General features: G+C 41.5%; 1 protein-coding gene across 1 annotated transcript; it reads left to right on the top strand.

Moving 5' to 3' along the window:
* The first annotated feature begins 21,832 nt into the window (after positions 1-21,832).
* On the top strand, positions 21,833-27,110 carry LOC114264985 (E3 ubiquitin-protein ligase UPL4). The gene is made up of 5 exons (XM_082899475.1): positions 21,833-21,844; positions 23,605-23,763; positions 23,857-24,018; positions 26,452-26,572; positions 26,858-27,110. The coding sequence occupies exons 2-4, from the start codon at positions 23,668-23,670 to the stop codon at positions 26,509-26,511; spliced, it is 318 nt and encodes a 105-aa protein (XP_082755601.1). The 5' UTR covers positions 21,833-21,844; positions 23,605-23,667; the 3' UTR covers positions 26,512-26,572; positions 26,858-27,110.
* The last annotated feature ends 44,979 nt before the right edge of the window (positions 27,111-72,089 follow it).

Here is a 72,089-nt window from a genome sequence, read left to right as displayed (position 1 = left end):
GGAAGGCTCGACACCTATCCGCGCGGTTTTCTGGTCTTTCACCGTGGACACTCAGGCCAACTTATCAAATTTATCTACACACCCTAACCAGACTTACCACCGTATTTATCCAATACACAGTTCATAGCTCTCATTACAACATAATCTTTTCCAAAGAAAACATTTTTCAACTCATTTCAAGATGTGCATTGAAGAAAATAAATTAAATGAGAACATGATGCAATGTATAATAGCTCATAACATTCCTTTATTTCAAACATCTCTACAACAACATCAATTTACTACATTAACCATTTCTTCTTCTCAATGATATTCCACAATTTACCATGCCATCAAATCATAGCACTAACAACATCTTTCATGCTCAATTCACAACAGTTGGCCCTCTTCAAGATTACATGTGATGCCTTTCAATTATCAATTCCAAATTTACAATTTTCTCCAACCAAGATGCACAAACATTTGTTATTTTACAGCAATACACTTCAAATATTCATCAATAATGTAAGGATAATAGCTCTTTTCTCATATACTAAGTAAATTACCATTTATCCTAATCATTGTGGAGAAAGTTTCACTCTCTAATTTTAGAACAACAAGAGGCCCCTAAACATATTTTCACTTATCAAAATCCCCAACATTCTCTAGGGTTTTATATTAAGAATCAAAATAAACCTCTTCCCCCTTTTTTGAAAGGGTTTTTCTTTCAAAATGCCACACTTACCATTACATGAGTTAAAATCTTCAAGGGGGGATAGTTAAAAAGAGAGAGATATCAAAAACCCATTTTTAAAACCCTAACATTTATGAGACAAGATTAAAACTTCAATATCATTAATGGAGTCTTTAAAACCAACCAAATCTAACATACATATATATATATATATAACTCATGGAGATTTCCCTACCTCAAGACCTTGATGAAGAAGATGATGAAACCCTAGCTTTAATGGAGGATCCTTCACCTTTTTACCACACCAAGATGAACTCTATCTTAGATCTTCAAAATTTTGAGAGAGAGGTGATGATCTAACCCAAGGATTTGCAAGGATTCAAAGGGTTTAAGTGTTGTGGTTTGGATTTCTAAAGAGAAGGAGGAGAGAAATTGGTCTTTAGAGTGAGAGAGAAGTGCCAAAAGTGAGGCACTGTAGACGTCCCTGAACGCCCCGGGAGGATGAGTCCTGTTCTGTTCATATTGGGCTCACTACAGTTCGGACTCTCGAATTGTCACAGTTCTTAATCTGAACCAAAGAGTCCAAATCCGGCAAATCTTTTTCAGAAAACAGATTTTTAGAAAAGAAGTGCCAAACATGGATTGCTTTGCCAGATACAGAGTCGCCACCTAAATATTTTATTTTGGAAAATTTAGGAAACCCTGACTCGGTGCCAAAGGCCACGTGTCCGTCACCACCAAAGTTGCCTCGGCTCAGGAACTTGGGTACGATTGGGGAAGGTCAGCTATGAGCACCCCCTCTCGCCCGATCAAAGATCGGCCTCTACTAATCGTGATATCTTGTTTTGAAAGCATTATGTGTTCCTATTCCGGTTATTAGCCTAGAATTACTACGTTACGCGCACAACAAACAAGTATAGACCAAATCGCCTAAATTGGAACAAAACATTGAATGTTTGTTTTGAAAATCGTTTGCTACTCGCAAGTAGGCTAAAATGCAGATTTTGCCACCCTCAAGTGGGCTTAAAACTCACAGTTTTAGTGCATTATTCCAATTTAGGTAATTTAACCTCCATCCACAGGCACTCAAGCAGTTGTATCATATAAGCAAATAGCCTCATGGTAAGCATGCTGTCATGTTAACATTCACACTCATGCGAGATGCTAAAGCATAAATGCTCACCTAGTACTCCCTGCCAAAACAATGAACTAGTTAGTAATCATATGCATGATCCTAGTTCATGTTAAGTGCCTAATGCGACGCATACAGAATGCAATTAGGATAGGCTCGGCTAATCCTAGGATGGCATGTGAAGTGCAACCATTTGATGCACGTATTCAAGTTAGATTTGAAATACTTATGCAGTTAGCATGATGCGCCGAGCCTGGTGCATGCGATACTGATGAATGATGCACGCATACATAGCATAAGGTATGTTAAATCAAATATGTCCTAATACTAACCATCAAAGCAGGTAAGTAAAAGGGAGAAAGAAGTCGGGATTGGAAAACATGCACACACACACCCACACTTATTACAAGTTCGCCCTCGCTCGGAGGGACCAAAAGAATAATGCAATTAATTAACCTACAAGCTAATTGATTATTACAGACAAATTAAACTAGTTAAGACAGTAAAAGCAGCTTCGGGAAGAGGGCCCAATGCATGCGCACTCAGTTCTGCTCGGAAACCCACCACCATGCACAAGTTGCCTCTGTTTCCACTGTTTTTCCCCTCTAAAAATGGCACAATTCTCAAGGAACACTCTCTGGACATTGTGGATCACCACCGGCTAAGATAAATCATCACCGGCCATAGCAGGATGGTCATTGACCATTTGTTGGGCTCTCGGCCATCCATATTTGGTCGGTCGGCAGTATAGATGGCCGGCCGGCCAAAGCTTCCTGTAGAATCCTGTTTCGATAGCAGCAGAGGGCAAAACAGGGCATGGCAATGCATTTCAAGCAAATGTGTGCACCAACACATCCCCTATCATGTTTATGACTCAAAGGGACATGGTTCTCGATTCTTGAACAACCAATCGTGCATTTCAATGCGTGATGGCCCAAGAAACCAAGTATGCACTTTGATATCAAATGAAATGCAATGCACATAAACAAACAAAGGGGCCCAACCTCTGTCACTTGATCAAGAGGCAAGGCATGCATGCCAATGCAATGCAACCTAGATATGTGGACTAAGTATGCAACATGAGCATAGGCACTAGCAATGCACGATGCATATTAGGCATGCAACCTATGCAAGCAAGCATGCAAGGTACGAGACATCAATGCTAATCAACAAGCATACATGATACAATGTGGATGTTCAAGCATGCAAGTAAGCATGTGACTTCATTCAATCATGCAACCACACACAAGTATGCAACAACACACAAGATGAGCATGCATCAACATGCAAGGGGTGGTCTTAAACTAATTTGGACAGCCTTATACTAGGCCCAAAACAGTGGCCAAATGCTAAGAGAATGATGACCAAATAACATGCAAGCATGCATGCACACAAGGACCAACACTTAGGCATTGAAGAGCAACTCTCAAGCACACTTAAGAGGATGCAAACATGGACATATAGCATGCACATTAAGCCTTGAAAATCATGTTAAGAGTGGTGCCAAACCAAGTAAACAAGATAGACATGGCATGCAAATAAAACCCAAAATCCAAGACAAGCCAAAGGGCTTAAATCATGATCATGTGACACATGAAGAAAATGATCAAAATGAATTAAATCAATCCCAAATCATGTTAAGGCAAGCCCCAAAAACCACTTAGATGGCATCTAAATGATCTACACATGGAGGCATGCACAAGTGCTTAAACATGGAGTGTACAACATAACCTCTTAAAGCATCAAAGGAACATTAAATGCAAGCATGCGAGCATGTTAAGTGGACTGAAATGACATGATAAGTGGTGCTAAACCACTAAAAATGATGCAAGTAATCCATGCTCATGGTTCATACACTTAAAGCCAACAAGCTAAAATGCAAAGGGGCTATATGAAGCATGGCAAGCATGGCTAAGACAACCTGCATCAGACCTTAAGCATGGCAAAACAAGCCTAAAAGCTTCACAAAGCTTGGCCAAAACAAGCAAGCATGGTAATCTATATGCTAAGTACATGTTAAGGCAAAATGATGGCATTACAAGACATGTATGCAAGGCATGCAAGGTGTGTCTAAACTAACATGAAATAGAGGTAATATATGGCAAAATATTACCAGATAACAGTTAAGGCATGGCCAACATGGACGTAAACTAGGTGCTCACACATGAGGTAAAAATGGCCCTTTTCAAGGACAACAAAGAGAGGGGGTGACCCTCTCCTTCTTAGGACCCTAAACCACCATCCTAACCACTGAAATCCCTCAAGATTTCAGTGGTGAGAATGGCCAAACAAGGTGGTCCCGGAGCTCACCAAAATAGCATAAAAATAGGGCCAAACAAGGTCTAAGAGTGGTCAAACAACCCCAAACAACAAAGTAACCTTAAGCAAGTATTTTAAGCAGGTAAAAATAGAACTTTTATATGTTATACACAAAGTCTAAAAACAGTCGCAAGATAGGCAAAAAGACTATGCAAATATGGGGTAAAAAGGGGTAAGTTCTTACCCTTGTTGACCTTCTTCAAGAATGATGCTCCATCTGGTCCTCAAAGCTCAAAACCAGTCAAGAACACCAAGAACAACCCTCTGGCCCCTCAGCAACCAAGAGAAGGTGTAGAACTAGGTGTTTGTGCACAAAAGTAAGACAAAACACACATAAGGTAAAGGAGAGAGAAAAATATAGAGATAGGATAGAGACACTATGACCTAACCCTAATATCATAACTCCTCTGGCTTTTTTTGTAACCCTAATAGAGGGAGAAGAGGCCTCCTCTTATAGAGCTTCCCTCTTGCAAAGCTTCTCAAGTAAGCTAGTCAAGAGGGAGATCCCTCCATACACGTATGGAGGGGAACAAAGTGTATGCCAGCTAGCACAGCTGGCATAAAAATATCTGCAAAAGCAGATGAATAGTGGTCGGCCGATCAAAAATGCAATTTGACCAAAATAGATGGCCGATCGACCATCTAGAGTGTCGGTCGGCCAAATAATTGGCTGATGGCAACAAAACACAGCCAGTGGCCTCAAGCCATGGCCGGTGGAGTGTAGAGATGGCCAACAAGCCATTCCCTGCCCTCCAAAGCAAAAACACAAGTGTTTGGTGCAAAACCAAACACAAAACAGTCGAGTCGAGAGATGCTAAGGCAAGGCGCGTAGCCGAGACCACCGGGAACTCAAGACGAACACAAACAAGGATGATCACCAAGTGTTCAAACGGTGACGTCCAAGTCTTGAGGACGGTCAAAAATGGGGTGTCTACAGTTGCCCCTCTTTGACAGAACTCAAAAGTCATAAAAATGACGGGAGTGAATGTCAAAGCCCAAAGACGACCCATTTTTGACAAGGCCGAAGACTTAGACAAACATGCAAGACAACAAAGATGTGCGCCCGAAGGCAGGGGCGAAATGTAACTGAAAATGCAAGAAGCCGAACACAACTTATGATCGTGCAAAGAAAAACTGTAACGAAGCACATACAACGCAATAGTTTTAAGCAATCAAACACAAATATAACTACATTATGATGCAGAAAGGATGTAAGAGAATTATGTAATTCTCGATACGTCTCACGCGGAGGATACAATACCTGCGCAGCTCGTCTGGTTGCACCAGCTTCAAATGAACCGTATATACAATATCGTTCCTGAAAGAGAAAGAAAACTCTACAGGTACAATATCGTTAGCAACATACGTAATAATGCAATAGAAAGTTGCGCGACAACGCGAATGTAGGATTTAAGGTCTCCTTAGACCAAGGGGTGCACAAACAGTGTGATGATATGCAATTGAATCTAATAAAATGCAAATGATATGCAAAATTACAAAACAAATGTAAAAACAATGCGAATAACATGCAAAACATACAAAACTATGTATAAATAATGCAAACGATATGCAATGCAATTGAATCATGACCTAATCATGAGCGGTTCAAAACCACACAAATGTCAAATAGATTGATGGAGATGCAAAGTCCGTCTACCAAGGAAAAGGTGCCGCAACCCTCAAACCAGCATACCAGCGTGGAATAGGCACTTACACATACAGAACTATGAGTGATGTAGACGGACACAACAACATGTAATTGGGTGGAATGACATATGTGGGGAAATGACCCGCTAACGAAAGAACAATGATCCTAAATGCTGGACGCAACAAATTACACTACAATGTAATATACATAATGGATACGGCGCACGGGCTAAACCAAATCTTGCCTAGGAAAGCAATGTACACAAACAAATCGCATCTAACACAGAAACGGTGCCGCAACCCTCAAACCAGCATACCAGCAGTGGAATAGGTGCGTACACATGCAGAACTGTGCTTCAACGCGAAAAGTATGGGCACATACCAAAGCAAGCTCAACATGGAAAGGCGTAAGCCGTAGATGAATGTGATGCAGTGGATGCATGCAAGCTACAATGCAATATATACAATATGCAATGGATGGGTAGGATACAATAGATAAGGCGAATAAGGCACGCGGACCAAACCAGATCTTTCCTAGGAAAGGCATGTACACAAACAAACCGCGTCTAACACAGAAAAGGTGCCGCAACCCTCAAACCACAATATCAGCAGTGGAATAGGTGCGTACACATACAGAACTGTGCTTCAATGCGAAAAGTATGGGCACATACCAGACCAAGCTTAACATGGAAAGGCACAAGCCGTAGATGGATGTGATGCAGTGGATGCATGCAAGCTACAATGCAATATATACAAATATGCAATGGATGGATGTAAATGCAATATTTACAGTGATGCATGACATATGCACTATTTGTAATGAAATGCATGACATATGCAATGTATACAAGGGATGCATGACATATGCACTATCTACAATGAATGCATGACGTATGCACTATTTACGATGCAATGCATGACATATGCACTATTTGTTGTTTTTTTTTGTTTTGTTTTTTGTTGTTTGCTTTGTTTTTTGAATGCATACAATGCATGATGAAGGGAAAATGCATGATAATGCATTTTTTGAAATGCAAATGATGCATGTTTTTGTTGTTTTCTTTTGTTTGTTTTCTTTTTTGCAAATGAAGGATGGTCATTTTTTTTTTTTTTGAAATGCAAATGATGCATGTTGTTTTTGTTGTTTTCTCTCTTTTTGAAATGCAAATGATGCATGTTGTTTTTGAAACGCACGACAACGCGCGGCTTTTGAGATGCATGACAATGCAAATGATCTTGGAATGCATGACAACGCGTGGCTTTTGAAATGCCTGACAATGCAAATGATCTTGGAATGCACGACAACGCGCGGCTGGAATGCCCATACGTATTTAAGGTCTCGCCAGACCGGCCGTATTTAAGGTCTCGCCAGACCAGCCGTATTTAAAGTGCAAAACAATGCAAGTAAGGTATGCAAATGCAAGACAATGCATGTGGGGGCAACTTTCGAATCTTGAAAGAGACAAAAGGATACAAAAAGGATACACCGCATCCGTATTCAGGTGCCAAGCACAGAAGACATGGTCTGAGGTCGAAACGGAGATCGGCTGAGCTTCGAAAATGCACTTTCTTGCACTGTCTTGAGCAATTGAAGGCCCCAAACCATACTTATGACACAAAAAAGGTTGTAGGAGGCTCACCGGCCATAATAGGAGGTCACCGGCTGTCTACCGGCCATCAAAAAAGTCTACCGGCCAAATATTTGGCCGACCGGCCAACAGTGTGGCCGACCGACCAAACATGCCTGAATCGAGGCAGTTTGGTCTTTTGGCCTCGGGTCTTTAAATATAGGGCCTTTAGCCCTATATTTCTCACTTTTCCTTGGTCGAAATTTCTTTCTCTCTCTCTCTCTAGAGTATTTTTCTTCCTTCGTTCTCCCGTTTTCTTGTGTTTTCGGCCCCGTTTCGTTGTTCGATTCGCGTATACCTTCGCGTTTCGAACGTTTTGAACCGATTGAAACTTCGTTTCGGTGTCTCTTTTGTGATTTCCACCACTCAGAGCTTATTTCCCTCGAGTTTTTCTTGATTTCCGTGTCTTTTTCCACACTTCGGCTTTTCCAGCCGTTTTCCACCCTCTCGGGGTTGACTTTCCATTGACTTTTCACATTCTCGACCGGTTTTCCCTCTACCGGCCATTTTCACACTTTCTTTGCGATGGTTGACAATATTCCTTGGGGCGGGACTCCCCCGGATCATGAGATGGATCCCGAGGCCGAGCTCCTGCTTTTGAGCGTTCGCCCGTTCGACCCGGCAACCTACCGGCCGATGATTCACATACTGCCTTCGGACAGACTTCGCCAGTTCCAGAGTTTTGATAGGACAGTGCCTCTAGAGCTTCTCCTGAGCGAGCCGGAGTCACATTTATCACATGGCGCTTCCCAGGTATACTCTCCCCCGTTTTATTTTCCGTAATGTAGAACACTTAACTGCCATAGTTGATTCTGCTCTTTAACTGCTTAGCCCGGATAAACCGATACGCTATATGTTGTAGTTGACTGTGAATACACTTGCACTCGATATCTGTTTAAATCTGGACACGTGCACACACACTGCATTTGCCCTGAACCACTCAAACACACTGGCACATCACATATTGTAGTTCACTGCGAGCACACCGGCACTCGGTACCTATTTGAATCTGAACACATGCACACACGCTATATCTGTACTGAACCACTCAAACGCACTAACACATCATATGCTGTAGTTCCCTACTAGCACATCGGCACCCGATGTTTGTTTGAACTTGAAAACGTGCACACACGCTATATTGCCACAAATTCTGAATACCCTTCAAAACTGTACAGTTTATATTGCTTCGCAACTATTTGCTTTTGAACAGGGAGATTCCCACACTATCCGCGGGTATGGGAATGTTGCCGCCATGGATTGGTACATGGAGTTACCGGACGCAGTTCGTCACATTATCGATCAGGCAGGCTTCGGCGCCTTCTACAGAGGACTTTCTCGGCTTACTGCGAGCAGACCTCTCCTTGCTGCTCTAGTGGAGAGGTGGTGGGACACCACCGACTCATTCCACCTCTCTGTCGCGGGAGACATGACGATGACTCCTTATGACTTTTCGATGCTCACCGGCATCAGGGTAGGGGGTGATCCGATCCCCTTCGACACAGAGATGGATGAATGGTACGCTGCCCAGATACACTTGCTTGGCACTCAGCCGCCACTCGCTCGGGCAGGATATGTGCGATATTCGTGGTTTGAGAGCCACTTCCGGGATTAGGCGCTGACCACTCGGGTAGGGGAGGAGCAGTACGCACGCGACTTCCTTATGTTTTTGCTGGGGACGACCATTTTCGCAGATCGGGCGAACACCGTGCCTCTCTGTCTACTCAGCGCTCTTGTGGATGTCACCCAGATCCTGTGCTACGACTGGGGTGGCGCCGCCTTGGCCACTCTGTACGGATACATGAGCTCAGCCTCGCGTTGCAGCGGACAGTTGCTCGGAGGCTACTGGCGAGCTTGGGAGGTACACCTCTTTCTCTGTTTTACATTTTTGCCTTTCATTTTCTGTACTCTGTACACTGCACACATTGTGGTCTACTTCAGGCTGACTGTATACTGCACACACGGCACACATATATTCTGCTTTACACTGAATGTACACTGCACACACTGTACACTCTACACAATACACTGCACAATACACGATTCTGCGATTTCTACTTTTATCTGATATTTGCTCTGCAGTTGTGGGTCTACGCCTACTTTCCGAGGCTTGCTCCAGTGCCTAACGAGGAGACCCCTCTCGACGTTCCATTCTCCCGCCGTTTCGATGTGAGGTGTGTGCGGAGACCCCAGGAGACGTTCATATTCTTCCGCCGTTATTTCGACACCATCACCCCCGCAAAGGTATGTTTAGAACTTACAGTTCATTTAAGCCTCACTTTGCACTGTATTTTCCATAACAGTAAATAACAAACTGCATTTCATTTACAGATCACCTGACAGCCTTGGGCTCCATTGCCAGCCGAGATTCGGGATCGATTTGTTGGTGCAGAGGAGACTGCCCGCTTTAGGCTTCTGCTGGAGGGCCCGGTCTGTCGGGCCTGGTACCTGGGTGAGCGTTTCCTACGCCAGACCCTGGGTTTAACGGAGCAGATAGTCCCGGTTCACCCTCCTGAGCATATGAGGGATACTGAGAGGTTCACTCTTGAGCAGATGGCCGACTATACAATCGGCTGGGACGCGACACGCTTCAGAGGCATAGGCGACTACTCAAAGTACGTCTGGACATACATCATGCGGCCTTTGAGTAGTGGCCGCCAAGCTGAGAGAGGGGGACCTGCGGCGCCGGTAGCTGGAGCAGGAGCAGGAGCAGGAGTGGGGGCAGGAGCGCCGAGGGTGGCTCGGGGCCGTAGTAGGAGTGGAGCTCGGAGGGGACAGGGGGCTAGTTGGCCAGCACTGCCCGTGACGATGACATGTCGAGAGCGTGGTGGGGTGACTTACCAGATCCCCATTACTCCCCCTCCAGCTGATCATGAGCTAGTCGGGTTCTACGGCTTGCCTCTGGTATATACTACTGTATTTTGCATTCTGCACAGTCATTTCATTTCATTTCATTTGATATCCCGCAGAATACTGATGCTTCTAACGCTTTTGCAGGCCTCTTCTGAGTACACTCGCCAGTCCCTAGAGATGACCGCCTCCGTGATGGGGATGCTCCAGCAGAGCCTCGACCTTCTGGCGATTTACAGCATTCCGGTATGTTTCTCTGACCGCGGTCTCAAACCATACATAAACTGTTCCACATATCTGATGCACAACACAACACTAGATACACTGCCCTCACGGCATCTGACATACTGTAGCCCACAGACTGTTCACAACACTACTCGCGGCATTCATACATTGTACTCATACATTGCATTCTGCACTGACATACTGCTCATAGTATTCACACACTGTACTCATACATTGCATCCTACACTGACATACTGCCTACAGTATTCACACACTGTACTCATATATTGCATTCTGCACTGACATACTGCCTACAGTATTCACACATTGTACTCATACACTGCCTACAGTATTCACACACTGTACTCATACACTGCATTCTGCACTCGTACCCTGCTCACAGTATTTCACACACTGTATTCATATACTGCATTCTGTAGCATAATGATGCGTTTGCCATTTGTACTTTTCAGCATCCCTTCCAGATTCTTACTGTAGGAGGTGCTCCAGCTGGACCATCCGTTCCTGTTCGAGGGGGAGATGGAGAGGGCAGAGTATACCCCCGCACCAAGGCAGGGCGCACTCATATTGGGAGTAGCTCACGAGCACCAGTCCTTGATGACGATGAGTCCGAGGCGGAGACGGAGGTGGAGTCATCTGAGGAGGAGACCGGAGACGGCACTGACTCGGGTTTAGATGACGGCACTGATGATGATGCTCCTGGACCATCGTCCAGGAAGAGGACGAGGACAGACCCCTAGGCCTGAGGCCGCTTGACATTGATCCAAATTTTGCTGCTTTTCTTTTTTCTTTTTCTTTTGTACTTTTTTTGCTGGTAGCTAGAGTACCTTGTACTGCCGTGGGCGGGTTTTCTTTTGTTTTCTCCAAAACTTTGTACTTTAAAAAGATGATGAAATGAAACAAAGCTTTTTGTCTGAAAATTTGTTACATCTGTACATTTCATACTCTGCATCACATTGCATCATATTACACCTAAATGTGAATGAGATTGATCCTTTGTCTAAAAATCAAACACTTGTATTGCAATAACCAGGTAATGGGTTGGCCAATAGAAAAATAACTCAAACAACCACTGCTCAGTCAGAACACTCGGCTCATACTCTGTCGGGGATTAATCTGCATACAGCAAATCTTGAACAAACAGTCCAACCTGAAAAGACGGAATACGAAGGTGGGATCAGTTGAAGTTGAAGCACACTCAGATGCAACCTGAAACCCAAAAGCTTCAGAGAGGCCCCGGTTTTTCTGTTCACACTTATCGAGGGTGGACCCTGCAGTTTCATGAAAGAACCAAATCATGTTTTTGTACAAATGTGGAGAATGGCACAGCACTCGGAGCACAAAACGATTTGGGAAAAGGGTTTTCAACTGGGTATTAAGCTTACGACTGAACACAGTGAAAAAGACTCAATAAAGAAAACAAAAGGCACACAACCTAAACACATCGAGACACACTCGGAACCGACTTATAACAAGAGTTAAGATAGGAAAAACAAAAGACACGATACACAGACGTGTTTAACGGAGACGGAAGACCTCAGATCACAAGGAGCCAATTTTTCTGGGTAACGTTTCCCACCCTTTCTCATTTGTGTGATTCTCACATCACTTGGCCCTCAGGCTCATTTTTTTTTTCAAAACCCTTTCGCTCACTTTTCTCTCGACTTGCACCTCTCTATTCTTCACTCTCTCATTTTTTTTTTTTTTATCCCTCCCCAGATATGGTCGGTGGATAAACAAGAGGTAGTGGGTTCACGCCCAACGTTGTTAGCTCACGGCTATTTCTTCTGGTGACATTTAGTCGATGTTCCGGATGAAGGAGTGGGGCATCTTAATCCACCCCAATTCATGCTTCGCACTTGGTTTGATACCTCGTTGCTCGGAGGATGTTGGGAGCTTTCAGCCCTTTATAGACAGTTCCAGTTGTTCTCTTCTGGCAAGTATGTTGATGACCAGCGAAAGACTGAACACCTGACTCAACTGTGCCCCTAGTTCATCATTTTGACTATTTTTTGTTTTGATTTTCTACTAAAACAATTTTGACCAAAATGAGAGTCAGATTAACATACTTGTTCAATTTTCTGATTTAAAATCATGCAAGTTAGGCTGTGAGCACTGAAATTTTTCCCTTTTTGGGTCCAAGAAATGGTCCAGTTTTGGAAAAATAAAATAGTTTTTGAGAAAATAGTCAACCTCAGTAAAAATTTTCAAAAACTATTTTTGCAAACAGTCAATGCTCAAAGAGCACGAAACTTACTCTCGAGATGCGCAACCTCGGATCGGAGGCAATGGAAAATTGCCCCTTGCTTGAAGGACGCTGCATGGCAACGGAAAGTTGCCCCTGGTTTGAATGGCGACTCATGGCAACGAAAAGTTGCCCCTTGTCTGGATAACGCCGCAGCATTTGTAAACAGTCCTCATTAGTGATAATCACGACCGAACTCTCGGACACAGAGAAGACGAAAATGGTCAAAACCAATATGTGGATACAGTCACTTTGAAAGTGCATGGTATAGGACTTCAAGACGAAGCTGCCTACGTATCCCAAACATGGGAATCAAGGATGATTAAAACCATTACATGGACTTAGTCGCTATGAAAGCGTTGGGGGCTAGACTTCAAGATGAAGTTACCTACGTATCCCAAACATGGGAATCAAGCCTTACATAGTTCCGGTTAAGGTACACTCGGGTATTAACCTTCACTTTTTAGGCTCTAACTTTTGCCAAGGCGCCCGTTGTGGGTTTTCGACCTTGCGAGCTTCGTTCTTCTTTCCTTTTTCAATTCTTTTCTTTTCTCTTTTTTTTTTATTTTTCTCTTTTCATTTCTTTTGCATTTTTTTTTCTTCTTTTTTTTTTTGTATTTTCTCTTGCCCTAACTTTTGCCTGGGTCACCCTTCCGGGTTTTCGGCCCAGTGAGCCTCTCAAAGGGGTAAAAGTGTAACAAGTCCATGCCAAATGATTTTGAGATCCTGAAGTCATCTGAATCCAGGAAAATGACTGTTGTATTGATTTGCTGAAGGACCCATCTTCGGTTCTTCGAGCACATCAGACATTTTTGCCCCTAGTTGGAGGGGTGCTTCTGTTCTAGCTTCACAAGCTTCTTCTAATGAGATCTAATCTTCTTGATCTGACTTTGATGCCTCTTGTTCGAGGGCTGCTTCCAACCTGGCCACACAGGCCTCTCTTGATGGTCGATTGTTGAACACTCCGAATTGTGTTTCAAGGTTTTAAAGCAAGGGCTCAAGTCTTGAGGCTGAGAGCGATCCTAAGCTGCACAATCTCAGAAGCGATTCCACACAGGTCTTCATAGGACCGTGCAAAACATTTTGTTTTTGAAAGTTTTTAAAGAAGCGACAAATCGCTCGCGCCGAAGATAGTGTGGAACCAATCTAGATCAAGCCCGGGTCCTTCTCAGTACTCACGCTGACAAGCACAATTTCAATCATTAAGGGCTTAGCACGCCTCTCTCTCTCTCAATTTGATCAAAGTTTTGCAAATCCCGAGGAATTTCTTCCTCTTTGTTTTCACCGCAGTGTTCAAAAAGGTTTTGAAAAACTTAGGTCAATGCAATGATTTTCAGGGCACAAGAGAGCAGGTGGAATGTACTGCTGTTCCATTCAAATCCTTTAGCACAACTAGCTCAAAATAGCAGTAAGCACGGAAACATGATGGCCGCAGCTGTTTCATTCAGATTCACTGGTTGCAACTGGCTCCACGGCAGAGACAGACTCAAAAGAAAGCAAAAAGGTAATTACAAAACAAAAGGGTGTTCAAGGCAACAACTCCGGAATCACCGGACATTCTATACAATGGGACTAACTCGACGCGACAAGACAGACCCTTAATCAAAAAGACTGACTCAAAACAAAGAGACAGACTCAAAACAAGACAACCGAACTGACTCAATACCTAAGTCAGAAACCACAAAAATTAGCATTCGCAGATGCTCAAAAGTGCGTGCCAAACGCCATATCCAAAATGCACCGAGCGCCGCCCGCAGGTGGTCTAACCCCTGATCACAAACTCGCAGTATCCTCGAAGTCCAACAGCTCAATGGTAACAGACTTTGCTGAGGTAGGCGGGAGGATGACCTCGTTGTCGATCAAATCTTGCGCTTCATGATGAAGGCGGAAACAGCCATCGGTGCTGTGACCGGACTGTTGGTGGTACGCGCAGTACAAGGTAGTATCATGTGAGAGAGGGACATTCTTCGGGAGAGGTCGAGGCTCGAGAGGTTTAAGATGCCCCTTTTTAGCCAAAATTTGAAATGCCCTAGACAAAGGCATGTAGATGGCGTGAAAGACTCTGCGCCCTCGAGGCAGGTACTTCGAAGTCTGAGGGTTCTTGCTAGACGCACTAGCGAAAGGGTCGGCAGGCACTGCCTTGGCTTTCTGATCTTTTCCTGGTGCAGGGTTAGGAATGACAGGAACTATCTTGGCATGATGGGGCCCATCCCGATTTTCCGCCTGGCTTGAATTGCCTTCGGTTGGAGTGGGGAAAGCATCATCCACAGCTTTAGTCATGACTGCGAACACCGGTTGCTTCTTCATTCCCCCGGCTTTCAGAGCCTTGACTGCCCACAACAGTTGTTCAACGAGATCAGCATCTATTCCCACTTTGTTCTTACCTCTAGCCTCAACCTGCTCGGAGATCTGGGTTACTACATTAGAGCGAAACCCGGTTGTTGTTGACATGTCGTTGCTGTAGCTGGAGGCAACCTCTGGTTGGCTGAGCTCGATCACAATCCGTCCCAGTAGCGGGGGCTCCTGTGGTATGAAATTCCCGGCATATGATGTGGCTGGTGGCGAAGCTGACATTCCATAGGCCAGATCGACCACGGATCTCTAGAGGTCGCCAATCATTCCCATTAACTCAAACGTGGTGGGCTCACGAGCCTAATACAACTGGGGGGTCCAGACCGGGTGTGCAGCAGGCGACCTAGGCAGATGCGGTACATCAACATTGGTCTCATCCTGCAAGATGATCCCTTAGTCTAATGCGGCTGCCGTAACCACAATTTCCTCTAAACTTTGGGTCATCATAAGTCCACTGAACTGAACGGTGACTGACGGATCAGATATCTGCCTTGCCTCAGCGAAGGAGAACACTAGCTATTCTGTATTAAATCTCTAAGCCTAAATCTCTGAACTGAAAGAGAAAACACGCAGCATTTCAGACCAATCAGAACAGACTCAAGTATAGCTGAATAACTGTACTCTACTACTGATCACTGTTCCACAAAATCACTGCCCCGAAACTGAGTCTGATACCCGCAGATATAACTGATTCCCCAAAACACTGATACTGATGCCCCAAAACACTGATACTGATGCCCTCAGGCCTGGTACTCAAACTTGCAAACTGATATGTACATTCCCTGTAGAGATGCACTCTAAAAGCACATAGCAAGTAAATGAGAACCAAAACACCCCTATGTTGGGGTAGGGTTTTCCTGTCCTATTGTGTCAGGAGCTAGGGTTTCATTACGCACTCAGCGGTTTCAAACAACCTAACATCGGGTAAGCAACTTGTCCTAGTTTGGAATGGTCACTATGGATTCCAAACATGCACTAGGTCGAATGGTCAAAAAGGGTGCCCCGGTAAAATCGGGGTTTGTACTCCCATACTGGCAGAGCCCGTAACCGGTCAGCCTTATGGCATGCTTTGACAAAGCAAGCCTCCGGCAAACCGTTCAGGAATAGCAGATGGCAAACACGGTGTCCTAGGCGCACTAATGCACATGCAATGCAAAGAGACACATAAGTGTAGTAAAAACAAGATATCATGAATTCAAGCCATGCTCTCTAAATCCCTAGCAGAGTCGCCAGAAACTGTAGACGTCCCCGAACGTCCCGGGAGGATGAGTCCCGTTCTGTTCATATTGGGCTCACTATAGTTCGGACTCTCGAATTGTTACGGTTCTTAATCTGAACCAAAGAGTCCAAATCCGGCAAATCGTTTTGAGAAACCAGATTTTGAGAAAAGAAGTGCCAAACATGGACTGCTTTGCCAAGTACAGAGTCGCCACCTAAATATTTTATTTTGGGAAATTTAGGAAACCCTGACTTGGTGCCAAAGGCCACGTGTCCGTCATCACAAAAGTTGCCTCGTTTCAGGAACTTGGGTACGATTGGAGAAGGTCAGCTATGAGCACCCCCTCTCGCCCGATCAAAGATCGGCCTCTACTAACCATGATATCTTGTTTTGAAAGCATTATGTGTTCCTATTCCGGTTATTAGCCTAGAATTACTACGTTACGCGCACAGCAAACAAGTATAGACCAAATCGCCTAAATTGGAACAAAACATTGCATGTTTGTTTTGAAAATAGTTTGCTACTCGCAAGTAGGCTAAAATGCAGATTTTGCCACCCTCAAGTGGGCTTAAAACTCACAGTTTTAGTGCATTATTCCAATTTAGGTAATTCAACCTCCATCCACAAGCACTCAAGCAGTTATGTCATATAAGCAAATAGCCTCATGGTAAGCATGCTGTCATGTTAACATTCACACTCATGCGAGATGCTGAAGCATAAATGCTCACCTAGTACTCTGTGCCGAAACAATGAACTAGTTAGTAATCATATGCATGATCCTAGTTCAAGTTAAGTGCCTAATGCGACGCATACAGAATGCAATTAGGATAGGCTCAGCTAATCCTAGGATGGCATGTGAAATGCAACCATTTGATGCACATATTCAAGTTAGATTTGAAATACTTATGCAGTTAACATGATGCGCCGAGCCAGGTGCATGCGATACTGATGAATGATGCACGCATGCATAGCATAAGGTATGTTAAGTCAAATATGTCCTAATACTAACCATCAAAGCAGGTAAGTAAAAGGGAGAAAGAAGTGGGGATTGGAAAACATGCACACACGCACCCACACTTATTACAAGTTCGCCCTCGCTCGGAGGGACCAAAAGAATAATACAATTAATTAACCTACAAGCAAATTGATTTTTACAGAAAAATTAAACCAGTTAAGACAGTAAAAGCATCTTCGGGAAGAGGGCCCAATACATGCGCGCTCAGTTCCGCTCGGAAACCCACCACCATGCACAAGTTGCCTCTGTTTCCACTGTTTTTCCCCTCTGAAAATGGCACAATTCTCAAGGAACACTCTCTAGACATTGTGGATCACCACCGGCTAAGATAAATCATCACCGGCCAAGATAAATCATCACCGGCCATAGCAGGATGGTCATCGACCATTTGTTGGGCTCTCGGCCATCCATATTTGGTCGGTCGGCAGTATAGATGGCCGGCCGGCCAAAGCTTCCTGCAGAATCTTGTTTCGACAGCAGCAGAGGGCAAAATAGGGCATGGCAATGCATTTCAAGCAAATGTGTGCACCAACACATCCCCTATCATGTTTATGACTCAAAGGGATATGGTTCTCGATTCTCGGACCACCAATCGTGCATTTCAATACGTGATGGCCCAAGAAACCAAGTATGCACTTTGATATCAAATGAAATGCAATGCACATAAACAAACAAAGGGGCCCAACCTCTATCACTTGATCAAGAAGCAAGGCATGCATGCCAATGCAATGCAACCTAGATATGTGGACTAAGTATGCAACATGAGCATAGGCACTAGCAATGCACGATGCATATTAGGCATGCAACCTATGCAAGCAAGCATGCGAGGTATGAGGCATCAATGCTAATCAACAAGCATACAAGATACAATGTGGATTGTTCAAGCATGCAAGTAAGCATGTGACTTCATTCAATCATGCAACCACACAGAAGTATGCAACAACACACAAGGTGAGCATGCATTAACATGCAAGGGGTGGTCTTAAACTGATTTGGACAGCCTTATACTAGGCCCAAAACAGTGGCCAAATGCTAAGAGAATGATGACCAAATAACATGCAAGCATGCATGCACACAAGGACCAACACTTAGGCATTAAAGAGCAACTCTCAAGCACACTTAAGAGGATGCAAACACGGACCTATAGCATGCACATTAAGCTTTGAAAATCATGTTAAGAATGGTGCCAAACCAAGTAAACAAGATAGACATGGCATGCAAATAAAACCCAAAATCCAAGACAAGCCAAAGGGCTTAAATCATGATCATGTGACACATGAAGCAAATGATCAAAATGAATCAAATCAATCCCAAATCATGTTAAGGAAAGCCCCAAAAACCACTTAGATGGCATCTAAATGATCTACACATGGAGGCATGCACAAGTGCTTAAACATGGAGTGTACAACACAGCCTCTTAAAGCATCAAAGGAGCATTAAATGCAAGCATGCGAGCATGTTAAGTGGACTGAAATGACATTATAAGTGGTGCTAAACCACTAAAAATGATGCAAGTAATGCATGCTCGTGGTTCATACACTTAAAGCCAACAAGCTAAAATGCAAAGGGGCTATACGAAGCATGGCAAGCATGGCTAAGACAACCTACATCAAACCTTAAGCATGGCAAAACAAGCCTAAAAACTTCACAAAGCTTGGCCAAAATAAGCAAGCATGGTAATCTATATGCTAAGTACATGTTAAGGCAAAATGATGGCATTACAAGACATGTATGCAAGGCATGCAAGGTGTGTCTAAACCAACATGAAACAGAGGTAATATATGGCAAAATATTACCAGATAACAGTTAAGGCATGGCCAACATGGACCTAAAGTAGGTGCTCACACATGAGGCAAAAAATGGCCATTTTCAAGGACAACAAGGAGAGGGGGTGACCCTCTCCTTCTTAGGACCCTAAACCACCATCCTCACCACTGAAATCCCTCAAGATTTCAGTGGTGAGAAGGGCCAAACAAGGTGGTCTCGGAGCTCACCAAAATAGCATAAAAACAGGGCCAAACAAGGTCTAAGAGGGGTCAAACAACCCCAAACAACAAAGCAACCTTAAGCAAGTATTTTAAGCAGGTAAAAACAGAACTTTTATATGTTATACACAAAGTCTAAAAATAGTCGCAAGATAGGCAAAAAGACTATGCAAATATGGGGTAAAAAGGGGTAAGTTCTTACCCTTGTTGACCTTCTTCAAGAATGACGCTCCAGCTGGTCCTCAAGCTCAAAACCAGTCAAGAACACCAAGAACAACCTTCTGGCCCCTCAGCAACCAAGAGAAGGTGTAGAACTAGGTGTTTGTGCACAAAAGTAAGACAAAACACACACAAGGCAAAGGAGAGAGAGAAATATTGAGATAGGATAGAGACACTATGACCTAACCCTAATATCAGAACTCCTCTGGCTTTTTTTGTACCCCTAATGGAGGGAGAAGAGGCCTCCTCTTATAGAGCTTCCGTCTTGCAAAGCTTCTCAAGTACACTAGTCAAGAGGGAGATCCCTCCATACACGTAGAGGGGAACAAAGTGTATGCCAGCTAGCACAGCTGGCATAAAAATATCTGCAAAAGCAGATGAACAGTGGTCGGCCGGTCAAAAATATAATTTGACCAAACTAGATAGCCGGTCGACCATCTAGAGAGCCGGTGGCCTCAAGCCATGGCCGATGGAGTGTGGAGATGGCCCACAAGCCATTCCCTGCCCTCCAAAGCAAAAACACAAGTGTTTGGTGCAAAACCAAACACAAAACAGTCGAGTCGAGAGATCCTGAGGCAAGGCGCGTAGTCGAGACCTCCGGGAACTCAAGACGAACACAAACAAGGATGATCACCGAGTATTCAAACGGTGACGTCCAAGTCTTGAGGACGGTCAAAAATGAGGTGTCTACAGGCACACTTTCGGACTAAAAGAGAAAAAAACAGGGATTTTTGGACTATAGAGTGTCGCACGTGCGGCACCCATCCCCGTACGTGTGGAGCGTCCCTTCCCACACATGCGGCCTTCATCCCCGCATGTGCGGAGCTCATCCCACACCTCTTCCTGCACGTGCCTTTTAGGCAGAGTGCAATCCACCAAAAGCCCCATCTTCCCGCACGTGTGGCTTGGCCTCCCGCACGTGCGGCCCTCTCCCGCACGTGCAGCCCTGTTTTCCAGCCCAAATTTTTCTGACTCGATTCCTAGACACCCTGGACTCAACCGTGCCCACTCCGGAATGGATGAAATTAAACCACCGAACCAAAAACAAGAATAAAAACCTATTCATAAGAAATAGTTTTCAAACGTTTTAATCCAACGAAGCAAGGGAATGGAATGGAGAAGGAAAGGAAGGGAAAAAGAGACCTGATCGTCACAGTTATCAAAATGACGTCGTTTTGATATCTGCTACTAAATTGTTTGTCGCTAAAAGTTTTTACTGTTCCTGTCTAGATTTTCACCTCCCGCCTATATTTTTGGTGACTAATGTTTTCATTTGGTCGCAAAAACACACTTTTTTGTAACAAAATTACTTTAGTCGGTAATAGTATCAACTTTTAGCTATGAAATTTTTTTTTTGGTCGCCAAATATCATTTTTTGCTACCAAAATTTTTTTAATCGGTAAAAGTGATCGGGAAATGTGTAATTTCTTGTAGTGTTAAATCAATCTAGTTGTCAAGTGTCCACTTTAATCCTTGCTTGTGCACTGATATTAAATTACGCTCCATGTGAATTCTTGTACCTTCTATTTTTCGAGGTTTACTTATATCATTTATATATTTGTAATTATTTGTTGATCTTTTTTATATTTGAATACATAATTTGATGCAATTCTCATTATGTATATAATAATTTATCTCTTATGAATTGGAAAAGAAAAAAAAAATCCTAATCCATTAACTTGGGCAATCTCCTTTTTAACATCAAAATTTTGGTTGGTGAGACGTTTCTATTGAAAATGAAAATGCATGCATGCATATAAGCATTGTTATTTGAGAGACTTATGTACCGATGCTACTAATCAAACTTATTTATTTGTAAGTTCTATTTCTTTTTTCACCTAATAATATCTCCAAAAATTTTGAAGCAAAATAAGCATTTTAAGACTTATTGGAACTAACACTACAAGAAAAGAGCCCAAATAACACGGAACTTTTTGCGACGGTATAGGTACCGTCGCAAAAAATGGTCTTTTGCGACGGCATTTTCAGGCCGTCTCAAAAAATAGTTTTTTGCGACGGCATTTTCAAACCGTCTCAAAAAATGGTTTTTTGCGACGGTGGTGACCCCGTCGCTAATGAAAATTTTTCTATCCCGCTCATTTTAGCCTATTCGCGGTCATCTGTTTCCCCAAAATCCCCAAACCTTTTTGAACCAACCCAAAATCCCTAAAAACTTTAAAACCAAAATCCCCAAAACCATTTGGAACAAAATCCCCAAAGCCCTTGAGCCAAAATTCAGCGACGGTGACGGACGACGGTGATCGACGACGGCTAGCAGCGAGGGAGCAGCGAGTGACGACGGCGAGTGACGACTGTATGCCCCCCCTCTCTCTCTCTCTAATTACATCCAAAGCCCTCTCATTTTTTTGAATATATTTTTTTCTCCATTGTTGTTTGGGGGTGTCATTGGTTTGAAACTGTGCCTAGAGGTGACCAGGTCTTCTTTCTTTTCCTCTCTTGATTTTCTGTTTCCATTCCCGTTACAGGTCTTCTTTCTTTTCCTCTCTTGATTTTCTGTTTCCGTCTCTGTTTTCTGATGTTGATTGCAATGCATGTGTTCTGTGTCTGAATGTCACTCAAATGCTTTATTAATTTCCATGATTTTCTTCACATTTTGGTTTCCTTTTTTCACCTTCCAGATGTTGATGTTATTGTCGTTTGCTTATTTTTTTGTTTATGGATCTTGTGATGCATTCAATTATTTTTTTTAAAATTTTTTATTTCTTTTTTGTGTTGTTTGATTTTTGACATCTACACTAAGTATGGCATTGGGTTTATATAATAGTTAGATAGTTAGATAGATAGTTAGATATAATCAAATAATCAATGCAATTAAGAGGAAGTAGTAGAGACCATAATGCTTCAACTGTTTTTTGTGGTGATTGGTAGCAAGAGAGTGAAATTTATTCGAATTTTAATATTGAAAAACCTTCAATGACAATACCTGAATAAATCACGACTGATTCTTGGTTGGAATGCTAGAATTTCGCTATTCCAAGAAAGTATTTTTTGTGAAATAGGATTCTGTCAATACTATTGATTTTTTTCTGGTGGTTTTGTATAGTTGGGTCTTAGGAAGTGTGGTTCTGGACTTATTTTCTTTTGTGGATTTTATTGATTCTTTACATGTCTAAATGTAGGTTGGAGTGGGGCTGGTTGTGGCTGTGTTTGTAGCATCATCTTGATGCTCTTTTTCTAATAAAATGGTTACTCTTTAATTATCAAAAAAAAAAAAAAAGAAAGACAGAAAGAACTGAAGCATAAAGTTCCATTTCTGATCAACGTGTCAGATTGACAGAATAATCTACGTTTATGTTGCTGGTGGTCTTGGTACAATAATTCTTTGCACTAATTAAAATTGAATCATCACTAGAGCATATGGCTAAAGTGATTTGTCGAATGATACTAATATTGGCTGTGTGTAAATGCCATTGACAGTGCTGAATAGCACCTAGAAAGGAGTCAACTTGCCACTTTTGACTCGAGTTTTTTTTTGTTTTGTTTTGTTTTGTGTGTTTAATTCTTGTCCTTGAGAACAAGTAATGGAACGATAGAGAACAAAAATTGTTACAATGCAAGAGATGAGGACTTAGACTTTATTCTATGTTCCCCTTTCTCTCTCTCTACATATATATATATATATATATATATGGCTATGTTGTTGACTAGTTTTTTTTATAATACTGCTTAAGTACCCCAGTAATAAAATAAAGTCAGTAGTATTGACATTCTTTTCTTCAAATCGCAATTGACACAGTTCAATTTTTATTTAATTAGTGATGAAAATTTCATAGTTAAAGCAATTTTTGGGTCACATGGATTTCGATACCTGTGAAGCTAGTTGTGTCTTCCTTTTCAATTTTTGCACTTTCTACTGTAGTCAATTTGTGTAAGAAACTTCCTTCTGAATGTCCTGCACCTTTAATGGAGGCAGTTCCAATATTGTGTAAACTGCTTCAGTATGAGGATCGGTAGGTTTGTATCATGTTTTTGTGTGTGCGGGTTATCTTGTCACTGGAATATTTGATCTTATGATTTTTTTAACATTTTCTTGTTTTTCCATGTCATTCTCAGCTTGTTGAAAATGTAGCCACTTGCTTGATAAAGATAGCAGAAGGAGCACGCCACACGTCTGATATGTTGGACGAACTTTGTAAACATGGACTGATTCATCAAGCTACACATCTGATAGACTTGAATTGTCGAACCATCTTGTGCCAACCAGTTTACACCGTATGCAGTCTCTTTATTCATGTTTTGTGTGATGGTTGTCCTCAATATCCTACCATGTCTATTTATTCAAACTTTTTCCATATTGGTTTACAGGGTTTGATTGGGCTACTTGTCACACTTGCTTCTGGTTCAATTGTAGCTGTCAGGACTCTTTTTGAGCTTAATATAAGCAGCATATTGAAGGATATCTTGTCTATTTATGATCTTTCTCATAAAATGCCTTCTCCTAATATGGTTGATGGACATTGCAATCAGGTACTCTTCTTGCTCCTATAGCAACACAATTTCATTAATCTGCAGCTATTTCTTTTCTCATGTTGATAAATATCATTATTGGAAGGAAATAGATATAAACTATTATTTCTTTGAATCCTCAACATTCTACTTGAACATGTGAAACATACGATATTATTAAGTATCACAATAGTGCTTATGGACGTAAGGTGTAAATGGAACAATTGTTTCTATAATGGGATCAAACAAGTGTAATCATAGTTGGTTTAGTTTGCTGGCTTGAAGTCGGCAAGTTTGACAATGGCAAATACTTGTGGAGGCATTATGCATTCTGTTTAAACTCTAACTGAACTCTACCTCTTTCTGAAAATATAACTTGGACCATCAAATCCATTTTGACTTGCTATGAGTCCTGTTTACTCCAATTGAAGTCTTATGCATTCTGTTTAAACTCTGATTGAACTCTACCCCTTTCTGAAAATATAACTTGGACCAGCATTTTCATTTTGACTTGCTATGCGTCCTGTTCGACTCCAATTGAAATTTCTCTTTCTGAAATTGCACTAGTCTACCACCATAGTTGAACCACAAATCCTACATTAGAGATTAGAATTTGGACAATATAACTTGTGTATGATACGAATACGAGTATGATGATACGACAAAACCTAAAAAATAAGATTTGTGCTTGTAAAAACTATATATATTTTTTTATATATATAAATTTTAGTATCGTATTATATATAAACACAAAGAATCGTGATTCGTGAGAAACCATTTTTTTTGGAACTAGCCTGTTTAAATTGCAATAATTTGAATAAGTAATCATCAATGCATAATTTTGAGTGGGTCCTACTTAAATTTCATTTAAATGTTACTCCTGTATTGTTAATATTGTCGATGTGCTTTCCCCTTTCACACTAAAAGTATGATATAGGAAAGTGTGGTATGCAAGTTTACTTGCTTGTTTAGTTGATGATATCCGATTTAAGCATTGTTATATTTTTGTTTATATATTCTTACTTTCTATAAAGTATGAATATAGATATGGGACACACATATGACACAGTAAGGATTAATCAATTTGATAAATTTTTAAAATGTAAGGTACTATTTTAACCGCACTATTTTCTTCTTTTCTAAGAAGTAAGCAAAGTAACCAAAAACTTTTTTTTTTTATATTATTTATCCCAACAATTATACTTCTTATGAATTTGATAATAGTTCAAATACATGACCTAGAATATCTGAATAGTATCCAGTACTTCTTAAAATTAAAAAAAAAAAATAACTGTGGATAGGATTATGAAATATTGGATAAGTAATTGTGAATATTTGAGGAGTATTGGTATTCAATACAAATATAACTCCCTTCTAGAAGTATTCGTGTTTCATAGTTTTTAATTCTATATGCCCATCAGTTTTTCTGGGAACCTACTTTAGAATTTAAAAAATAGAATCTCAATTGCTCTTCAAGTCATAACCCTTTATTGCTTGGGGTGCAACCTTTGATGGTGCAATTAATTTTCAAGAATATTTTCTTTTATAAGTAAATAAATAGAATCTAGAGACAACTTTTTTTCGTAACAAGGATAATATCATAGAAGCTATATTAAATGGACTCCTGTGTGGGTTATGTTACTAATTTGCATGTCCACACAAAGACACTGCAAAATGTTCATATTTTTGGTATTCCTCTTTTATTTTCTAAAGTGAAAACAGTTTTTATAATGTGACAAATAGAATTTCATGCATAATAAGGGAGTTTTATACATAGTTATATGGTAAACCTGAGTTACTAGACATGCTTGCTCAATGAATGTCCAACTACACGTGTTAGTACTCATGTTAGTCATATATAGCATACACTTCGGTTTGACACAGTACTCCCAGCAATACCCTTCTTGAGTATTTTTTTTTACCCGAGATTTGTATGTTTGCATCAAAAGGCTAAAAAATAACGATACATTAGAAGCAAAGAAGCTTCATTATGACCTTTAAAGCTTTTTGTTTCATTATAAAGTTTGAGTTTACATAATTTTTTATACGTATGATACTAAAAGAAACAAAAAGATGCACAGGTTTTAAGTCCAGAATATACTATAAAGCTGGCTTTTGGCATATTTTGATCGTATAGCTGCTTCACTTATAACCAGCCTTTTCTGCCAAGACGAAAAAAAATAACAAAAAAACAAAAACTGTAACCAACCTTTGACATTGACATAAATTATGCATTTCGTCAGGATGTGCTTATTGCTGTGTATTTGGTGTCTTATTATTGCCCATGTAAGCCACACATTTGACTGCAAGTTGGGAATCTTTTTAACTATTGCAGTATTTCACTTTCACTTTCATCTACTTTGAGGTCACTATTGCAGTATTTCACTTTCATCTATATTCATGAATGAACTTTTGCTATCACCTCATTTTATGTCAAAAAATTCAATGTGATAGTTGTGCGTAGCTGACTCCATACACTTGCATCAACTTTGGTTGAATTGTACATCAAGTTAAGTCTTTTTACATGAACTTCAGCAAGAATTGGCCTTTTCTATAAACAACAATTGTCCAAAAGGTAAAACAAAGCAGAACATAATTCCATAACTTTCCTCTTCTAAATAGTTAAAACAATATGAAGTGAGACAAAAAAATTGAGAGAGCTGTAGAAGGGTAAATTGGGAGAAGATGGGACTCCAATCGGGTCTTCGGTTTGGGAGTTAGGGCCGGATTTCTGTCTAGCCAAAATTATTTACTAAACTATCTTTGTAATTATATAGTAGTTAATTTTTTATGTTTTTCTGTAATTAAAATATTAACACAATTATATTGTCATTAATTATTTTTATTTTGTTATTTTCAGATATTTCCGGAGTAGCAGTTTGCTTCTTGTCGCAGGCATGTAAAGATTATGACTAACTTTTGTTTTTGTAACCCACGGAAGAATCATGAAGAAAATTTTTGTTTTTTATTTACGTTATTTAGATTTGTGAACAACATTATGTATGTATTATGCAACATTATGTAGTGGGATAATTTTGCTGATGTATTGTTGTGAATGAAAGAATATTTTAATTATGGATGAATTTTTATTCATATACTGGACTTTTTATATTATTATGTAATTATCGGTTTTTTTTTAGTTATTTTTCATTTAATACAGGTTATTTTCATATTTTTAATAATCTTATTACAGGTTTTTTTGTTTTTTTTTTTTTTTTTTGAGACGGCAGCACACACACTGTCTCAAAAAGAAAAATAGAACCAGGGTTTTCTGCGACGGCAGCAATGTTGTCGCAAAAGACAGGGAAATTGGTTGAAAAGGAAGACTTTTAGCGACGGTATTATTTGCCGTCGCCAATAGTGCTTTAGCGATGGCATCAGGTGCTGTCTCAAATAACCTTTTAGCGACGGTATTTGTGCCGTCGCAAATAACTCTTTTAGCGACGGCAAGACAATGCCATCTCAAAAAAATTCAGATTTTCACATGTTAATGCCGACAGCATTTTTCCGTCGCAAAAAGGCATTTTTGCCGTCACAAAAAAAAGGCGACGGCGTTATACCGTCGCTAAAACCCTTTTGCAACCCCCTTTGTTGCGACCCCCCACTTACCGTCGCAAAAGGCCCGTTACCGTCGCAAAAAACTTTTTGAGACGGCGTTTTGAGTATTTGCGACGGCATTTTACCGTCGCAAAAAAGCAATTTTTTTGTAGTGTAAAAAAGTGTACATGACTTGTAAGTATTTAAATCTATCATATAGATGACTGACACATAATTTACCCTTGTTTTCCTTTTCTTTTTTTCTTTTTTTGGTAATTCACAACAGTATATAAGGAACAAGCCATCTAACAAGAAATTAAGAATAGATTAATGCAATACAACTAACAAATTTAATAAATTCTTACTTATTGACGTGAAACCTATTATGTAATTACAATGCAACATCCTATTTCGAATTTAAAAGTTTCATCATTGTTTGCCACATCAATTAGGAAGAAAAATTTATAAAATTTATTAGTTTGTATAACTTTTTTCTGTAAGAATAATATATGTTGTTTATTCTTGCCTTTCTCTATTTTAGTCAGTAGTTTGCTTTTGCAAAATGCCCGTACACAAAAGAGCTACAATAACAATAAGAACATGACAAGAATTAAAGAGGTAGAAATCACTTGGCTCTTTTATTCTTCCATTATAAGGAGTATCAAAATACATAAACTAATCATTCTCTTAAGCTTCCCTTATTGTAGAGAACAAGCAAATATATAATACACACCTATAACAACATATATAAATAATGAGTTTAAAATTATTACAATATGAATTGAACATGTCTTATTTTACTCACTACTACAATTTGGTGTTTCCAACTTTTAAAGTAAAATTTTTAATCACTGCAAGACAACTTTATTTAAGATTAATTTTTGGCCTCACCAAATGGAACCATCAGTTGTGAGGTGGTGGAGGAGGCATAGCATGACTTGCATAGCCTCTCTGGCTAATAGTACTGGCTTTAGTGCTACTGGGAGGCAGCCCAGGTATGATGGGAGGATTTTTTCGTGGAGGGCTTACGGGACCTGTTCGCAGAGACTGTAAGTGAAGATTTTCTTTTTTCATCCACATTTTTTCTTCTTCATGTAGGACTCTACTAGCTTCATGTTGTTTGATGCTCGAAAGAAGAGCTAGTACTGCTAGAATGACTAAAACAATGCTCAGAGGTTTCATCTTGTTGGGCATGCATGCAAAGAGTAAACAAAACTATAGATAATTAATGCAGGGAGGGGGACTATTTATATGCATCAAGCTATCAAGTTTATTTTATTTTATTTTTCTATTATCCATTTGATGGGGTTTTGTGACTGTTGACTAGTAACGTTTGATAAGGGATTAAAAATTGAATATGGGTTGTAAAGATAAAAATAGGTCTGAATTTGCATATGAAAGACTTTCATTTATTTACCAACCCGACATGAACATGTAATCCATGAAAATTACAGTAGCATGCAAGTTGGGCAAGCGAAAAAATATGAAAGCAGTGTCAATTGCTATCTCTCTACCTAAATTAGAGCCTGTGAGTCACGAAGGGCCTGTTTGGTATCATTTTTTGTATTTTTGTGTTCGCTCATGTTTTTAAAAATAAAATTAAATACATATATATATAAAGGGGAATAATTTTCATTTTTGTTTGAAAGCAGTTTCTAAAACTTCAAAAACAACCTTTTAATGTTTTCTAAAGAGTACGTTGTATTCACAAAAAAAACAAAAAAAAAAAATCTTTAAGCAATTTTTTGAAACCTTTCTCGAAACAAGTTTTTTGTATTCATAGGAAATTGAAAAAGTAATACTAAACAGACTCGAAGCTTGTTTTCTCCTCTTTTTTTTTTTTTTTTTTTTTTTTTTTTTAAATTCTTTAATTTTTATGTTTTGTTTTGTTGTGTGATCTTTTTTATTTGTGTATTCCCCCCCATTTTTTTGAGAGGCTTGAGTCATTTCCTAATGAAAATTGCAATCAGAAGGTTAGGTTGAATCTCTAATTGCGCCCTCTAATATTGCAAAGCTTTTGGCCAATTTAGATCTCAAAACACAATTATTCTTGAAAAATACGGATAACATTAATTAATATCAAATTTACTTGGACAACTGAGGGGAAATTTCCTAACAAAATTCGATAGAACAAGAAATGCGGGAAAAACAAAGGAAATGATTTGATATCCAGTTAGATGAAATTTGTAACAATAGGTATTTTAAATATATTCAGCCATTTAAAATATATAATAATACGTAAAAAAATAATCTTAAAGTTGAAACTGAATTCAGTCCAAATATATATATATATATATATATTTGATCAGCAAACAAAAGAAATATATAAATATTAAAACACAATTACAAATGAATTCAGTCCAAATATATTTAGCTATTTAATGAATTCTACAGTCAGATTTATTTCCTTCTAAATTCAATTCTTTTTCGGAATTTCACCAATCAAAACAAAATAAATTCAACACATGGTAGTTAAGTCCATGTAGCTGTCCCTTAGGATAGTGACAAAATCAGAAGTTCATGATCCAAGTCGATGGAGCGATTACGAAAAATTCTTCTCTTTCACCTGGAAAGACGGTGTAAATTCACCAAGGTTTTCTCAAACTTTTGACTTGTGTCACTTTGCTATTTCTTTGCCAAGAAGGGTAGGAATGCGCATACTATGTGTTGAGCCTTCTTGAATGGCTTTTTCCCCCCACATTTTTTTGGCCTTTGAGTACTTCAAGTTTTAGACTGAGACTTTTTTTGTGTTAAGTTTCCAGTCTAATAAGAGAAATGAATTTAATTCACATAGATGGTTCTCACATCCACAGACTCAACAAAAATGTTGGAGTAAATTAGATTTGTAATCTCTATATTTTGCATCTTATGTCATTTTAGTTTTTACACTTTCAATTGACTCAATTTTCACTCTTAAAAATAAATTTTGTTGCAATTTGGTTCAATTGATGACATTGTTAGTGTATTTCATAGAAAATTGTCACTGAATTAGTTGAGATTACCTCATTGAATTGAGTAGGCTTATAATTTTGACCTTAAAATTGCCATGTATGTGTTTATTTTTTTATTAAAAAATACTAACCGTTGTAATCAATTTGACTAAATTAAAACAAAATAATAAATTGAAAGTTAAAATTGAATCAATTAAAATTATAAGAACCAAACTACTACTCTACGAGCATAATTTGCCCAAAATGTTATGTATAAATATTCAAAAAAGTGTTTAAAATTTGAATATGTGGTGAATATCTAAATTTGGTAGCGTGCGATGCACCCAGAAACACCTCTTTTGAGAAGATAGCTAAAAGCTAGCTTTTAGCCTATTTTGGGTCATATCACCTCTTTATTTCTTTTATACATTTTTTCAAAAAAAAATCAAAAAAGCTAAAAAGTCAGTTTTTGACCAACTTCTCAAAACAACCCATAATGAACCTGATTTACAAATCTCAAATTTTGAACACTTTAACTTTCCTTGGTTTGTTTTTTGAGATATTATTTCAAAAATAATTTTTTGGGGAGAGTTTAGAAAGTTTGAAAATTTGTTTAGTTGTATATTATGAAAATAGTTTTAGAGTTTTGAATGATTTGATATTTTTTTGTAATTGAATAGATAAGTGTCAGAGAACAAATGATTGCGAAGGAGAGAGAAAAAGTAATTGATCGATGTACAGTAGATTGAAAAATTATTTTAATTTCTAATTTATAAATTTTAAATTCTAAATATTTTTGTGAGTGCCTGATACAAACTATTGTATACTTCTATTGAAAAGTTAGGGCGTCAATCCTCGTTAAAGGTAAATATTAATTATTTGTCTTTCTTTATGAGAATTTTTTTATTTTATTTTTAATAGTTATCTCATTATGGAATTTATTTTGTTTCATTTTCTTCTGATTATGGGCTCTTCCTTGCCGTGGTTGTTGAGCTTTTAATTAATTCTATATTTATTAGACTATAATTATCCCGTTTGATTTATTTTTTGAGGGGTATTAATTACATTTTACATTCATATAATTTGATTCAAATTTTATTTTAGTTCTTATAGTTTTAAACAGAACAATTTGATCCCGAAACTTTAGATCTACTTTTAATTTGATCATTCCATCTAAATTTTTGTTAATTTTATCTACGTGTCACCTTAGAAAATTGACAAGTGTTCCAAAATTATTAATTTTAACTTCCAATTTAGAACCAAATTGAAAACTTAGAAAATTGACAAGTGTTCTAAAATATAAATTTTAACTTCCAATTAAGACAGGAGAACCAAATTAAAACTATATTTAAAATATAAGAATCAAATTATTCATAATAATGTTACACATTTAATAAAAACCCAAACGTAAAGAGTTCGTTTGGGAAGAAGGGTTGGGTTGGGTTGGAGGTTATTTTAGTTACAAAAAGACAAAATAAGTGTTTTAGCATAATAAGACAAAATATCATATCCAACTCATATTCATTTCATTTTTTCTCTCACAAAAGTCCAAAAAACTAAAAAGCCTATTTCAAACGAGACTTTTTAGCCAAAAGTCAAAAAGTCAGAAAGGCAACTCACTTCCCAAACGAACACAAAATAAATAATTTTATTGTAGATTTTGGTAGTATGGGTCGTATGGCTCTACACATTTTTCTAATACTTTTTTATGAATACCTAATTTGTTTTAAATTAACGAGAAAGATTAAACCAATCTCAGTTGATATATTTCTCTGTGTGCCTAAATTAGATTAAAATGTTCGACACGACCCATTAATACAATATGAAGCGTATACGTAGCTAGTAGGTTAGTGTTAGCCATATTTCGATGATTACAACATGATGTGATAAATAATAAATAAACAAGTAAAGTTAATGTCGAGCTTGTAAAACGCAAAATTGACATAAATAACTTATTTAATGGTTGATTAGCTATACATTTTAATTTTACTTTCAGTAATAGATGTCATGTATATATTAAGAATTATGTTAGATATCCCAAATAATTTACTAAATTTTTTACCAAACCTATTAAATCTCACATCAATAGCACATAAACTTGAATATAAATATGTCAAATGGAATGTGTTTTGTTTTCTATTTGAGATTATTTGATATTTTTATTTACTATTTTTTAGTCAATTTAGTAAATAAAAAAAAGAAAATATTTTTTTTTTTGAAAATAGAAAAATATAAATGAATTGAATTTTTTTAAAAAATATATGAATAATTTGATTTAGTGGATATTAGTACATGAAATTTAACTCTTTTTTTTGTTTTTTTTTTTGTTTTTGCCAAAGTTAGATTTTATGGATAGAGAAAAACAAATACATCAAGAGTGATTATCTCCAACTCTAGAAGGAATTATCAACCCACAATCATAACCACAACATACTACAACCACCAACCAACAACCATGCCTGCCAAAATTATTTTTTACACTATTTAAATTGAAGTTGAAAATTATGTAACATGAGAGGTCGGCCTGCGCTTATTAATGGACTAAAATAAGTTTGGTGGTTTTTTTAGGGGGAACTTACTGGTAAGTCTCATGTACAAAGTTCAAGACCCAGCTAATCCTTAAATAAAATACTTACACCAATTAGTCCTATACATTTTTAATTGTTATCAAAAAATCTTATTTTTTTTAAAAAAAAAAATTTACAGACACTGTTACATCTTACTACTGTCGGATTTCCGTCAAACGGTCGCCGGAGACTCGTCGGAATGTTTAACGCCGGAAGTCGCCGGAGTATCACTAGAAAGTCGCCAGAGTTTCGCCGGAAGTTCACCGGAGTGTTAAGAACGTTTATGGAAGTCGCCGAAATGTTCAAAATGTTCACTGGATGTTAAGAACATCACTGGAGACTCACCAGAATGTTTAGAATATTGCTGGAAAAAAAAAAAGAATAAATAGAGAAATTAGAGCAAAAAAAAAAAGCAAAACGTGCTAAATATTGATAAACTAAAAGAAAAAAAAATGAAACGACAAAAAACAGCAACAATGGGAAAAACATATGCTATTTTTCAATTTTTATAAGGTTCAAGCAAATAATCTCCAATATTGATCAAACTGAAAAGTAAGTTTTAAAACTGTAAAATGTTACAGTTTCAAAGCAAAAATCTATTAAGCATTTATCTTTATTAATCAAACTGAAAAACATGTTATGAAACTATAAAATTTTACAGTTCTAAAGAATGTTATAAAACTGCAAAATTTTACAGTTTTATACCATGATTCATTCCAACACCAAAAAATTTGAAACTGTAAAATTTTACAGTTTTAAACCATGATTCATTCCAGCACCAAAAAAAATTTGAAACTGCAAAATTTTACAGTTTTCACCGCCTGTAACTAAAACTTGAAAACTACTTGTTTAGAATTTGAAATTTTTTCCATTAGAACAGAAAAACAGAAGTGTATAGCAGAGAAAAAAAAAAAAAGAGAGATCGAAGGAGAAAGGCGGATATAGAGAGAGGATTGTACTCCGGTAACTATTTTTGTTTAGATCTAGCCAAATCTGATGTAGATGATGTAGATCTAAGTAGAGATCTACATCAGATCTGAGTAGATCCACTCATCTTCTCCGTCGGAAATATATTATCTTCGCCATCGGTAAGGGTGAAGTGACGAGTTGATTTCGATGGTTGGTGGTTTTCGGTGAACCCTGATCAATGGAGAAAGATGTGATCACCGGTAGTCGTCCATAACAAAGAAGATAAGAGAAAAATTCAAAAAAAAAAAAAGAGAGAGGAAAACGTAAAGAGTCGGACAAAAAGCACAGAGAGAGAGAGAGAGAAAGAGAGAGAGAGAGAGAGAAGAAAGTAGGACTTTTGGGTCTACTCAAAAAGTTGCTGGATTAAATACTGTCCACATGTTTCACATAGGACCTGTGGGTAATTTTTCCTTTTTTTTAGTCACAAAACGACAAAATAGGTTAAAAAAATCAATAAATTAAAATGTCACATTTAAATCATAATTATTTTACTTTTTCTCTTACAAAAGTAAAAAAATCAACCCAAACGAACTTTTTAACCCCAAACTAAAATAGTTAAAAAGCCAACCTACTTCCCAAGCGAGTCTTCTCGCTTGATTTTCTTATTTTATTTTCAATTTTTTGGGGGCTTTGATTGTTTGAACCTTTGGTCGCAGATCTAGTCCATCTAAAGTTGAGTTTTTTTTTTAAGTTTATTTGAATTAAAAAAAAAAAACTGGAGGCAAACGAATCCCATTACTAGTTATGAATCTGAGGTCAATTTTTAAGACTATTTACGTATGAAAAAAATTTAAATTGATTTAATAATTATAATATTTTTATTTTATTACATTTATTTTTAAAAAATAGATAACAATTATGTATTTTTAAAAATAAATCATTTATTGTTTTAAAGAAAATTACAATAAAATAAAAAAAAAGTTACAATTGTCAAATCGACATATTTTTTTATAAATACACATGAAAATTTTTACAAAATAAACAATTTAAATTATTAAAATAAAACTAATAATAAAATCATAATTCCGTTAAGTCTCTTAGATTTAAATTTAAACTTAAAAGTCTATACCCAATGAGTGCTTTACTGTAAACAATGTAATTGAAGAATGGAATTCAATTCCGTAGATACGACTTTCAATACTCGAGCCAGAAACCGAAAAACATCCAATGCATAAACATGCTCTCGTCCCATCGCCCAAGGGAGAGAATTACAAAAATGTTTCATGTCCCCTTTTTCCCCTATCCTTTTTGACCCCTTTTTTCTCTCATTAGTTACATTTTCTTTTTCTTTTTTTTTGCTCCTCCAATCACCACCCACCACGTGTCTGTGAAAGTTGTGGAGGTGATGATTAGAGAGGATCTTTATCATGACTCGAGAGAATTATTCATCACTTAAAGAAAAATTATTTGTTAGTTCTGGGCATCACATTACATGTGACAGGTGGTGCCTCACACTAATTAAAATGTGCCAGCTAATTTAGATGTCAGTGGGCCATGGCAAGTCAGCAACCAAGAGTTAACTCAAATTCATTTCAAAACGCAACCTCACATAAATGGATGTACGTTAAAACTGTATTTAGTTGGAAGATTTGAAAAAAAAAATTAAAAAAAAATAAGAACCCATTATATATATTATTGACATGCAATACTAAAAGAAAACAATTCATTATCTCATTCATCAGAGTATTACTAAATAAAAACATTACATGTAATATCAAATTAAATGCCCTATGGGCTTACATCTTTCCAAGCCAACACTTGGACACAAAATATGAGTTCTAACTCAAATACAAATAAAGCCCTAGGCTTGATTATTTATCAAATAAAAACAAATAACTAAAGATAGTCTTCAGAATCCAAAAGCCAAATCCTTCCAAGCTAAGTCCTTGGAGGTAGCTTATCACCTGAACCTGAAAATTGATGTTCCCTTAAAGGGTGAGCCACAGCCCAGTAGAAAAATACTAAACCAAACATAAGCATTGAATAAAGCAATAGCATTCAATAGATGGTTAACCAAGATAATCAATTATATCATTTTACCGTCTCATGACACTAATGCCAATGACAAGTTTCACTTTTCATTATTATCAATATGGCTCAGAACCTGGCCAAACTTACAACAGTGAATTATATATATTATAGTCACTTCACTTCCAATAACAACCAAACAAATGAGACTCAGGCTCATATCAAAACACTTCATACTTCCCGTTTGATACACATTTTAGTGCTGTATCAACAACATGTAAAAACACTTCAATATAATAAGCACACATAATAGTGATGCTAATGGAGTCCATCCACTATCTCCTCCCAAACAAAAATCCGGTTTTGAGGTCCATCCCCTATCTTCCCCTAAACCGTGGAGTACATCCCCTATCTCCTCCCACACAATATGCAAATGCAATGCTCAATCAATACACGTATTTTCTGTATTAATTCAATAGTCAAAATTAATAACTTAACCAATGTGATTAATTTCAGTTATCCCTAATCCACATGCAATGTCTACAACAATCACGACTATCCTCCACCGATAGCCCAAAACAGTTATTTCTAGACTGGAAATAAATATATCAACAATTCAATAGGCGAGTGATTTAAATTATCCAACTACACCATTTAATCAATGAATTCCTCAATTTCATGAATTTAACCAAATTCCCCAATTTCCTTAAATTAATTATACAAATTAATTTATTAATTACAACTAGGGTTTTTCCCAAAATTACCAAAGTGCTCCCAACATATCAAAATACCAAAACTTAGAACAAAACTTATATGATGGAGTAGGAAATCCCTACCTCGAAGAAAATAACCCGAATGAAGAAGACGGAGATGAAGACCCAAATTCCAAAGTGCTCCAAAACACCAAACGTTTAGATTAAATGGAAGCCCTCGACTCACTCTATCTTTTTAATAAAGAATCTGGGGTAGAAACACACAAAAGGGTGATGAAACCTAAGAGAGAAGGTGAGTAGAGGGAGAGAGAACTCGGAACTAGGGTTCTAGGATCAAAAGAATGTAAAAAAAACGTTTTAAAAACCGCTGCTGCGAATTTAAACCCGACAGGCTCGCTCGAGCGAAGACTTGGTCGCTCGAGCGACCAGACACAAGAAACCTCGCTCGAGCGAAGAAAATCTCGCTCGAGCCAAAAACTCGATGCTTCAGGTCTGCAACCCAGAATCTCGCTCGAGCGACGAAATTCTCGCTCGAGCGAAGAACACGAAAACATACACCTCCAAGAAACATAACTCTCAGGTCTAGAGCCCAGATGCAGTCTCTCGCTCGAGCGACCAAACCCTGGGTCGAGCGAAGGACCAAAAACAATAGCTCGCTCGAGCGACCAACTCCTCGCTCGAGCGAAGGTCTAAAAAATTTGGACAGCAACACTTGGTTTCCAACCCAACCAACCTGAAACAAACCTGCCCAACACATCCTATAACTCCAAATGAGAAAAATAAGAGATGACAACAACAATTATACAAAGACAGAATCTACGGAACCTAAGTCCGGATACAATAATCAAATGGGAAAAGACCGGGGTCGCTATAAACATTCTCATGGAAAGAGCTAAGGAAGTGGGCCTGATTAGAGGAGTATCTGCAGGTCCAACTGAGTTGAAAATTACACACTTGCAGTTTGTTGATGATACCATTATTTTTTGTGAAGTTGAGTGGGAGGAAGTTGTAGCCGTGAAAAGAATCTTAAGGTGCTTTGAGGTGATGTCTGGAGTCAAAGTAAATTTTCACAAAAGTAAGGTGTGTGGGGTAGGTGTGCAGGATGATATTGTCCAGGTCTTGGCAAAGAAATTAAATTGCCTAAGTCAAAAGTTGCCAATGAGTTATCTGGGGTTGCCATTAGGAGCAAATCCAAGAAGCAAGGCTGCTTGGAAACCTGTGATAGTCAAGTTTAAGAGCAAGTTAGCTTCTTGGAAGAGGAGGTATTTATCTTTTGTTGGAAGATTAACTTTGATCAAGTCCGTTTTGACAAGCTTGCCAGTTTATTTCTTATCCATCTTCAAGTTGCCAGTGGGCATTGCAAAATTACTTCACAAAATTCAAGCAAACTTTCTTTGGGGAGGGTCGGAAATCAGGAGGAAAGTGCACTTAATTAGCTGGAAGGAGATATGCCTAGGTAAATCTAAGGTGGGCTAGGGGTGAGAAATCTAAGCCAGGTTAATGAGTGTCTACTAGTAAAATGGTGGTAGAGGTATGGAAAGGAGGAGGCAGCTTTGTGGAAACAAGTGATTTGTAGTAAGTATGGTGGTTTAGGTGGCGGTTGGTGCCCCTTATTTATTAGTTCAGTGTGGCTGTCGCATACATGGAAAGGTATAATATCAGTGGCTGAAGCGAACACTGCTCTGCGTGAATTCTTCTTGCAAAACTTCAGGATAGTTGTTGAAAATGGCAGAAGACTGTATTTTTGGTCTGATAAGTGGTGTCACAATCAAAATCTGAGTGTGTCTTTTCCCAGATTATTCGCATTATCAGCTGATAAGGATGGCAAGTTGGTTGATTTTTTCCACAGAAGAGTGTCGGATTCAGATTAGAACCTGGTTTTCAGACGTCCCCTCCTAGCATGGGAATAGGAGGAAGTGCAAAAACTTAATGATCTCCTGTAGAGTGCGCCTAGGCTCAAAGAAGGGGTGGTAGACTCTTCTTCTTGGGTAGCTCATCCGTCTGAGGAGTTCACTGTGGCATCAGTTTGGAAGTGGTTGGAAGCAAATCAAGGGGTAGATATTACAGTCACTAGGTGTATTTGGAACAATTTAGCCCCTCCCAAAGCTCAATTCTTGAGCTGGCTAGCGTGGAGAGGAAGGATTAAGTGCTCGAAATTTTTGCAAAGAATTGGAGTGTTGAGCCCAAATGTTTCTGCTCTCTGTGTGTTCTGCAGATCTGAGCTGGAGACTGTTAATCATGTTTTTCTACACTGCCACTTCATTTGGAAATTGTGGGCCAATCTAGTGAACTGGTGAAACTACAAATGGGTTAGTCCTGGATCAGTGGAGGGTTTACTTCTGTCATGGCCAGGTATAAAAATGAAGAAGAAGATGCTAGCAGTCTGGAAAACATTGCCGTTAGCAGTTATGTGGTCAGTGTGGAGAAGCAGAAATGACTACGTATTTAATAAGGTACAACCGGATTGGATTGCTTTGGAAGATCTAATAAAGACTAGAGTAGCTTTGTGGGTCTCCTCGTCTTTGAAGGGGTTTAATTATTCGGTGCATGATGTTATATACAACCTGTATCAGGTCTGCCACTGTGTGTAGCTAATTGCTGTCTTACTGAAGCTATGTAGGTTGAGTATGTTTCTTTGCTGAAATGATGTTATGCATAAGTTCTGGTCTACTGAGGGTGATCTGTAGTCTGCTCTGCTGGGGTGAAAAGGTGCACGAGCTGTAGACTGCTGAGGATGATAATGTGCTACTGGGGTGATCTGCAGCTTGCTATGCTTTCTCCTGATTGAGCTGATCTGTGTCTGATCTGTTTTGTTGCTGCTGTGTGCTGTTTGCTCATGGCTATCTTGGTGCTAGGAGGGCTCTGTTTTGCTGCTGTGTTGGCTTCAACAATTTTGGTGCTAGGAAGGGCTGCTGTAGGAAGGGCTGCTGTTTTTCTGGTTTAATTTTGCTCTGTTTGCTTTGTTTGTTGGTCTCTCACCAACTAGGAGGTTAGAGCTTGATATAGCTCCAACTTCCTCTTTATTGATGTAATTTTTCCACGTTTTCCATCAATAAAGTCTTCTTTTTGCCGATCAAAAAAAAAAAATAGACTAAAGCCCGTTTTGGTAGGGGGGAAAAAAAAAATTGCCTCTTTTTCCAAATTTTTTTTTTTACCTGTGATTTTTTTCGTCCCTCCAAATGTATGCAAAGTTGTGTTTGTCTCTATATAGGATTTAAAAATTGGGTCCCTTGTAACCTGTTGTAACCCTTACCATTGTTCATATGTTGTAGTTTTCTAAATTTAATAGAACTCTATTTGTGAATTATCTGAAATATCCTCTAAGCTTTTAAATGCAGCATTCTTGGTATAAGCTCCTTTTAATAAATAATTGGCTTAAAAATGGATTGTTATTTGATTTGAAGATAAAATTGTAGTTGGCTTTTTTATTTGGCAAATGTAACTCCTAAAGCAAAATTTTAATTGTGATAATGAATTAGACATTCATTTTATGAAAAATTGTGAGTGGATTTTTTTTTTTTGTCTCATTTTTTTTTTATTTTTTTTCTTATTTTCCCCAGCAAATTCAAGTTCCAAATATGTGCTTTATGTTAATAGTGGGTAAACATCTAGGCCCTTTCCTATAAAATTTTGTTAGATAACTATGTTTGGATATTTTCTTTCTTGCATAGCATTTAGATTTGTGCTTCATTTTTATTCGAATGATATCACTACTAGTCCAGTAATTAACAATTTCCACAACTAAAACAGTTTTAATAAATCAGCCCAAGAGATGTGCTTTCCACTAATGCCACCTCACTACAAATTCTACCAAGAATCTCATAATCTAAGTACTCATCGAAGGTAGAATTGTTTCACACCCATGCCAAGCTTCTCAAGAGCTCAATGAATTACAACACCGGGAAAAAATGGGTTAGCCAAAAAGAATAACAATTATGAGAAATTGTGTTTGTCAAACTGATCACCAAAAAAAAAAAAAAGAAAAAAAAAAAAAAAAACTACACTCAGTCAGGAATTACTATAAACATTTGATGTACATTGTGCAACAAAGATTTCAAAAAAAAATTAGTGCTTTTTGTTTGTGGCCAAAACCAAAGCAAAAAGAAGGTAAAATCGTAGTGGTGCAGGCTGTGTTTCCTCCAAATACGAATTGGTGTTTTTCAAATATTTTCTCTGATAGTCGACTATGGTGATTCATAGTGCCAGAGATTGTAGATGTTTTGGCCATTAGGAAAAAAGTCAACTTATTGATTTATTGACTTATTTGAGTCACATTATCTCCCTATTTTTGTATACATTTTTTAAAAAAAAACCAAAAAGTTGACTTTTTTTTCCTATGAGAGATGTGGTGGCAAGGGAAAAGAACATAGTAGCTGTAGAGGGTCAGAAATTAAACCCCAAACTAAGTATGGACCTAAGCACTGAGATCACTCCAAAGAGGCAACTAGGTATAAAAAAGGAACATGGGCCAAAGCCTAAGGGAAGTGGGCCAACATGTGGCTCGAGGCAGGTCCGACCCACCAGGGCTCCAGATGGACTCCGCGAAAAAAAAATGCCCAAGTCAAGTTGCAGAGGCAAGACCTGCAGCGATGAAGTTGCAGAGGGAACGTGTGCAACAGTAAAGTTGCTGAGGCACTTTGTCTCAGTGTCGTCATTCCAAGTATCTTCGGTGTCGCCATCATTCCAAGTAATGTCGGTGTCATGATCATCTGGAGTTACTGAGGGAAAGAAAGGACCGAAGAAACTAAGTTGCAGAGGCAATGCTTTTTGCGCCCAAGTTGCGGAGGCATTCTGTCGGTGCCGCCATCTCTAATATCTTAGGTCATGCCATATGAACTTGCCACGAGAAATGACTACCGCAGCAACTAAGTTGCAAAGAGAATATCCTATTAAAGTGATAGCAGCCTTTGAGAGAGGTTTCCCTCTGCAAGTAGAGGCTAATGCTTGGCGTCGATAGCAGGCTCCAAGATATTACTAGCCTAAGGCTGATAGCAGGCCCCATAGTTTATTAACCTATCGTTGATAGCAAGCCCCAAGACTTACTAGTTGGAGTTGATAGCAGACCCAGAAATACCAGTTTACCATGGCAGCCCCGCGAAGATGGGAGCAGAGTAGCCCGAACAAAAGGACTCCCTTTCCATTTACCCAGGTCATGGACCTACCTTAGTCGCACAGGCAAGACTAAGGAAGCCCCCTTGGCCTTGGTACTAAGGCACAGCATGGCTGATAACAGGCTTGGCTGTGGCCTTCGCCTTGGGAAGTTGGGGAGTTTGTGGTTAGGTGGCTAAGGGTGGATGTTTCGCTGAGGTGAACACAAACATAGCCGATAATAGGCTGATGGGGTCTTGAGAATGCATGTACTGACCAAATAGAACAGAGAAAGCAAGTGCAGTGGCAAGGTTCACCGCTGCAAGTGCACTTGCTAAGGTTTAGGCTGAGAAGGCAAGAGCAGAGCCCAATACTCCCGTCACAACTACATTTGCTGAGGCTCAAAAAGATAGTTGAGGAGGCAAACAGATACTACATAGTACATGCAAAGGGACACGTGGCATCTTCATCCTGGTGGCTCAAGGCAGAATATTCCATGTGATCCCCTAGGACACATGTCTTCTCTCTATTTGGTCAATTGGTATCCTCTTGGCACTAAGAAAAAGCCTATATATATGACCCATTTTCCAAGGTTCAGAGAGGAATTTTGGGGATTTGGGAGAAATGCTGCCCAATTTGGTACTGCCATACACTTTTTCTTGAGCCACTTACTTCACCCTCACCCAGCTACACACTCTCCAACTCCCAGACAGTTGCTACTACTCATTCTTCAGCCACGTCTGCCATTATTGGACCATTGACATAGTTTTGCCTCTCTGATCACCTCTCTAACCTTGAACCCCCCTACATTTCTGGCAACTCTACTGGGGAGGCTGCTTTGTTGATGGTCCATACCCGCAGTGGCTTACACACTTCACTGGAAAAGATGGCAGAAAATGAAGTTCAGCAACCCCCACGATAGCAAGGCTCTTCCAATGGCAAAGCAGCACATGCGGAGGACCATGACCACAATGTTGTGATTGAGGCAGTTCAGTCACTCCAGGATACGCAGAGGGAGATCCTGGCAGCTTTGCAAACTCTCACTGAGGCTATTATGGCCATGGCTTCTCGACCAGCTTCGGTGCAATCCCCTTCGCCTGTAACAATCCCAAACCCAGTGCCTAACCTGTTCCTTGAGGTTCGGGCTCTGATCCAGGTGCCCCCGTTGGTACCTCAGGCAAACGGTACGGTTGCTGGTTCAGCTACCTAGGAGCAGACTAGACCATTCCAGCCCACTCACTTTGTTACTTTAGCCGATGTACAAGCTATGCTCGAGCAATAGCGCAACAAGAAACAACTGCCATCCCTCCTAGACCTAGATGTGAAGTCCCCATACTCTCAGGAGATATTGACCATGCCATACCCAACTAGGTATATAGTGCCCAAGTTTATTAAGTTTGATGGAAAACAAAGCAATGCCAGAGAACATGTGGTGAGGTTTATTGAAACTCTTGGTGTCCATGGCAGTGACCACTCTCTGTGCCTTCGGGAGTTCTCCAAATCACTTATTGAAAGGGCTTATAGTTGGTATGTGAACTTGGCTCCCAACTCGATCAAGAGTTGGGAGGAGATGGTGAACAAGTTCCACATGAAGTTCTTCCAAGTCCAAGAGAAAGTTACAACTCTCATACTCGGGCGAGATGTCCAAAAAGAAGGCGAAGATATACTGGACTATGTTAAACAGTTCCAAGACAAGGCTATTGACTGTCATGAGCCAATGGATGAGGCTCACTTAGTCAGCATATGTGTGGCGGGCGCCATATGCGACTACAAAATTTTCTTAGTGAACCATAATCTACCTACCTTTTCAGCCTTGATTGAGGCAGCTAGAAACCTCAGTACCACTGGTCCTTTACATAGATCTCGTGACAACCATCGCTACTCCCGTAGTAGCAAAGTTGCTGTGGTAACCTCTATAGGAGGGAGCCGCCCTCAAGCAGAGGTGTAGACACCCCATTTTTGACCGACCTTAAGACTCAGATGTCACCATTTGAGCGCTCGGTGATGCTGCATGTTGTGCTCGTTCTGAAGTTGTGGAGTCTTGGCTGCGAGCCTTGCCTCCGGACTTCGGAGCTCTTTTGTGCCTTGCCTCGGTTTGCGAATCGGGTCCTGTTTTCTCTGTTTTCTCTTCCTGAAGGGAGGGAGAGGTCTTGTAGACGATCTCTTAGTGGCCGTAGGCTACGTTTCGTGGTCGTAGGCCATTTTTCCCATTTGGAGCCCGTTTTCTGGTTTTTCGGAGCCGTCGGCTGTGTGCCTCGGTTCGGGACCGCTTAACTACCTCCGTTTACTTTGGTTTTTGGCACACATCTTATTTCCTCCCTTTAGAGGGACACTGTGGCCTGTGAGACCACCTTCGTGGTCATACGCCACTTCCGGTGCCTAACGGCCTGTTTTTGGGGCCCCGAACCGCGCGTTTTGGCCCCCGAACCTTCGTTTTGCATCCGTCTTGGTCCATTTTTGGTGGAGACCCTATTTTCACTGTTAGGGAGGTGGTAGGATGGTGGCTAGCCACCTCTTCCCCTGAAAAACCAATTTTCTCATTTTCGCTCTCCAAAAGCCGATTTTTCTGACAGAAAGCTGGTTTTTCCCATTTTTGAGCCACATTTTCTGGCTTTTCATACCACCATTGTGATCTACTCATCTGGGAGGCCACCAATATGGATAGGCCGGCCAGAAATTCACCTTGACCCTTTTGAACCTTGTTTAAAAGCTAGCTTTTCTCTCTCTTGGGTCACATTTTCTGGTTTTTCTCCACAAGGCTGTGTTCTACTCATCTGGGAGGCCACCTTTCTGGTTAGTCCGACCAGCAATTGTTCTTGAACCTTTTGACCCCTGGTCGGCCGACCAGGGGGAGTGGCCGGCCGGCCACTTGAACTGGCCGGCCTGCTTATTGCTTTTGCCCTTTTCTGAGTGTAATCCAGCTGTGCCAGCTGGGGACCATTTGGTGCATCCTCCATACACGTGTATGGAGGATCTTTGAAGCTTCCAAGAGAAGCTTTGGCCTCTCTTCTCTATAAGAGAGGCCCTCCTCTTCATATCTAAGGGTTAGACATTTTTGGCCAAGGCACACAACCTCCCTCCTCCATTGCCACTATTCCAAGCTCCAAAACCCTAACTTTCTTGGTCCATTTATACTACAACCCTTAGCACCACACCTCCATCATCCATTCCAGCACCTTGGAAGCGATTTGCAGAGGTTGAAAGCTCACCAACTTGGTCCAAAAGCTGCTGGAGGTCGGCTCTTCAAGGGTAAGTCCTCATTTCCTCTTTTTTTGCATTATTTTTCCCTATACCTTAGCTCCATTTGAAAGCATTTTTGAGCCTTGGTGTAAACTGAAAATAGTCTTATTTTGAGCTCCTCTTCATGTTTGTTTAAGGGCACTTTTCTATTTGAGGCCTCCTACACCCTTGCATACTTTATCTCTCTTTTAGGGCTATTTTTGCATCATACTTTAGCCTTACTTGTGAACATTTTCGAGATTTGTTACAAGCTGGAAAAAGTCTTGTTTTAAGCTCTTCTTCAAGTTTTATTAAGGTCACTTTTCTGTTTGGGGTCATCTTCCCCCTATGCATGCTTCATCCCTTCATGATTAAGGCTATGCATTAGAGCATTTGCATTGGCCATGGTTTGGCCTCTTAGCCACTGAAATATAGTGGATTTTTAGTGGCTTTGATTCATTTTTAAAGGCCAAAATTAGAGGGGGGTGACCCCTCTCTCCTTGTCTTGTTTGGGGGTCTTTTGGGCCTTCCAAAGGGACCCTTTTTTTTATGCATCGAAGTCTTGTTTCAGGCCTCATTTTGTGAGTTTTGGGGTCTGCCTTAGGTCTTTCTGGGGCTCTTTTGGTCATATTTTATGTCTATAGTGCATGTGTAGAACAATTCCATTCAAGGCCTTTTGAGGGGGCCTTTTATTGTATGCTTCCTTGACTGATTTCAGGGCCAATTTTGTGAGTTTTAGGGCTGTCATAACTCATTTCCAGAGTTGGTTTGGTCATGCCAAGTGTCTATCTTATATGTGCTTAACGACCCCTTGAATGGCCTTCCAAAGAAGCCCCTCTTTTTTGCATGCATTGGCTGCATTTCAGTGATTATTTGGGCCTATTTTGGCATGTTTTGTTCACTGTTTTTGGCTGGTTTGATGAGTTCTCATTTTCTTCATATATATGCCATGTAAACCATGCTTGCTAGCCAATATTGCATGCTATTTTAGTCCATCATGTTAGCATCTTTTGGCCATGCTCTAAACTAGAAATGTGCACGTTTTGGGACTGCCTTGGCTCTGTCTTTAGACTTCATGATCAAATAATGCTTTCTTTGTATACCTGTGGTTCAATGTATCGGACTAGTTTTGAGTTTCGGAGCTTATTCCATGCATCGGGTGCCATATTCCCATGTTTCGGGACCGTTTAGCATTATGTTTCAGTGCTGAAAATTACATGCTTGAATGCCATGCTTCATCCTTGCCATGCTTTGGTAGAGTGGTACTTTATGTCTTAGATTCGGTCCTCGGTTTGCGTGCATGTGTGCACGCATTTCGGTTGTCTCTTTTTCATCTAATGGCTACTGATGTGAGTGTGGCTGAGGTCCACTCATGTTGGTGTAAGTCTATTATGCATTGTGTATGCCATTTCATAGCATTGCGTATACTAGGTTGTATGTTAGAGCATTGTGTATGCCATGTTACATCGAGTATTGTGTATGCCATTTCATAGTATTGCGTATGCTAGGTTGTATGTTAGTCGCATTGTGTATGCCATCTTATTTGCATTGAGTTTGGGATAGGAGTTAGCCCGAGCACGGGAAACGAGGGACGTTTCGTACTCCGAATGACGGAACGTGTCTCAATTCCCTGTCGCCGACACTCCGGATGACCCATGATGGAGTGTAGGTCTTGTGTTTTCATGTGCATTCATCTCATATTGAGTCGTGCAATTCGGCTCCTCGGCCATCATGCATCGATATTCAAGATTGGTGGCACGAGGATCGAGGACTACACTCTTGAAGAGTAATCATGCATACATGTGTGAAATACTTTGCCATGCCCCTTTGTTGCTCTCTGTTACAGTAAATCAGAAATCAGCGGCCTTTCGGAACGTTGCACAATATCTCGAAAACAATTGCAAACAGAGGTGAATCGGGGCATCGCAATCGATTTCCGAGCCAGGCAACTCAAGCATGCATCTTCCATCATTCGGAACAGAGCTGAGGCAGTCCATAGGCTTGCGTGTTAATTTACCTATTTTCCTAGATTAATTTGTTAATTAATTAGGGTTTTGTAATATTTAACTATTTATTCGGACTATAGATTATTTATTCGGACCCTCTGAGCGAGGGCGCAATTGTAATAAGTGTGCGTGCGTGTGATGTATGTCTTCCAACCCCACGTCTTTCTCCCTTTTATTTACCAGCTTATGATGGTTAGATTAGGGCATGTTTCAATTAGCATACAATATGATAGCATGTTTGCATTCATTCATCTGTCTAGCATGCACCGGGCTCGGCGCATCATGCTAACTGCATTTGTATTTCGATTCTGAGTTGAATACTTGTTAGTTGTAGCATTTCACATGCCATCTTTAGAATAGCCGAGCCTATCTTAGTTGCATTTTGCATGTGTTGCATTAGGCATTTCTGTATAGTTAGGATCATGCATGGATTTCTAACATAGCTTTTGTTTTGGCTTGGAGTACGCGGTAAGTGTTTGTGCTTCAGCATCCTTGCATGTGTGTGAGTGACTACCATGATAGCATGCTTACCATGAGGCTATGTGCTTATATGATATAACTGCCTGAATGCCTGTGGGTGAAGGTTGGGTTATTTGAATTGGAACAATTCATTAATTGTGAGTTTTAAAGCCCACTAGATAGTGGCAAAATCATGTTTTTCTAAACCCACCCAAGGGTGGCAAATCCACGTATTAGCCTACTTGCGGGTAGCACCATCAAACCATTTTCAAATAAACAAACATGAAATGTTTTGTTCCAATTCAGGCGACCCAGTCTATACTTGTATGCTATGCGCATTACGTAGTAAATCTAGGCTAATAACCAGAATAAGAACGCATAATGAAAGATATCATGGTTAGTAGAGGCCGATCTTTGATCGGGCGAGCGGGGGTGCTCACGAAGTGACCTTCCCCAATCATACACAAGTTCCCGAGCCGAGGCAACTTTGGTGATGACGGACACGTGGCCTTAGGCAACGAGTCAGGGTTTCCTAAATTCCCCCAAAATAAATATTTAGGTGGCGACTCTGTATCTGGCAAAGCAGTCCATGTTTGGCACTTCTTTCTAAAAAAATCTATTTTCCAAAATTTGTTGGATTTGGACTCTTTGATGGGTCATCGGTCTTGCATTGCACTCTGCGAGATTAGATACAGGACCGTGACAAAAATTGAGTCCGAACTGCAGTGAGGCCCGAGGGTGCGTCTACAAGAGGCCTTTTCCTCTCGAAAAAGGAAGAGTTATGAGGACAAAAATCCGTATCCTTGCAGCCTTGAGAATGTTAAGGCCTTGGTTAAAGAATGGGTCGTTGATAGTGAACTTACTTTACCTCCGGTCGATGTTACTCCAACCAAGAAGGACAAAGAAAGCCCAGATTATTGTGTCTATCACAGAACCACCAAACACCCTACTAGGGACTGTTTGACATTGAAAAGTATCTTCAAGAATAAAGTTGATGCAAATGAGCTGAAGTTCAAAGATGCCAATAATCGCGATGTAAGAAAGGATCCCTATCCTAACCACAAGCAGAAAGGGAAGAATGCACACATGATTGGTTATCTTGGGCCTATGTGCGATCAAGTGCACATGGCGTCCTATTATGATGAGTTAGAAGAAATCACCAGCGGCCAGCTCCTTGAGACAGTGCTTGCAGAGGCAAAACTCACAGAGGATACTCATACTCAAGCCTTGCAAGACTCTTTTAAGTTTTGCACTTTCTTTGACTAGCTGGGGCTGAGCCAAGCCGCTAGGATGGAAGCAACAAAGGCCCTCATCAACATCTCTGAAGTGCACCATGCTGAAGTTGCTGAGGCTAAGGAGTATATGCCTCGGCGCATCCAGGAAGATTATGGGACCATTACTTTTTTCAGAAGCTGACAGAGCATACCCATTTCTTCATAACCGTCCTCTTTTTGTCACAGTTTACATCAATGATATGGAGTTCAAGCATGCTTTTCTTGATGGTGGGGCATCCATAAACATCATCACTACTGACACATTTGCAAAGGTTGGTATCCCAGAGTCTAGGATGGTTTGCCAAACCATCACTATAACGGGATTTGGTGGTGAGAAGAAGGTTACTAAGGGCCATATTATAGTGGACTTAGCAGTTGGCGAGATCTGTTCTGCCACTAAGTTCCACGCGATTGAAGCAGACACGAATTATCACATGAAACTTGGCAGAGCTTAGATGCACTGATATGGAGCTATCCCATCAAGTTATCACCAATGCGTGAAGGCAAAGTTGGGAAAGCGCACAGTAACCATAAATGCGTCTGAAAGGCCACTTGGAGTGGAGGAAGCACACTATTCAGATGCAGTTCTCTTTACTGAGTTGTCAACGGATAAAACTCCAAGGACTGGTAAGATTGCAGGGGTAAAATTGCCAAAGTGGGAAAAGATTCGAGATACAGAGGCTGTTCCAGAAAGCAGTGGATAGAAAAAGGAGTAGCGAATCCACAAGTCCTTCGCCCAAGATTGTTAAGGTGCACGAGGGCGACAAGACAGTTTATTACCTATGACGGTCTTGGGGGCCAAGCTTCATACCTTGGGAGGATGGCCCTGAGACAAATAAATGTGACGATAAGGAGTCCCAAAAAGGGTTAGTGGAGATGCTTGAGACTGTCCCTAAATGTATGCAAGATAGGCCCAAACCGTAGCAGAAGGTACTTGCTGAGGTCAACCTCAGTGACTTGCCTGGGCAGAACAAGCCGGTGTTTATCAGTGATACAATGGCTCCGACAACTAAGGCAGAATTGATAACACTACTAAAGCAATACAGTGATGTCTTTGCTTGGACATATGACGAGATGCCTAGCCTTGACCCATCCCTTGTTACTCATCATCTGGACACTTTTCCTAACTCTAAACCAATCAAGAAGCATGCTCGGAAGTATCACCTTGATCTTGAAGCAAAGATTAAGGCGAAGGTAGAAAAGTTGCAGAAGGCCAAGTTTATTGAGCGTATTTAGTACCCAACCTTGCTAGCAAATATTGTGCCTATGTAGAAGAAAAACGATCAAATCAGGGTCTGCGTGGACTTTCGTGACCTGAGTAAGGCTGTAGACGTGCCCGCGGAGGGGCCTCACGCTACTACAGTTCGGACTCGATTTGTGTCACGGTTCTTAATCTGAACCAAAGAGTCCAAATCTGGCAAATCATTTTGAGAAACAGATTTTTGAAAAAGTAGTGCCAAACATGGACTGCTTTGCCAGATACAGAGTCGCCACCTAAATATTTTTTAAAATGGGGAAATTTAGGAAACCCTGACTCGGTGCCGAAGGCCACATGTCCGTCATCACCGGAATTGTCTCGGCTCGGGAGCTTGGGTACGATCGGGGAAGGTCAGCTATGAGCACCCCCTCTCGCCCGGTCCGAAGACCGGCCTCTACTAACCATGATATCTGATTTTGAAAACGCTATGTGTTCTTATTCCAATTATTAGCCTAGAATTACTATGTTATGCGCGCAGCAAACAAGTATAGATTAGATTGCCTAATTTGGAAATAAACATTGCATATCCGTTCGGTTTGAAAATGCTTTGGAATTTGCTACTCGCAAGTAGGCTAAAATACGGATTTCAACGAGTTTTTCCAACTCAAACAATCCAACCTTCACCCACAGGCATTCAAAACAGTTTAACACATAAGCATCTAGCCACATGTTAAGCATGCTGTCATGGCAACATTTACACTCATGCGATATGCTAAAGCGGAAATACTTACATCGTACTCCGTGCCAAAACAAAGAACTTGTTAGCAAACATGCATGATCCAAGTCCATGTTAAGTGCCTAATGCATCGCATACAAAGTGTTGCTAGAATAGGCTCGGCTATCCTAAACATGGCATGTGAGAATGCACAACTATCACATATTCAGTTTAGAATTTGAAGTACAAATGCAGTTAGCGTGATGTACCGAGCCTAATGCATGTAATACAAATGCATGGATGCACACATGCGTAGCATAAGGTATGCTAAATTAAACGTGCCCTAATCTACCATCGTAAGCAGGTAAATAAAAGGGAAGAAAGAAGTGAGGTTGGAAGACATACACACCACCCACGCACACTGTAACAGCGCCAGCGTGGGCCTCGTGCTACAGTTCGGACTCTCGATTTGTGTCACGGTTCTTAATCTGAACCAAAGAGTCCAAATCTGGCAAATCGTTTTGAGAAACATATTTTTGAAAAAGTAGTGCCAAACATGGACTGCTTTGCCAGATACAGAGTCGCCACCTAAATATTTTAAAATGGGAGAATTTAGGAAACCCTGACTCGGTGCCGAAGGCCACGTGTCCGTCATCACCGGAGTTGTCTCGGCTCGGGAGCTTGGGTACGATCGGGGAAGGTCAGCTATGAGCACCCCCTTTCGCCCGGTCCGAAGACCGGCCTCTACTAACCGTGATATCCGTTTTTGAAAACTTTACGTGTTCTTATTCCGATTATCAGCCTAGAATTACTATGTTATGCGCACAGCAAACAAGTATAGACTAGATTGCCTAATTTGGAAATAAACATTGCATATCCGTTCGGTTTGAAAATACTTTGGAATTTGCTACTCGCAAGTAGGCTAAAATGCGGTTTTCAACGAGTCTTTCCAACTCAAACAATCCAACCTTCACCCACAGGCATTCAAAACAGTTTAACACATAAGCATCTAGCCACATGTTAAGCATGCTGTCATGGCAACATTCACACTCATGCGATATGCTAAAGCGGAAATACTTACATAGTACTCCATGCCAAAACAAAGAACTTGTTAGCAAATATGCATGATCCAAGTCCATGTTAAAAATGGCTAATGCAACACATGCAAAGATGCAATCTAAACAGGCTCGGCTAACCCTAAAATGGCATATGAAATGCTACAGGTAACATGTATTCAATTTGGAATTGAAAAGTACAATGTAGTTTGTATGATGTACCGAGCCCGGTGCATGTCAACAAATGCATGAATGCACGCATGCATAGCATAAGGTATGCTAAAATAAATGTGCCCTAATCTACCATCATAAGCAGGTAAATAAAAGGGAGAAAGAAGTGGGGGTTGGAAGACATACACACACGCACCCACACTTATTACAGGTTTGCCCTCGCTCGGAGGAACCAAAATAATAATACAAATTAATTAACTACGCAAGCTAATTAAATATTACAAATTAACTAATTTAATTAACAAATTAAATAAACTAAGAAAAGCAGTAAACGCCTCGGGAAACGCGCCGCCATGCGCAAGCTGCCTCTGTTTTCCTTCCTTTCCTCCTCTGGAGGCTGTCAAAACCTCAGGACTGCATCCTTGGACAGAGGGGATCACCACCGGCTAGATGAAATTTCCACCGGCAGTGTTGTATGGCCATCGGCACAAAGTTGAAGCTGTCGGCAGAGAAAATGGTGCCGGTCGGCACATTACACTGCCGGTCGGCAGAGTATTCCTGCAGAACCTGCAACTCACAGCAACAGAGGGCAAAACAAGGCATGGCAGCATATTTCAAGGCATGTATGCATCAACCATGTCTCTTATCATTGTGATGACTCAAAGGGACATGTGCCTCGGTTCTCGGACCACCAATCACGCATTTCTATGCATGATGGCCCAAAGAACCAAGTATGCAACTTTGGTTTCAAATGCAATGCAAACCAATCAAACAAATTAGGCCCTATTCCTATCACCAATTCAAGGGACAAGGCATGGATGCAAGATGCAATGTAACCTAGGCATACAAGCTAAGGATGCAACATGGCATGGCAAAGCACTTATGCAATCATGCAAGCATACATATGGCAATGCAAATGGATGGCAAAGATGGACTTAAACATGAATTAGGCAACTCTAATAAGGCCTAAAACAGTGGCCAAAGTGCTATAAAATGAAGGCTAAATGACATGCACACACACATGCACATAAGGACCAACACTTAAACACAAATCAAACAACATTCAAGCACACTTGAAAGGGACAAACATGAACAATTAGCATGCATTATAAGCTTTGAAATCATGCTAATACATGGTGCCAAACCAAGCAACAAATCAAGCCAAGCATGCACCAAATGGCCTAAGTGTTCAAAGCAAATCAATGAGGCATTGAACTATACTTAACAAGACCAAACAAGGCATGCAAAGAGGGACCAAAATCAGAGGTTTAGCATGTTAAAACAAAGCTAAAGGACTACTTAGATGGCATCTAAATGGCCCAAATACAAAGGCATACACCATGGCCAAAACATGGAGCATTGCAACACATGCTTTCAAAGCATTAAAGAGACATGCAAGGAAATCAAACAAGCATGTAAATGGGACTGAAATGGCATGTAGGATGATTCCAAATCATCAAAACAATGCAAAGATGGCATGCTACACATGCACTTACTCAAGGCCAACAAGCCCAAATACAAATAAGCTATATAATGCATGCAAAGATCAACCCAAACGACTATGGACAGAGCTAAAACATGGCAAAATAAGCACATAAACTTCACAAATACAAGCCTAAAACATGCTCCTACAAAGGCTAACAACCTAGGACATGTTAAGGCACAAATAAGGCATTACATGGCAACTATGCTAAACATGTATGGAGTTCCAAAACCAACTTGAAATCATGTTATATCATGGATGTATAAGCATGAAAAACAAACCAAATATGCCCAACACACACTCAAGCATAGGCTACCTTAAGAGGCCAAAATGTGTCCCTTTCAAGGACAACAAGGAGAGGGGGTGGCCCTCTCCTTCTTGGGACTTCAAAGCATCATCTTCACCATTGAAATCTCTCAAGATTTCAGTGGTGAAGAGACCTCAACACCAAAATCCCGGAGCTAACACAAAATGGCTCAAAATGAGGCCTTTTGAGGCCTAAGGGTGGTCAACAACCCTCAAACAACAAAACACTCTTAATAAACAATAAAGAGGGCCTAAAAACAGAACTTTTTTATGTTATACAATAATCACAAAAACAGCTGTAAGACTAGTAGAAAATCAATGCAAAAAAGGGGGAAAAAGGGACTAGAATCTCACCCTTGAAGACCCCTTCACAAATGGTGCTCCAATGGCCTCCTTGAGCTTGAATCCAACACCAAAACTTCAAAACACACTCTTTAGAACCTCAGCTCCAAGAGGAAGGTGAAACACTAGGTGTTTGTGTGCAATAGTGAGACACAAAACACCTAGTGTGCAAAATGAGAGGGAAAGAGAGATAGGTTGTGTATGTCTAACCCTAACCCTAGAAAACCAGAGCTCTCCTCTGTATTTTCCTCTCTTAAAAATGTCTAAAGCCTCTTTTCCTTGCCTTAGAGAGAGCTTCTCTCTATATGCCTCTTGTAAAGCTTACAAGACAAGCTTTGCAAGAGGGAGATCCCTCCATACACGTGTATGGAGGGGAGCAAAAGCAATACAGCTGTCTAAAAATATCTGCAAAAGCAGATGAACAGCAATCGGCCGGCAAAAAATGCCATCTTGGCCAAAAAGAGTGCCGACCGGCACAAAAAAGTGCTGACCGGCAACAAATAGTGCCGGCCGGCAAACTATATTGCCGGTGGCAGCAAAAACCAGCCGGTGGCATCTAGCCACTGCCGGTGATGGGTGGGGATGGTCTACAAGCCCCACTCTGCCTCTCAAAGGCAAGAAGCAAGTGTTTGGTGCAAAACCAGACACTAAACGGTCGAGTTGGGGGATCCTGAGGCAAGGCACGCGAGCCGAGACCTCCCAGAACTCCAAACGAACACAAACATGGATAATCACCGAGTGTTCAAACGGTGACGTCCAAGTCTTGAGAACGGTCAAAAATGGGGTGTCTACACACACTTATTACAGATTTGCCCTCGCTCGGAGGGACCGAATAAATATTACAAATTAATTAACAGCGCAAGCTAATTAATATTACAAATTGCCTAATTTAATTAACAAATTAAATAAACTAAGAAAAACAGTAAAACGCCTCGAGAAGCGCGCCGCCATGCGCAAGCTGCCTCTGTTTTCCTTCCTTCACTCCTCTGGAGGCTGTCAAAACCTCAGGACTGCTCCCTTGGACAGAGAGGATCACCACCGGCTGAATGAAATTGCCACCGGCAGTGTGGTATGGCCATCGGCACAAAATTGAAGCTGTCGGCAAAGAAATTGTTGCCGGCCGGCACCTTACACTGCCGGTCGGTAGAGTATTCCTGCAGAACCTGCAACTGACAGCAACAGAGGGCAAGGCAAAGCATGGCAGCACAATTCAAGGCATGTATGCAATAATCATGTCCCTTATCATGTTTGCGACTCAAAGGGGCATGTGCCTCGATTCTCGGACCACCAATCACGCATTTCCATGCATGATGGCCCAAAGAACCAAGTATGCAACTTTGATTTCAAATATATGCAAACCAATCAAACAAAACTCCCAATCCCTATCACCCAAGTCAAGGGACAAGGAATGCATGCAAGATGCAATGCAACCTAGGCATACAAGCTAAGGATGCAACATGGCATGGCAATGAACTTATGCAATCATGCAAGCATACATATGGCAATGCAAATAGATGGAAAGATGGTCTTATACATGAATTAGGCAGCTCTAATAAGGCCTAAAACAGCAGCCAAAGTGCTAAAAAGTGAGGGCTAAATGGCATACAAACACATATGCACATAAGGACCAACACTTAAGCACAAATCAAGCAACATTCAAGCACACTTGAAAGGGACAAACATGAACAATTAGCATGCATTATAAGCTTTGAAATCATGATAATACATGGTGCCAAACCAAGCAACAAATCAAGCCAAGCATGCGCCAAATGGCCTAAGTGTTCAAAGCGAATCAATGAGGCATTGAACTACACTTAACAAGACCAAACATGGCATGAAAGGAAGGACCAAAATCAGGGGTTTAGCATGTTAAAATAAGCTAAAGGACCACTTGGATGGCATCTAAGTGACTCAAAAACAAAGGCATGCATAAACACCAAAACATGGAGCATTGCTACACAAGCTTCCAAAGCAATAAAGAGGCATGCAAAGCGATCAAACAAGCATGGAAATGGGACTGAAATGGCATGTAGAATGATCCCAAATCACCAAAACAATGCAAAGATGGCATGCTACACATGCACATACTCAAGGCCAACAAGCCCAAATACAAAGGAGCTATATGAAACATGCCAAAATCAACCCAAATACTTATGGACAGATCTAAGACATGTCAAAATAAGCACAAAATCGACCAAGCCTAAAACATGCTCCAACTAAGGCTAACAACCTAAGACATGTTAAGGCATAAACAAGGCATTACATGGCAACTATGCTAAGCATGCATGGAGTTCCAAAACCAACTTGAAATCATGTTATATTATGGATATATAAGCATGAAAAATAGACCAAACATGCTCAACACACACTCAACCATAGGCTTCCTTAAGAGGCCAAAATATGCCCTTTTCAAGGACAACAAGGAGAGGAGGTGACCCTCTCCTTCTTGGGACTTCAAGGCATCACCTTCACCACTGAAATCCCTCAAGATTTCAGTGGTGAAGAGACCCCAACACCAAAATCCCGGAGCTAGCACAAAATGGCTCAAAATGAGGCCTTTTAAGGCCTAAGGGTGGTCAACAACCCTCAAACAACAAAACACTCTTAATAAACAATAAAGATGGCCTAAAAAAAGAACTTTTTTATGTTATACAATAAGCACAAAAACAGCTCTAAGATAGGTATAAAATCAATGCAAAAATGGGAGAAAATGGGACTAGATTCTCACCCTTGATGACCACTTTACAAGTGGTGCTCCAATGGCCTCCTTTAGCTTGAATCTAACACCAAAACTTCAAAACAAACCCTTTAGAACCTCAGCTCCAAGAGGAAGGTGAAACACTAGGTGTTTGTGTGCAATAGTAAGACACAAAGCACCTAGTGAACAAAAGAGAGGGAAAGAGAGATAGAAAATGTATGTAACTCAAACCCTAAAACCAGAGCTTCTCTCTGTGTTTTTCCCTCTCTAAAATGTCTAAAGTCTCTCCCCTTAGCCACAAGAGAGAGCCTCTATCTATCCCTCTCACCAAACTTCCAAAACTTACAAGTTAAGCAAAACTAGAGGGCCATCCCTCCATACACGTGTATGGAGGGAAAGTCACTGCAATACAGCTGCCTAAAAATATCTCAAAAAGCAACTGCACAGTAACCGGCCGGCCAAAAATGCCATCTTGGCCAAAAAGAGTGCCGACCGGCACAAAATAGTGCTGACCGGCAACAAATAGTGCCGGCCGGCAATATACATTGCCGGTGGCAGCAAAAACCAGCCGGTGGCCTCTAGCCACTGCCGGTGACGGGTGGGGATGGTCTACAAGCCCTACCCTGCCTCTCAAGGGCAAAACAAAAGTGTTTGGTGCAAAACCAGACACTAAACAGTCGAGTTCGGGGATCCTGAAGCAAGGCGCGCGAGCCGAGACTTCCGGGAACTCCAAACGAGCACAAACATGGATAATCACTGAGTGTTCAAACGGTGACGTCCAAGTCTTGAGGACGGTCAAAAATGGGGTGTCTACAGTTGCCCCTCTTTGACAGAACTCGAAAGTCATAACAATGACGGGAGTGAATGTCAAAGCCCAGAGACGACCCATTTTTGACAAGGCCGAAGACTTAGACAAACATGCAAGACAATCAAGATATGCGCCCGAAGGCAGGGGCAAAATGCAAGACAATGCACGAAGCCGAGCATAACTTATGATCATGCAAAGAAAGCTGTAATGAAGCAAACATGCGACAGTTTTAAGCTAGCATACCAAACTACACTACAATGCAGAAAGGATGTAAGAGAATTATGGAATTCTCAATACGTCTCACTCGGGAGATACAATACCTGTGCAGCTCGTCTGGTTGCACCAGCTTCAAATGAACCGTACATACAATATCGTGCCTGCAAAGAAAACAAACTTAACAGGTACAATATTGTTAGCAACATGCATAACAATGCAAAATGGATGCAAAACGATATGCAATATATACAAAACAATGTATAAACAATGCAAATGAAGATGCAAAGTAATTGAAACAATGCAAACTACATGCGAAGCATTTGAATCGTGATCCAATCACGAGTGGTTCGAAACCACACCTATGTCAAATAGATTGATGGAGATAACAAGTCTGTCTACCATAGAACGGTCAACTGAACTATGAGCATTGTAGACAGACGCAAGAACAAGTATTGGGTGGAATCGACATAAGTGGGGAAATGACCCGCTGGAGAAAGGACTACGATCCTAATGCCGGATGCAAAAATTACACTACAATGTAATACATGGATGAATATGCTAGGAAGATGGCAATGGATATGGCATGCAGGCCAAACCAAATCTTGCCTAGGAAAGGTATGTACGCATACAGGTCATGTGTAACACAGAAAAGGTGCCGCAACCCTCAACCAACATATCAGCGTGGAATCGGCGCGATACACATGAAAAACTGTGTTTTAACATGAAAAGTAAGGGCACATACCGGACCAAGCTCAACCTGGAAAGGCGCAAGCCATAGGCGGAAGGTGATGCAATGAATGCATGCAAACTACAATGCAATATCTACAAATATGCAATGGAGTGGATATGGCACGCAAGCCAAACCAAATCTTGCCTAGGAAAGGCATGTACACATACGAGCCATGTGTAACACAGAAAAGGTGTCGCAACCCTCAACCAACATATCAGCGTGGAATCGGCGCGATACACATGCAGAACTGTGTTTTAACATGAAAAGTAAGGGCACATACCGGACCAAGCTCAACTTGGAAAGGCGCAAGCCATAGGCGGAAGGTGATGCAATGAATGCATGCAAACTACAATGCAATATCTACAAATATGCAATGGAGTGGATATTTACAAAATGCATGACAATGCAGTGCAATGCGACCTACTGGGGAAAATGCAATGGATGCATGCAAGCTACAATGGAAATGCATGACAATGCACTATGATGCAATGACTATGATTGCAACTTTCCCTATCTTACCAACAGGGTGATATACTAGGTCGGTTCAGTATCCAGAACTGAGGCGTAGACATGCCGCCTCAACCTATGGGGCTTCCATACAGATTTCAAGCCGAGGGTAAACCCCTGGGTATTTAAACCAAACTTTAGTCTCGGAACTCCCGAACCTTTGCGTTCTAGGCATAAGCCGTTCGAACTCTAGTTTCCACCGTCCCAGTTGGTCTTCTAGGAACTCATCGCAAACATAGGCAAGTGGCTTTACCAGACCACCAAAAGTCATTCGGGCACGACAAACACCAAAGGAATTGCACCTTTAGAGGATTTAAGGTCTCCTAGACCGGAATGCAAAATGTATGCATGACAATGCATGTTTTTTTTTGTTTTTGTTTTTTGAAATGCAAATGACCCAAGTGATGCGTGTTGCATGAAATGCGCGACAACACGCAGCTTTCGAGACGCATGACAATGCGAACACTAAAGGTCTTACACCTTCCAAGGATTTAAGGTCTCCTAGACCGTACGTGTTTAAGGTCTCGCCAGACCATGCGCAAAATGTAAGTGTGACACACATGCCACACGGAATGTAAAATGAAACAAATGAGATACGTGTGTCTCATAAGATGCAAAAATGATACAAGTGGACTTACACGCTACGCGAAGCCGGTTTTGAAAGTTGGACTTATACGCTACGCGAAGCCGGTTTTGAAAGTTGGACTTATACGCTACGCGAAGCCGGTTTTGAAAGTTGGACTTATACGCTACGTGAAGCCAGTTTTGAAAGTTGGACTTATACGCTACGCGAAGCCGGTTTTGAAAGTTGGACTTATACGCTACGCGAAGCCGGTTTTGAAAGTTGGACTTATACGCTACGCGAAGCCAGTTTGTGTTCAAAACAATGCAATGTACTAACGAGTACAAGCAAGATGCGCAAGATAGCGCGAATGGATACATGCAAGATGCAAGTGAGGTGCACAAAACAGTGCGATGCACAAAAAAGCGCGATTGAAATACAATGCACAAAACAGTGCGACAATAAGTGTGACACGCATGCCACACGGAATGTAAATGGGCTTAAATGCGCAACAACGCACGTATTCCAGAATGCATGACAATGCATGGAATGGAAATGCAATGATGATGCATGAGAAATGTGCACGACAATGCAAAGGGGTGCGTGTTGCAATGCATGTAACACGTGCATAACAATGCAAATGTGTGGCGCATGACAGCGCGATGTAATGCACCGAAGTAGTGTGATGAACTCGTGCAACACACATGGGGCAACTTTTGAATTTAAAAGGATACAAATAGGATACACCTTGCACGAATTCGAGTGCCACGTACTGGAGACACGGCCTGCGGTCAGAACAGAGGCCGGTTGAGCGTCGGAGATGCACTTTCTTGCACTTTCTTGAGCTATGAAGACCACAAACTTCTCATATGGCCTAAACAAGGCTGTGGGAACCCCACCGGCTGAAAGGGGAGGCCACTGGCTGGCCACCGGCATCAAAATAATTCTATCGGCACAAAAAAGTGCCGGCCGGCACAAAACATTGCCGACCGGCAAACAGTTGCTGATGCGGGGCAGTTTTGACTTTTCACCTTGGGTGTTTTAAAATAAAGCTTCAAGCCCTATTTCCTCACTTCTCCACCACCGAAATCCCTTGCTCTCTCTCTCTAGAGTGTTTCTCTCTCATTTTTCGCCCGTTTCTTCGCGTTCTACGCCCGTTTCGTCGTCGGATTCGCGATTCTCTTCGCGTTTCGGACATTTTCCACCGATCACATTTTTGTTTCGGTGCCTCGTTTGGCGTTCTCGCCTTTTCGGGGTTTGTTCCCCTCACTTTCCTCTTCATTCCTGTGCCTTTTCACATTCCGGCCTTCCCGGCCATTTCCGACCCTCTCAGGAGTTGACTTTCCGGTTGACTCTTCGTATTCCGGCCCGGTTTTCCTTTTCCCGACCATTTTCACACCATTCTCTACATGGCGGATGACATTCCACGTGGCGGGACTCCCCCGGACCACGAGATGGATCCCGGGGTCGAGCTCTTACCACTGAGCGAGCGCCCGTTCGACCCGGCGACCTACCGGCCGGCGATCCATGTTCTGCCCCCCGACGGCCTGCGTCAGTTCCGGAGCTTCCAGAGGCATGTGGCGCCTGAGCTACTACTGCGTGAGCCTACCTCCCACCTTTCATTCGGCACTTCCGAGGTAACTCTTTGTCTTCTGCTTTACTTTCGCAATGTAGGATACAAAAACTGTCATAGTTAGTTGTATTCTTTAACTGCTGAAAACTGATATGCTGTAGACTGTAGTTGACTGTAAACATACATACAACTGATATCTGCTTGAGACTGACACATGAACACACACTGCACTAGCCCTGAATCATTCAAACACACCGCACTCACTGTATTTTACTGCATATACACTGGCACCCAGTATTTGTCTGAATCTGTCAAACTTGCACACATGCCATATCTGTTCTGAAACACCCAAACACACTGACACAGCACACGTATTTCACTGCAAGCACACCGGCACCCGGTATTTGCCTGAATCTGACAAACTTGCATACATGCTATATCTGTCCTTTCAAAACTGCATTTTGAATGTTGTCTTGCTATTGTTATTTTCTATTTACAGGAGGGTTCCCATACCATTCGCGGGTATGGGAATACTGGTGCACGGGAGTGGTATGATGAGCTCCCTGATGCGGTCTGACGCATCGTGGACCGAGCGGGCTTCGGCACCTTCTGCCGAGGGCTCTCCAGGTTGTCCACATGCAGGCCTCTCCTTGCCGCTCTGGCGGAGAGATGGTGGGACACCACCGATTCTTTTCATTTCTCTGCTGCAGGGGATATGACGATGACCCCTCATGACTTCTCGATGCTCACAGGCATCGGGGTAGGGGGGGATCCGATAACGTTTGACACAGACATGGATGAGTGGACCGCCGCTCAGGTCCATCTACTGGGGGAGGCGCCACCCCTAGCTCGCCCAGGTTTCGTCCGATACTCCTGGTTCAAGGTCCAGTTTCGAGTCCAGCCCGTATTGGAGGAGGAGGCGCAGATGACCCCGGAGGACGAGGAGAGGTACGCTCGCGGCTTCCTCATGTTCCTGTTCGGGACTACCATTTTCGCCGATCGGGCGAACACCGTGCCTCTCTGCCTTCTCAGCGCATTAGTGGACGTCCGGGACATTCTGCACTATGACTGGGGCGGCGCTGCTCTGGCCACCCTTTATGGATACATGAGCTCGGCTTCTCGCGGCAGCGGCCAGCTGCTTGGAGGTTACTGGCGGGCGTGGGAGGTACAATTCTTCTCCGCTTTTTTCATTTCTGTCTCGTACTTTCTTTACTCTGTACACTGCACACACTGTAGTCTGTTTTACACTTGCTGTATACTGTACACACGGCACACACATACATTCTGCTTTACACTGACTGTACACTGCTCACACTGTACACTGTACACAATACACTGCACAACACACGGCTCTGCCATTTCTGCTTTATTCTGCATTCTGCTCCAACTGATGGTCGCACTGACATCTGTTTTGCAGTTGTGGGTTTATGCCTACTTCCCTAGGCTTGCTCCCGTGCCAGTTGCGGAGACTCCCCTGGCCGTCCCCTTTTCGAGTCACTTCGACGGGAGATGCACCCGGCGACCACGGGAGACATTCGGCTTCTTCCGCCGATATTTCGACACCATCACCCCCGCGGAGGTATGATTTACTTTCAGTTCATTTAAGCTTCGCTTTCCAACTGTATATTTCAATAACAGTAGATAACAAACTGTCTGTCATTTTCAGATCACTTGGCGGCCGTGGGCTCCTATGCCGGCGGTGATGCGGGATCGGTTCCCTGGTGCGGAGGAGACCTCGCGTTTCTGGATTCTGCTTGAGGGCCCGGTCTATCGGGCTTGGTACCTGGGGGAGCGTTTTCTACGCCAGACCCTAGGGTTACCTGAGCAGATAGTCCCGGTTCCCCCTCCTGCAGACATGAGGGAGACCGAGGGGCTCACCACTGAGCAGCTAGATGATTACTCCATCGGCTGGGAGGAGGCCGGCTTCCGAGGCACTGGAGACTATCAGGAGTACGTGCGGACATACCTGATGCGCCCCCTGAGCGGCCGTCGAGCAGAGGGAGCCAGGCCTATGGCATCGGCGGCTGGGGCCGGAGCGGGAGTTGGAGCTGGATCTTCGAGGAGGGCCCGGGTTCGTGGCAGGGGTGGAGCTCAGGGAGGACGAGGAGCTGGCTGGCCTGCCCTGCCCGCCATACTGACTTTCCAGGGGCAGGGTGGGTCGACCTATCAGATCCCCTTCGCCCCTCCACCGGCTGGTCACGAGTTCATTGATGTCCCCGACTTACCTCCGGTATGTTCTACTGCATTTTGTACAGTTATTCATTTCAGTTTACTTGATATTCCACAGAATATTGATGCATCTGATACTTTTGCAGGCTTCTTCTGGGTACACCCGTCAGTCGTTGGCGATGAATGCCTCGATGATGGGGATGCTCCAGCGGACATTTGATCTCCTAGCCCTCTACAGCATACCGGTATGTCCTTCTGACACCGGCCTCAAACCATTCATACACTGCTTTACATAATCTGATGCATGGCATGACACCTGATACACTGATCTCACAGTATCTGACACACTGCATACACTGCATTCTGCACTGTTAAACTGCCCACGGCATTCTCATACTGTACTCATATACTGCATTCTGCACTGTTAAACTGCTCACGGCATTCATACACTGTATTCACACACTGCATTCTGCATCGATAGATTGCTCACGGCATTCATACACTGTACTTGACATTGCATTCTACACTGATAAACTGCTCACGGCATTCATACACTGTATTCGACATTGCATTCTGCACTGATAAACTGTCTACAGTATACTGATGCATTTCACTTTTGTGTACCTTTTCAGCCTCCTTTCCAGATTCCCATGGCAGGAGGTGCTCCAGTCGGACCTTCTGGCCCTGCTCGGGGGAGAGATGAGGGGGGCAGGATATTTCCCCGTACCAGGGGAGGGCGTACTCACGTCGGGAGCAGCTCGCGAGCTCCAGTCCCGGATGATGATGATGACGAGGAGTCAGAGGCGGAGGCAGAGGCGGAGTCCGAGTCATTGGAGGAGGAGACCGGAGATGGTTCTAGCTCGGGCTCTGATGACGACGCTGATGATGCTCCTGGACCCTCGTCCAGGAAGAGGACTAGGACGGACTGACGGCCCCCTCGGAGTGCTTGACATGGATGCAGATTTTTGCTATCTTCTTCTTTCTTGTACTTTTCTTTTTGTTGGTAGGTAGATTACCTTGTACTGCCGCAGGCAAATTTTTGTTCCCAAAACTTGTACATTTGAAAAGATAATGAAATGAAACAGACTTTTTATCTGAAAAAGTGTTTACATTTACACATTTCATGCATTGCATCGCATCTCATCATGTTACACCTCAATGTAAATGGAACTGATTGGTTGTCTGAAAATTGAACACTTGCACTGTAATAATCAGATAACTAAAACAGCCAACAGCAAAATAACCTAAGCAGCCCACTGCCTAATTCTGGACACACAGCCCTTGCTCTACTGGGGATTAATCTGTATACAGCCCTTAGCACAGCATTCAGTTCATCCTGCACACAGCAAATTCTAAACAAAACAGCCCAATCTGACAAGACGGCCTCAAAGGTGGAACCGGTTGGAGTCGAAACACGCTCAAATGTAGAGAATGGCACAGCATTCTTGAGCATAAATGATTTTTGAAATTGAATGAGGGTTTTTCAAACCGGGATATCGAGCCTACAACTGAACACAGCGGGGAGGACTCAAATATAGGCGCACGACCTAAACACAACGAGACATGCTCGGGAAAGACTAAAACCAAAAGACGAGAGCGTCAAATCAAAGAGACACGACACACAGACGCGTAAACGAAGATGGGGGACCACAGATCACGAGGGGCCAGTTCAAACTGGGTATTGTTTCCCACCCTGTCTGATTTGTGATTCTCACATTACTCGGCTCTCGAGCTCAAATTTTTTTCCTCAAAACCCCTTTTCCTCACTTTTCTCTCAACTTACACCTCTCTATTCTTCATTCTCTCATTTTCCATCCCTCCCCGGGGTGACTGATGAATGAACAGGAAGTTGCGGGTTCATGCCCGATGCCGTTAGCTCACAGCTATTTCTTCTGGCAGGCAGAGCCCTCTTCTGACAAGTACGTCGATGACGGGGGAAAGACAGAATGCCTGGCTCGACTGTGCCCCTAGTTCATCATTTTAACCATTTTTTCGTTTTTGCTTTCTACTAAAACGGTTTTGATCAAAATGAGAGTCGGATTAACGTACTTGTTCGATTTTTGATTTGAAGACCATGCAAGTCAGGCTGCAAGTACTGAAAATTTTCCTTTTTGGGTCCAAGACAATGGTCCAGTTTTGGAAAATAGAATAGTTTTCGAGAAAATAGTCAACCTCAGTAAAAATTTTCAAAAACTATTTTTCAAACAGCTGATGCTCAACAAGCATGGAACTTACTCTTCGAGATGCGCAACCTTGGATCGGAGGCAATGGAAAATTGCCCCTAGTTTGAAGGGGGGTGGGAGGCAACGGAAAGTTGCCCCTAGTTTGAATGGCGGCTCACGGCGGCTCACGGCGGCTCGTGGCAACGGAAAGTTGCCCCTTGTTTGGAGTGGTGCCGCAGCAATCCGCAGACAGTCTTCATTGGCGGTGGTCGAACTCTCGGACACAGCGATGGCGAAGACGGTAACAACAAATATATGGACACAGTCGCCTTGGAAGCGTTGGCAACTAGACTTTGGGATGAAATCGAAACCATTGCATGGACTGAGACACTATGAAAGCGTTGGGGGCTGGACTTCATGATGAAGTTGCCTACGTATCCCAAACATGGGAATCAAGCCTTACGTAGTTCCGGTTAAGGTACACTCGGGTATTTTAACCTTCACTTTGTTTGGCTCTCATTTTTGCCAAGGCGCCCGATGCGGGTTTTCGACCTTGCGAGCTTCTTTTCACTTTCTATTTCTTTTTCATTCTTTTTTTTTCTTCCTTTTTTTTGTATTTTTCTTTGCATTTTTTCTTTTTTGTATTTTTTGCTTTTTTGTATTTTTTTCTTTTTTGTATTTTTCTTTTGCTCTAACTTTTGCCTGGGTCGCCCTTCCGGGTTTTCGGCCCAGCGAGCCTCTCAAAGGGTAAAAAGTGTAGCAAGTCCATGTCAAATGGTTTTTTTTGAAATTGAAGCTTCTCTGTGTCTAGGAGAACGGCTGTTGCAATGATTTGCGGAAGTATCCATCCCGGTTACTCCACGAGCTTCTTCCGGCGAGATCTACTCCTTCCGATTCGGCTTTGGTGCCTCTTGCTCGAGGGCTGCTTCAAAACTGGCCACACGGGCCTCCATGGCGTTTGTCCGTTGAACCTTCTGAACGTTCTGAACGGGTTCAAAGTCGGAAAACAAATGGGTTGAATCTTGAGGCTGAGAGCAATCCTAGGCCGCGCAATCTCAAGAGCGATTCCACACAGGTCTTCACAGGGCCGCGTAAAACATTTTCTTTTGAAAGTTTTTAAGAAAGCGACAAATCGCTCGCGCCGAAGATAGTGTAGAACCAATCTGGATCAGGCCAGGATCCTTCCCAGTACTCATGCCGACAAGCATGATTTCACTCATTAAAAGGCTTAGCACGCCTCTCTTTCTCTCAAAATGATCAAAACTTTGCAAATCCCGAGGAATTCCTTCCTCTTCGTTTTCACCGCAGTGTTCAAAAAGAGTTTGTTTTTTGGAAAACTTAGGTTAATGCATTGAGTTTGGCACGCAGGGGAGCAGGCAAGATGTACTGTCAGCCCGATCAAATTCTCTGGCACTTATGCTGAAAGCAATCATGAAGCTTGAGATAGCAACAGCTGTTTCAATCGGCTCTGTTGGTGCAACTGGCCCTTTGGCAGAAACAGACTCAAAACAAAAACAGATAATAATTACAAAACAAAATGGTGTTCGGGACGACAACCCCAGAATCACCTGGTATTATATACAACGGGGACTGACTCGATACAATCAGACAGACCCTTAAGCAAAAAAAAGACTGACTCAAGACAAAGAGACAGACTCAAAACAAAAGACTGACTCGATATCCAAGCCGGGATTTACAAAACTCGGTCTCACCGATTCTCAAAAATGCGTGCCAGACGCTTCATCCAAAATATACCAAATGTTGCCCGCAGGCGGTCCACTTCACATACTCGCAGTATCTGAGCCCTCGAAATCCAACAACTAAGTGGTGACGGGCTTACCTGAGGTGGGTGGTAGGATAACCTTGTTATCAATCAAATCCTGCACTTCATGACGAAGGCGGGAACATCCATCGGTACTGTGACTGGACTGTTGATGGTACGCGCAGTACAAGGTAGCATCATGAGTGGTGGGGAGATTCTTCGGGAGTGGCCGAGGCTCCAAAGGCTTAAGATGCCCATTTTTCGCCAATATTAGCAATGCCCTAGACAAAGGCATGTGGAGGTCGTAAAAGACCCTGCGCCCTCGGGGCAGGTACTTTGCAGTTTGGGGACTCTTGCCAGATGCGCTGGCGAAAGGATCGGCTGGCGCTGCCTTGACTTTTTGAACCTTTCCCGGTGCAGGGTTGGGAATTACAGGAATTGTCTGGGCATGACGGGGCCCATCCCGGTTTTCTACCTGGCTTGAACTGCCTTTGATTGGAGCGGGGAAAGCATCATCTACAGCTTTGGTCACTATTGCAGATGTTTGTTGCTTGTTCATCCCTCTGACTTTCAGAGCCTCGACTGCCCACAGCAGTTGTTCAATAGGGTCGGCGTCTACCTTTGCCTTGTCTTTTCCTCTAGCCTCAGCCTGATCAAGGGTCGGGGTTGATACTGGTATGTCGCGGCTGTAGCTGGAAGCCACCTCTGGCTGGCTGAGCTCTATCACAATCCACCCCAGTAGCGGGGGCTCCTGTGGTACGAAATTCCCGGCATATGGCGCCGCTGGCGGTGAAGCCGACATTCCATAGGCTAGGTCCGCCACAGTCCTCTGGAGGTCCCCTATCATTCCCATCAATTCGAAGGTGGTGGGCTCACGAGCCTGGTATAACTGGGGAGCCCAAACCGGGTGCACAACGGGCGACCTGGGCGGGTGTGACATACTGATGCTGGCCTCACTCTGCGAAGCAGTCCCCTGCTCCAATGCAGCCGTCATAACCACAATTTCTTCTGAATTTTGTGCCGCCATAAATCCTGCCTCAGCAAAGGGGAGACCCTGGCTATTCTGTATCAACTCTGCAACTTTCCAAACTGAAAGGAAAAACAGACAGCATTTCAGCCCAAACTGATCAAACACAGGTGTAGCCACACAACTGTACCCTACTGCTGATCACTGTTCCCAGAAATCACTGTTCCCGAAAACTGAACCCGATACCCGCAGATAACTGATTCCTGATAACTGATTCTCAACAATACTAATTCTGGTGCCCTCGGGTCCAATACTCAAACTCGCAAACTGGTATATGCGTTCCTGTAGAGATACACTCTAAAAGCACATAGCAAGTAAGTGAGAGCCAAAACACCCCTATGTTGGGGTAGGGTTTCCCTGTCCTGTTTTGTCAGGAACTAGGGTTTCACTATGCACACAGCAGTTCTCAAACAACCTAATATCGGGTAAGCAACCTGTCCTAACTTGGAATGGTCACTATGGATCCGAATATGCACTAGGTCGAATGGTCCAAAAGGGTGCCCCGGTAAACCGGGGTTTGTGTTCCCATGCTGTCAGAGCCCATAGCCGGTCAGCCTTATGGACATGCCTTGACAAGACAAGCCTCCGGCAAACCGTTCAGGAATGGCAGATGGCAAACACTGTGTTCCTAGGCGCACCAATGCACATGCAATGCAAAGAAACACATAAATGAAATCAAAACGGGATATCACGAGTTCGAGTCAAGCTCTCTAAAAATCCCCAACAGAGTCGCCAGAAACTGTAGACGTGCCCGCGGAGGGGCCTCACGCTACTACAGTTCGGACTCGATTTGTGTCACGGTTCTTAATCTGAACCAAAGAGTCCAAATCTGGCAAATCGTTTTGAGAAACAGATTTTTGAAAAAGTAGTGCCAAACATGGACTGCTTTGCCAGATACAGAGTCGCCACCTAAATATTTTTTAAAATGGGGAAATTTAGGAAACCCTGACTCGGTGCCGAAGGCCACATGTCCGTCATCACCGGAATTGTCTCGGCTCGGGAGCTTGGGTACGATCGGGGAAGGTCAGCTATGAGCACCCCCTCTCGCCCGGTCCGAAGACCGGCCTCTACTAACCATGATATCCGATTTTGAAAACGCTATGTGTTCTTATTCCAATTATTAGCCAAGAATTACTATGTTATGCGCACAGCAAACAAGTATAGACTAGATTGCCTAATTTGGAAATAAACATTGCATATCCGTTCGGTTTGAAAATGCTTTGGAATTTGCTACTCGCAAGTAGGCTAAAATACGGATTTCAACGAGTTTTTCCAACTCAAACAATCCAACCTTCACCCACAGGCATTCAAAACAGTTTAACACATAAGCATCTAGCCACATGTTAAGCATGCTGTCATGGCAACATTTACACTCATGCGATATGCTAAAGCGGAAATACTTACATCGTACTCCGTGCCAAAACAAAGAACTTGTTAGCAAACATGCATGATCCAAGTCCATGTTAAGTGCCTAATGCATCGCATACAAAGTGTTGCTAGAATAGGCTCGGCTATCCTAAACATGGCATGTGAGAATGCACAACTATCACATATTCAATTTAGAATTTGAAGTACAAATGCAGTTAGCGTGATGTACCGAGCCTAATGCATGTAATACAAATGCATGGATGCACACATGCGTAACATAAGGTATGCTAAATTAAACGTGCCCTAATCTACCATCGTAAGCAGGTAAATAAAAGGGAAGAAAGAAGTGAGGTTGGAAGACATACACACCACCCACGCACACTTATTACAGATTTGCCCTCGCTCGGAGGGACCGAATAAATATTACAAATTAATTAACAACGCAAGCTAATTAATATTACAAATTGCCTAATTTAATTAACAAATTAAATAGACTAAGAAAAATAGTAAAACGCCTCGAGAAGCGCGCCGCCATGCGCAAGCTGCCTCTGTTTTCCTTCCTTCACTCCTCTGGAGGCTGTCAAAACCTCAGGACTGCTCCCTTGGACAGAGAGGATCACCACCGGCTGAATGAAATTGCCACCGGCAGTGTGGTATGGCCATCGGCACAAAATTGAAGCTGTCGGCAAAGAAATTGTTGCCGGCCGGCACCTTACACTGCCGGTCGGTAGAGTATTCCTGCAGAACCTGCAACTGACAGCAACAGAGGGCAAGGCAAAGCATGGCAGCACAATTCAAGGCATGTATGCAATAATCATGTCCCTTATCATGTTTGCGACTCAAAGGGGCATGTGCCTCGATTCTCGGACCACCAATCACGCATTTCCATGCATGATGGCCCAAAGAACCAAGTATGCAACTTTGATTTCAAATATATGCAAACCAATCAAACAAAACTCTCAATCCCTATCACCCAACTCAAGGGACAAGGAATGCATGCAAGATGCAATGCAACCTAGGCATACAAGCTAAGGATGCAACATGGCATGGCAATGAACTTATGCAATCATGCAAGCATACATATGGCAATGCAAATAGATGGAAAGATGGTCTTATACATGAATTAGGCAGCTCTAATAAGGCCTAAAACAGCAGCCAAAGTGCTAAAAAGTGAGGGCTAAATGGCATACACACACATATGCACATAAGGACCAACACTTAAGCACAAATCAAGCAACATTCAAGCACACTTGAAAGGGACAAACATGAACAATTAGCATGCATTATAAGCTTTGAAATCATGCTAATACATGGTGCCAAACCAAGCAACAAATCAAGCCAAGCATGCGCCAAATGGCCTAAGTGTTCAAAGCGAATCAATGAGGCATTGAACTACACTTAACAAGACCAAACATGGCATGAAAGGAAGGACCAAAATCAGGAGTTCAGCATGTTAAAAGAAGCTAAAGGACCACTTGGATGGCATCTAAGTGACTCAAAAACAAAGGCATTCATAAACACCAAAACATGGAGCATTGCTACACAAGCTTCCAAAGCATTAAAGAGGCATGCAAGGCGATCAAACAAGCATGGAAATGGGACTGAAATGGCATGTAGAATGATCCCAAATCACCAAAACAATGCAAAGATGGCATGCTACACATGCACATACTCAAGGCCAACAAGCCCAAATACAAAGGAGCTATATGAAACATGCCAAAATCAACCCAAATACTTATGGACAGATCTAAGACATGTCAAAATAAGCACAAAATCGACCAAGCCTAAAACATGCTCCAACTAAGGCTAACAACCCAAGACATGTTAAGGCATAAACAAGGCATTACATGGCAACTATGCTAAGCATGCATGGAGTTCCAAAACCAACTTGAAATAATGTTATATTATGGATATATAAGCATGAAAAATAGACCAAACATGCTCAACACACACTCAAGCATAGGATTCCTTAAGAGGCCAAAATATGCCCTTTTCAAGGACAACAAGGAGAGGAGGTGACCCTCTCCTTCTTGGGACTTCAAGGCATCACCTTCACCACTGAAATCCCTCAAGATTTCAGTGGTGAAGAGACCCCAACACCAAAATCCCGGAGCTAGCACAAAATGGCTCAAAATGAGGCCTTTTAAGGCCTAAGGGTGGTCAACAACCCTCAAACAACAAAACACTCTTAATAAACAATAAAGATGGCCTAAAAAAAGAACTTTTTTATGTTATACAATAAGCACAAAAACAGCTCTAAGATAGGTATAAAATCAATGCAAAAATGGGAGAAAATGGGACTAGATTCTCACCCTTGATGACCCCTTTACAAGTGGTGCTCCAATGGCCTCCTTTAGCTTGAATCTAACACCAAAACTTCAAAACAAACCCTTTAGAACCTCAGCTCCAAGAGGAAGGTGAAACACTAGGTGTTTGTGTGCAATAGTAAGACACAAAGCACCTAGTGAACAAAAGAGAGGGAAAGAGAGATAGAAAATGTATGTAACTCA

Source organism: Camellia sinensis, chromosome 12 (assembly GCF_055761805.1).
Source record: "Camellia sinensis isolate YWXY chromosome 12, ASM5576180v1, whole genome shotgun sequence".
Classification (NCBI taxonomy): Eukaryota; Viridiplantae; Streptophyta; class Magnoliopsida; order Ericales; family Theaceae; genus Camellia; species Camellia sinensis.
Note: the sequence above shows the minus strand (reverse complement) of the source record. Positions and strands in the feature narration are given on the sequence as shown.

Bases quoted from the DNA above. Each gene is read 5' to 3' on its own strand.
- LOC114264985 (XM_082899475.1), top strand. From the start codon at position 23,668: ATGTTGGACGAACTTTGTAAACATGGACTGATTCATCAAGCTACACAT. The intron at 23,764-23,856 runs GTATGCAGTCTC...ATTGGTTTACAG, and splicing joins TGTGCCAACCAGTTTACACC to GGTTTGATTGGGCTACTTGT. The intron at 24,019-26,451 runs GTACTCTTCTTG...TCAATGTGATAG, and splicing joins TTGATGGACATTGCAATCAG to TTGTGCGTAGCTGACTCCAT.